The 68,124-nt window shown below is 50.0% G+C and overlaps 6 protein-coding genes across 8 annotated transcripts; all 6 read left to right on the top strand.

The window, feature by feature from the left end:
• The first annotated feature begins 5,644 nt into the window (after window positions 1-5,644).
• Lcn8 (lipocalin 8) lies at window positions 5,645-8,891 on the top strand. The gene is made up of 7 exons (XM_087899954.1): window positions 5,645-5,737; window positions 6,645-6,775; window positions 7,400-7,470; window positions 7,784-7,888; window positions 7,969-8,058; window positions 8,152-8,177; window positions 8,782-8,891. Exons 1-7 carry the CDS (start codon window positions 5,645-5,647, stop codon window positions 8,791-8,793), a joined length of 528 nt encoding a protein of 175 aa, XP_087756080.1. The 3' UTR covers window positions 8,794-8,891.
• A 2,056-nt stretch (window positions 8,892-10,947) lies between these two features.
• On the top strand, window positions 10,948-15,237 carry LOC148118689 (epididymal-specific lipocalin-5-like). Of its 2 annotated transcripts, none has more exons than XM_087900135.1 (8): window positions 10,948-11,146; window positions 11,354-11,487; window positions 13,246-13,325; window positions 13,694-13,798; window positions 13,970-14,071; window positions 14,174-14,203; window positions 14,517-14,542; window positions 15,137-15,237. In XM_087900135.1, the coding sequence occupies exons 1-7, from the start codon at window positions 11,036-11,038 to the stop codon at window positions 14,522-14,524; spliced, it is 570 nt and encodes a 189-aa protein (XP_087756261.1). In that variant the 5' UTR covers window positions 10,948-11,035; the 3' UTR covers window positions 14,525-14,542; window positions 15,137-15,237. The 2 variants fall into 2 exon arrangements, with proteins under 2 accessions (XP_087756261.1, XP_087756262.1); XM_087900136.1 differs by having other exon boundaries at window positions 10,963-11,131.
• An 8,736-nt stretch (window positions 15,238-23,973) lies between these two features.
• On the top strand, window positions 23,974-29,060 carry Lcn6 (lipocalin 6). The gene is made up of 6 exons (XM_087900134.1): window positions 23,974-24,107; window positions 27,311-27,381; window positions 28,085-28,195; window positions 28,404-28,505; window positions 28,747-28,772; window positions 28,939-29,060. Exons 1-6 carry the CDS (start codon window positions 23,995-23,997, stop codon window positions 28,939-28,941), a joined length of 426 nt encoding a protein of 141 aa, XP_087756260.1. The 5' UTR covers window positions 23,974-23,994; the 3' UTR covers window positions 28,942-29,060.
• A 1,162-nt stretch (window positions 29,061-30,222) lies between these two features.
• On the top strand, window positions 30,223-33,938 carry Lcn10 (lipocalin 10). The gene is made up of 6 exons (XM_087900133.1): window positions 30,223-30,378; window positions 30,990-31,129; window positions 31,483-31,553; window positions 32,050-32,157; window positions 32,834-32,932; window positions 33,374-33,938. Exons 1-6 carry the CDS (start codon window positions 30,277-30,279, stop codon window positions 33,400-33,402), a joined length of 549 nt encoding a protein of 182 aa, XP_087756259.1. The 5' UTR covers window positions 30,223-30,276; the 3' UTR covers window positions 33,403-33,938.
• A 17,492-nt stretch (window positions 33,939-51,430) lies between these two features.
• On the top strand, window positions 51,431-55,008 carry LOC146890511 (odorant-binding protein 2a-like). 2 transcript variants are annotated; one of them, XM_087899878.1, is made up of 7 exons: window positions 51,431-51,798; window positions 52,314-52,447; window positions 52,679-52,749; window positions 53,204-53,314; window positions 53,867-53,968; window positions 54,407-54,433; window positions 54,852-55,008. In XM_087899878.1, the coding sequence occupies exons 1-6, from the start codon at window positions 51,712-51,714 to the stop codon at window positions 54,430-54,432; spliced, it is 531 nt and encodes a 176-aa protein (XP_087756004.1). In that variant the 5' UTR covers window positions 51,431-51,711; the 3' UTR covers window position 54,433; window positions 54,852-55,008. The 2 variants fall into 2 exon arrangements, with proteins under 2 accessions (XP_087756004.1, XP_087756003.1); XM_087899877.1 differs by having other exon boundaries at window positions 54,849-55,008.
• Window positions 55,009-60,237: 5,229 nt separating this feature from the next.
• Window positions 60,238-61,147, top strand: LOC146890512 (protein B-Myc). Its single transcript, XM_085681542.2, has one exon. It carries the CDS (start codon window positions 60,320-60,322, stop codon window positions 60,911-60,913), a length of 594 nt encoding a protein of 197 aa, XP_085537668.1. The 5' UTR covers window positions 60,238-60,319; the 3' UTR covers window positions 60,914-61,147.
• Window positions 61,148-68,124: the final 6,977 nt, after the last annotated feature.

Raw genomic sequence — 68,124 nt, 5'->3', positions numbered from 1 at the left:
GTTCTGAATGGCACGGCTCTGGCCACTCTAGTGGGCCCTGGATCCTGATTCGAGGGTTCTGAGTGGTGTGTTTGGAGGCCGGGGTCCATAGGTACTCTGTGGAGACAAAGGTCAGTTGGAGAGACCTGCCAGGTTCCGGCCTTCACCAGCCCCGGTGCCTCTCTGACATCCGTTTCCACATGACCACTTCTGAAACTAGTGATAAGACGGCTATTGATACCGTCATCCACTTCAGCTGCTGCCTTGCTATTCCTGTCCCAGGCCAGCTTGTAGGAAGCCTGACTTGGGGCATCTGAGGGAGGGTGCCCAGGGCTGTCTCACTGCTCTGATGTCACCAGCTGTGCCCCAGAATGAGCTCCAGACACAAGCCCAGAAGTGACCCAGCCATGGGTTAGATATGAGAGAGAGGAGGACCAGATGGTGCACCACACCCTAGGGATGTGTGTGGTAGCATTGCCAGGGTTACCCAGAAGCATCCTGTGTCTAACTAGGATAGAGGGTGGACAAAGGTGTGTGGGGTGTAAGTCCAGACAGCATGAGGGAACTCTTGCCATACTCCGTGTCCAGGGTCTGCGACTGGTGACGTGCCCAGAGGTGGTGTATCAGATGAGAGCCTGCCTGCCTCGAGCCCTCTGGGAAGCTATCCCTGGGGCCAGAGTGGACACAGGAGTGATTATGCCATACAATGGACAAAAAGGTCAGGGCTTCCAAGGTGCTCATTCCCCAGTCCCAAACCTAGGGCTATGCTGGTCTATAAAGCCAGTACCACTGGGGCTGGGGGACTTGGGTGTCAGGGCTGGGCCAGTTCTACCTTATCCCTCGTTCTACCCATTACCAATGTTCCCAGTCACATATATCCTTAAATCAGGCTCCAGGGCTGGAATAATTTTGCCCCATAGAAAATCCGATAAGGGTTTTCTCTTACACACACACACACACACACACACACACACACACACACACACACATCTGTGAAAGTGGCTAGTTCACATCCGGTGAACTCCTTAATGGAGAAATTTAGTTAAGAAAGGAATTAAATCATCAGGGCATTCTAAGGGGAAGGGAAGGTTAGTGTGGTATACTACAGCTTTATGTGGTCAATAAAAGCTAAAAGGTTTATTTTCAATAATGTTATGAATAGGGCATGGATTGTTTTTGCCTCTTCTTTTCTCCCAGTATGCATAGAATCAAGCAACCAAGCATCCTGTGCAAACAGTCAGATAGCAGCTGATGTCTCTAGGTCAGAAAGCTCTAGGCGGTAGGAACCCAGACCTGTAAATGGTTAGTTTCAGGCTCTGCTGTTATCAGCTGTTCTGATCCTGGGTGTTGTGGGGTAAAACCTGAGCTGTAGGGTGGGCCGGTAGTGATTCTACGTCCTTGGATATCTGTGAATATCTTACTTGGATATCTGTGAATATCTTAGCTGGAAAGCTCTTTGCCTGGACCCTGAACTCTGACCAGATACCTGCTGATAAATATAATTGCAGACCTCAGATCTTTGTGCTTACTTAGGAGAGAGGAACAAGGCCTGGCCAGAGGGAAACTGTTCTCACTAAAGGGTTCTGAACTGTGGGAATTCACCCCCAAATATGTAACAGAACGGAAGTTACCTACAGCGGAAAGTCTACAGCAAAGGACAGCCACTTTACTCACAAAGCAATAACTCCAAAAAGCCTTGCCTTTTGGTGTAGCCTTAGCCAGATCCCTTGGTTCTGAGAGTCGCTTGTGAAATGATGGCTGAGCATTTCCTGTAGAATGTTGCGGCTTCAGATCTCATTCAGAGATTCTTTTTTTTTTTTTTTGGTTTTTGTTTTTCATTGCTGTTTTTTCAAGACATGGTTTCTCTGTATAACAGCTCTGACTGTCCTGAAACCTGCTTTGTAGACCAGGCTGGTTTTGAACTCACAGAGATCTGTCTGCCTCTGCCTCCCGAGTGCTGGGATTAAAGGCCTGTGCCACTGCCGCTCAGCTACCGTTCAGAGGTCCTGGATGGGGAATACTGTTTAATCCAGGGGACCCCATGTCGTCTTAGCCTTTGGGCTTCCTCCCCAGGGCTTGCACTTTATTCTGTAATTGTGTCATCCTGTTCCCAAGAAGTCCATGAAGGCAGAACTGCCAACTTCCCATTTACTGCCCCACTCCAGGGTTGGGCTTAAGTGAGCTCTGCAGGGCTGTTTAGATCCCTGGAAAGTCAAACCAGCACACACGATCCCAGCCCCTAACTGAGCGGGCAGGGAGAAGAGAATAATCGGAGGCCTATGAGGACTGGAAATGTACTGAGATATAGGGATCTGGGAGAGTAGTAAAATAACAAGAACCACATAGGGTTCCCCCCTCAGAGAGGAACAGGGGGTTCATTTAAACTTGGTGCAGGGAGCTTGCTGCAGTCACAGGGGAAAATGAGCATAGCATATGTGGTTCCCAGTGTCTCTGGCGACACTGAGGTGCCTTGTGAAGATGGGCCCTGGCCACCAGGCTCCTTGGAGGTAGGAACTGGAGTTGGAACAGCAGGAGGACTATGGGATCTTGGGATCTTGCTGCAGGCAGGTTCTTGGGAGAATGTACCCACCAAACCATGGCAGGAAGCTGCCCAGTTCCTATCCAATGTCATTGCTAATGATTTTGGACCCTCACAAAGTCCTAAGTAGCAGATGACTGGCGAATGTATGAAGGTTACCTGCATCTAGGGGGTCGGGGTGGGGTGATACCCTGGTGGATTGTCCTGGTATGGTGGGGAGAGACATGTGCAGTGTTTCCTCAGATCTAGAGCCTTCTCTTGTTATTTTCCTACCCTTCTAGTTCTCTACTTTTTGGTACATTTCCAGGCCTCATAGGCCTCTGAGTCTTCTCTTCTCCCTGTCCACTTAGCCCAGGGGCTGGGAGCGTGTGTGCTGTTTTGGATTTCTGTGGATCTAAGCAGCGCTATCGAGCTCATTTCAGCCTCCATTATCACGTGGTTTTGAAAATACTAGAGTCTAGAATCAATGACAAATCACTCTGTCATTTTCCTGTCACTTTAGTCCCTCTCCTGTGGGCCAACCTCAGGAGTAGTCAATCTCACCATGACCTCAGGAACCAAGTGAGACCCTATTGGGGCCACACTGGGCCCCACCTTGCTCCCTGATATGTCCCTACTCTGGTTCTTACCAATAACAATAAACAAATTATGTATCTCCATGGCTTCTTGGCTCTTTGGAGATGCCCTTGGGCAGGGCACAGTGGGCCCTGTCTTGATTCCAACCCTTCTGCGGAGACTGAAGTAAACTCTGTCGACCTAGGGGTTCCCTCCAGGAGAGGAGCAGGAGGTTTCATTCAAATTTGTTGCTGGGAAGTTGCTGCAATCCCAGGGAAAAATGAGAATATCTTATGTGGGTTCTCAGTGTCTTTTGTGAAACTGGGGTGCCTTGTGAAGATTGGTCCAGGCTCCTTTGGATACAGGAGCTGGAGCTGAAACAGCAGGAAGGCCATGAGGTTTCTTGTCTGGGTTTGGCTTCCCACTGCTGTCGTGATCTTGGGTAAATGGTTTGGATCTCTGGGAGCCTGACAAATGGGTCAGGACAGTGGGCAGCGTGCTCTTAGACCTTGCTTGGCTAGCTGTCACGTGTATTCCATGACAGATTTCCTGGACTCAGGAAACTAGCCCCTTCTAGTCTTTCTTCTCAGATTAAGGCACTGAGGCAGATACTGGGCAAGTCATTTAAGGTCACATGACAAGCAATCCAGGTGTGTGGTCAGGTCCCATGGTGTAGGCTCTGCGTTGCTCTGGAATAAGGTGTGGGATGCGGGGGTCCCTGTTTGGGGAGCATCACTGATGTTGTCTTCATGGCACAGAATCCCCACTCTTTTACTGTGTCTCCCTCTCATATGCAAAGGGTCAGGGTGCGGAAGGTGCTGCAGTTCTGGTCCATTTCTTCTCAGTGTGTGTGGTCCTCAGACAACCAGAACCAAAAGCAGTCAGCCCTAGCAGGCACTGCCCTCATCCTGTCCCGGTCACCCAGAAAACCAGATGCCACCCACTCCACTTCCCTTTCTCTCACTCCTGCCAGCCAGACCCATCTCTGTGTCCCCAGGGCCCCTGGTTGTCAGCCTGTGCTGGGACCAGTGGGTTCCCTCCTGATGTCCCAAGGCCGTTGGATGGTTCCTTGTGTTACCCGGTGTGCTTCCTCTCCTAACTCATTCCTTACACCTCTGTGTCAGCCCACCCTAGTGTCTTCTCTAGCCTGGTTCCCTGTGGAGGGTGGGCATCATTGTCTGTGACCTTCCTGTGAGCTGTCCAAGTCTGAAGCAGCTCCATGTGGGTCCTGAGGATTGGAGGCCCCTCCTGCTGGATGAGGGATGCTGCTGACCTTGGTTGAGTTGTTTTGTGTAGCCTGGGGCCCCAAGCTGTATAAGCTCCTGCCCCTCTGCTGTACAGTCTGTGAGCTAGAGAGTTTGGTCCCAAGGCGAGCAAGCCCTTTTGATGGTGCCAGTTTTAGCTTTTCCCCCAGAGAGTGAGTGGCTGGCTATGTTTCACTATAGATCACAAATAAAGTGAATTTTGAAAATAAAAGTTGCCTACCTTAAAAAAATATTCTCAGTGGCCTGAGAGATGTTTGCTTTATGTATTTGAAAACTGTGTCATTAGTGCTGGGAAGATGGCTCAGTTGGTAAACTGCTTTTCCTAGAACCCGAGGAAAAGACAAGGCATGGTGGTGTGTCTCTGAAATCACATGGTGCAGTTCTGGGGAGACAGAGACAGGCGGATCTCAGGAGCTCACTGGTTAAGATGCCTGGCCTCTTCAGCAAGCTCAGGGTTAGTGAGAGACTTTCTCAAAGAATATGTATCCAACCAACCAATGACCCAACTAACCAAGCACCTAACTAACTAACTAATCAATCAAGCAAAACAAAACACAAAGTGAATGTCATCTGAGAAGTAACACCAAGTTTGATCTCTGGCTTCCATACCCACGTTAATACGTGTACACATTTCATTCAACAAGAACACACACACACACAACACACATCCCATATACAAATATGCATATATACACCACACATACACAAACACACACATACCATAATACAAACATACATACCCACACCACACACACACTCAAGCTGTGTTATTAGAGAATCATAGCCATCGGCAGAGTATAGGGTGGTCCTGGAGGGCAGGATGTTGTGGGAAGTGAGGTTTGATACACAGGGCTCCATGCACAGTTCAGTATTTTGCTGTTTCTTTTCTCTATATAGTTTATCACCATTTGGAGCTTCCTTAATTGTACCCAGTGCTCAAATTTTTGAAAAATAGTTAACTTTAATCCAATAGCTTTGCTAAGTCAAAACAAAACACAACCCACAACAAAACCCTGTGTTTTAGATGAAATTTTGCTATTGCTTTTAAATATATTGTTACAAATGGGAAAGCTGAGGTGGTGTAGTCTCAGCATATGTTCTATCAAATACCAGGATGGAGGCAGCCTTAGCCTGGTCCAACCCCTCTCTGGATGTGGGTTGATGCAGAGTGAGGAGAATTTGAGTCTCTGAGCAGCTGGTAGCCAGCTTTGTCCAATGACATTCTCTGGGTGGTTACACATGCTTGCCTTCTCTCCAAATATAAGTCCTCACCCTCCATAACCAAAGCCACAATCCAGGCCCTGAGATGGAAGCCAGGCTGCTGAGGACCGTCTGGGGACTTTTCCTGGTGTACCTGCTGCAGGCAGAGTCTACAAGGGTGGACCTAGTGCCAGAGAAGGTGACTCTGTCTCTTAGCTTGGAGGCACCACTGGGCCTTGATGGGGAGTTGCACAGGGAGGGAAGGGAGTGTCTAGCCACTGTGAGTCTCTGCCCCTTCCACCCAACTCTGAGTTAGCTACAGCATAGCTGGCAGAGACAGGACCCACTCTTGAGGTCCCTGTCCCCACGGCAGGCAGCATAGGAACCTTGAGAGACCCTGAGCTCCGAGGACCTCTCCCCTCCCTGAGTTTTCTCAGGTGCCTTCTGTGTCAAGAGAGTAGAGGCCAGTCACCTCTGGGTCCTTGGTGATTGGCAGATTTATGGTCCTTTCCGGCTCCCTGGGTCGTGGGGTTCCTATGACCCCCTCCCTGTGCACTGTGGAGCCTGAAGAGGACTTCTTCAGAGTGGAGAGCTTGTCTCCTTGATTCCTCTCTCTATTCCCGGGATCCTTCCTGAGACCAGCAGCCTCACATTGTAAACTCAGAGGAATCAGGCTCTGTGGGACACAGATTCTTTTCTCTTGTAACAGTAACCAGTTTCTAAAAGTTTCAGATGACATCCTGTGCTCTGGGAACATTGCTGTTATAGGAAAGCATGAGCCCAGGGAAGCTGAGATTGGTAGAACCATGCTTGATTCGGTGTGCCAGCTGTAGGCCTGAATGCTTCCTCTCCGCACTTCTGTTGGAAAGGTCTCCTGGCAGACCAGCCTTGGGTCAGGGTCTAAGGGACATTTCTGCGTGGTGTCCTGAAAGGTCCCCTGAGAAGGAAAACATGACTGAGGACAAGTGGCCATCCAGTTTATGATTCTCTATTGACCCCTCAAACCTGCTCGAGGGGCCCTGAAATATCCTCTACAGCACAGGAACTGGAGACCTAGTGTGGCTTGACCGCTCAGAGCTAAGACTAGCTCTAGTGCCGTTCTCTAGATTGCAGGGTTCTGGAAGGAAGTGGCTGTGACTTCTGAGCAGAACCTGGTGCTGAAGACTCAGAGGAGGGTAGAGGGCTTGTTCCTCACCTTCAGTGGAAGGAATATCACTGTGAAGGCCGTGTACAACAGGTAAGAGACTTGGGTCATTTGGGGATGTAAACTGTTGGAAGAAGGAGACATGGATGTAGTTGAACACAGTCTGGCTGTACGTCTTGTCGTGATGAGATATCATCAGTTTGTGAGCTTGCCTTCCCCATGTCCACCTGCCTGGGCCCTCCCACAACAGAGAAAAGTAGATCCAGCTCCTAGAGCTGCATTTCTGCCAAAATATAAGCAAGGGCCTAAAATAAAGCCCTGTTGGTTGATCAAAATGTGAGGCTTGTAGCTGGCTGGCTCCCCGAAATTGAGAGGCTGGGGCTACCTGCCCCATGCATGGCACCCTTTCCATAATTTCTGGGCTCCAGGATGCTCCCTAGCTTGTCAGCCCTCTTTCTGAAGGTATGCCCGGTTCAAGAATGTGATCATCAGATAGAATACAGGCTGGTAGGGTCTTTTTGTTCTGTTCTATTCTATTTTGTTTTGTTTTTGAGACAGAGTTTCTCTCTGTAACTTTGGAGTCTGTCGTGGAACTTGCTCTGTAAACCAGGCTGGTCTCCAACTCACCTCTCTAACTCTTTGCCTCCTGAGTGGTGGGAGGAAAGCTGTCAGCCACAACTGCCTGGCTAGGTTAACAAACACTGTGATGCTTTCCAGCTCAGGAAGCTGCGTGACAGAAACATCAACGGGCTCAGGAAGAGACACTGTTGGGGAATTTGCTTTTCCTGGTAAGTACTGCTTTGTTGCTAGCGCTACAGCTGCCTGGCCCTGTATTCTATCTCCCCTGCCCTCGAGGCTCTCTGTGCCATCCCTGGGATTCTCAGGCCCTGGACCCCAGGCCCCTCATCTCTACTAGTGTCCTGTGTTGGCCTTTAAAAGTTGTCTTCCCAGGATGTCAGAGGCAGGTCCCAGCACTAGGCAGAAACAGAAGGGAATTAGAATCTGCAGATCCAGTCTCCGAGGTCGGCCCTCCCCCTGCCCCGTCCCCCAGAGTGCTCAGGTCTGAGCAAGGCTCGCTAACCCTGCCACTGACTCCTGAAGGCCAAAGGACGATCTACGTGCTGGACACGGACTATGAGCACTACACCATCCTCAAGTTGTCCCTGCTCTGGCAGGGTAGAATCTTCCATGTGCTCAAGTACTTCAGTAAGTTGAGCCTGGGTTGGGGCAGAGCCCCGTGGCTGCCTACCTTCAGGCTGTCAGCCCAGCTCTGCTGTGCCCCACAGCTCGGAGCCTTGAGACTGAGGATGAGCCAGGCTTCTGGAGGTTTCGGGACATGACGGCCGACCAAGGCCTTTACATGCTGACCCGACATGGTGAGTATGGCACCTGGAGGAGGAAGCTAGACCAGACCCTGTTATGGGGTCGGCTGCCCTCCTGACTAAACCACCTGTTGTCCCATTCCACAGGGAGGTGTGCTGAGCTCTTGAGAGAGGTGAGCCTACTACCCTTGGTCTACATTGCGGCCTAACTGTCTCGGAGCCCCTGCTGGCACCTCTAGATCCTGGTCCTGGAAAGGATGGGTCCCCATCCCTCCTCTGATCAGGACAGCCTTCAGCCCTGATGGGGAGCTTCAGATGCATCTGTTTTGTAGTCTGGAAAGAACAGTCTGCCATGTGACCCCAAGCTGCCATGCTTGGGTGTCATGCCTTTTGGTATGGGACAGAATTAGGTTGGAAAGTGAGGTCCCTTGTTTATAGTGTTCTGTTCAGCAGGGCTGTGCAGGACTCTGGGTCAGCTCAGTCGCTTCATGGCCTGCCAGCTGGTGAGACAGAATTCAGCCCTGTTGGATATCTTGGGGTTTCCTCCTTCTAACACCATGCGAATCCACTACCTACACAACCTCACTGTCACAGCCCAGGCCCCAGAGGTTGACACTTTAACCCATTTTGCAGACAGAGACTCTTAAGCTCAGGGAACCAGTGCTTTGCCAAAACCAGGCAAATGGGGTGCCAGGTACCTAGCTTGTGACACTTATTCAGCACCTCAGGGTCTCTGAAGGCCACACATGGCTCTAAACTCTGCCCTTCTGCCTACAGGGACTGGTCTGAATAGCTTCTGTGCAGACCTGCAGCTGCAGCCCCACCTACCTGTCCTCTCACGCTCCTGCCTGAAGGTCCTCCTGCACCTGCTTCAAATAAACCCTGCTGCCAAAGGCTGCCCGTCCTCTTTCCTGGGGTCAGGGAGAGGGGTGGCTGGAAGGTTCCCCTGGCCCAGGTGGCGGAAACAAGCCTGCGTTTCCCACAAATACTTGATGAAGAATGCACCTCACACACAGTCCAAGATGCCCATATGAAAAGGTCCTGTTCTACCCTGCCCTGCCCTGCTCCATTCATGGTCTCCTGGGTAGTGGACCCCACAGTCCTTTCCGCATTTTGGGACCATCTCCGTCCTGTTCTCAAGGGTTAGTGGCACCTCAGGATGCTCTGAGGAAAAATGAGAGCAGGTCTGAGCTTTGTGAGCCTCTGGGCAGTGGGGTAGCAGAGTCATGCTTTTCAAAAAGGCTGTCACATGGTGCCGGCCATGCTGGAGGCAGAGCCTCCAGGGAAGACATGCAGACATGTGTGTCTCTGGCCATGAAGGACCCTCTGACCCTCCCAGTGCCCAATGTGTTGGCTGTGCACCTCTACACCTGCCCTTGACACATCCCTCGGAGGTGTCTGTCCACACTGGACTGATGGGCAGCTCCCCCGCAGAGGACAGAATTGAGTCCATACCGGGACCCCTTTCCAGAGGCCAGGGATGGGTTCCTTGCCACATTCTGGAGATGGCATAGGTGTTACAGTGGCCACTGTGCTGTCTTGTTGGAGAATAGGTGGGGCAGTGTGCAATTCAGGAGGATCCTGGAGGACTCCTGTATTTATTTAATGGTAGGAAAGATGCTTTTCATCTCTCCTGAACATTGGCTAAATACTGATCATTTAAGAAGACAGATCTTTCAGTTACTGCTGGGCATATGCCCCACCCACTCAGAACTCCTGGTGCTGGATCTTCCTTGAGCTTGTTTCTTTGGCCTTTGAGAATCGCGTACAAATCAGTTTCTAGGACAGATTATTAGCATCAGGATAGCTCAGTTCTGAACGGCCCCACCGTTATTTGGAATTTGGAGTGTCAGAAAGGACTGGCTTGATCACTGACAGCTAATCTGGGGTTTGCTGTGGTGCAAAGAGCTCTGGACTGTGTCATTGGTTGCCTGACTTTGTCTGCACTCCGGAATAGCTGGTGACTGATAGTCAAAAGTTGGAGGCACTGGCTCGTGGCTTCTGTCAGAAAGAAAGAGGGTTTATCAGGTCACTAACAGGGCCATTAGAAGATCCAACTGGCCATCGCCTCTGTGTGCAGTAGCTGTCCCTTCCTGCAGGGCTCTGAGCCCTGCGTCATTTTTATACACCTTGACTGTTCTCCCTGTCTTCTCCCTGTCTCCTCATTCCTACTTCTTATAATTTGTACACTGGCTGTTGTTGCCAATACTCCTCTATCCTTGCCTGTGCTCTGCAGGATCAGGGCCCGGGTTTCTCCCTAGGGAGTGATGTCACAGTGGCTGTCTCATTACTGTGGAGCCTGCATGGGTGCCTGGATCCTGTAGGTCTTGCTCTTTACCTGAAAGCTGGAAGTTGCGGTCTCTGCTTACAAAAAGAAGTGGGTAAAGCTAATGCCAGGACAGCAGGGCTAGCTTTCGCCTCGGCACATTGGCTGCTCAATGGTGGCCCTTGCCTGACTGCTGTGGCTTCTTCAAAGTCCTCAGGAAGACAGTCCCAGGGCTGGAGGGGTCACGGGTCTATGGCTCACTCCCTAAGATGCTCAGCCCGCTGCATGTAAAGCTGCAGAGATTCAACCATCCATGGTTCCAGTGTCCGCAGTCCTGCCCCCGCCATTCCCAGGCTTCTGCTGCCTGAGTCACCCGTTCTGGTTGGCAGAGTTCTGCCCCTAGCTAGTCGTCATCTTCTCTGTGTCTATGACCAAAGTCTGCCAAGGGACCTTGGTGGTGCCTGCTCTGTCACCTGCACACAGCTGGAAAGGAAGAGCGCAATTGCTGAATGGATTGACGCATACCTGATTGGACACCCAGAGGCAAGATCTGTGTCCCCAGAGGCAGTCCCCTGAGGCACCACGATCCAGCAGGTGGGTGAGTCACCTGTCCGTTTTACAGTGTGCTTCCAACCGAACCCAATGAGAATCGTCTATGTGTATCCCAAGCACCACTAGGAAGAATATAAGTTCAGAGTCTCTGAGCCAAGGGCTGTGACTTCCTGTGTTTGGAGAACTGAACACAGATACCCACCTGCTAGGAATATGGAAAGCAACATGCTCTTCATCCTGCTGGTGCTGTGCGTGGGACTGGCCCCTGACACAGAGGCTCAAGGACTGAGCACCTTGGACGCAAAGGCGGTAATCCCAGTTATAGTGAGCCAAGTTCAGTGCTTTTCCATGGGGCTTGGCCCTACCCAGAGTCAGCCTTTGATACTCTATTATTTTGTGTTCCCTTCACCCCTAGAACTTTCCAGACTGCTGTATCACTTTGAAGGGAGGGATGTAGAATGGCTCTCATGGTCACAAATCCTGGATGCTGGTTCATCTGAGTGGTTCCTTTCTCTGATCCCTGTCCCCCAGTTTAAAAGCTTCTGGTATGAGATTGCCTTTGCTTCCACAATTGATGACCAAGACTCAGAGAACAACGAGAAGCTGGGAGCCTTGAAAGCCATGCTGGAAAGGCACCTTGTGGACGTGATCACTGCCTATTACAAGTGAGTTAAGGCTTTGCCATTGGCCCTGGGGGAAAGTTGGGCTATCCTGCACAGTGTAGGGTAGCTTGTATGGTGCTCTCTGCTTGCCTCGGAGAAATATTTACCCGTGTCTGCACCTCAGCCTCAGCTAAAGAGAGGAATGGGGCGGGGGCAACTATTTCAGATGGGACCAGACATCTTTGACATCCTGGGTGTCCCACAGTCTACCAAGACAGTTTATGGAGTGACATCCAACTCTGCCGTTGTGATAGGTGTCTGGCCTCCAGCACTGCCACCCTGGATGCTGAGCAAAGCAAGTAACTGACCAGACAGCTTTAAGGTCCAATTTTCTAGCTCTAAGGTCATGGGACCCGAGGAGAATAGATGAAAGGCCGACCTGAGCTATCTCTTCCTCCTGGCACACAGCCCAGCAGTGCCAACGTCCCCATGTCTCCATTGGCCGGTAGATACCTTCAGGCTGCACACGAGAAGCCAGATTACGTCGATAAAGACACATGCATGTCCCTGTTATCAGAGTTGCCCCTTTAAAATGTCATTTCTTCCCAGAGTGACACCCAGCCTGTGTGTGTTTCTGTTCCTCAGAGGCTGTTTTCCTCAGTCATGCATGAATTTGATTCCCAGGGAGTGCGTCTTCAGATGTATGTAACCCTGCTTCTCAGAGTAGACCTTCAAATGTGTGTTCTTTCACCTAAATGTGTTTCCCTAAATGTGTGTACATCACTCAGAATGCGTTTATGTCAGAATGTGTCCCTCAGCTCTGTTTGTGTCCCTGATTCTCAGAGAATAAGTCTTTCAGGCTCAATAATGCCTCTTCCCATGAAGATTGTGTTCTTCAGACATGTGCGACCCTGTTCCTCAGAGACTATGTACCTCACACACGTATGTGTCTTTCCTCCTCAGAGTGTACCCCTCAATATGTGTGTCGTTGTATCCCCAAGTGTGTTTGTCAGTCACGAACATCTCCCTGTTTCTTTAGAGCTTCTCCCCCAAATCCCTGTCCCTTTCCCTCAGGAAGTCTGTCGTTCCCTTATGCGTTTCCCTGCTCCTGAATGTGTCACTCACTGCAGCAAGTTCATCATTCTCAGGCTGTGCCCCTCAGTGGTGGGGATTGGCTATCTTAGGTCTGTTTGTTCTTGTCCCAAAGACTGTGTCCTTCAGAGGCAAGTGTGAGATTTGTTTCCCTTAGAGGTGTGTGCATTCCCGATCCTCAGGGTGTGTCTGTTGTCTCTGTGTGTCTGTGAGCACAGGTGAGTGGTTCCTCAGAAGTCACTGGGTGCAGATTTTTACAGCCAGTACTCTTGCTACACCATCTCCTTCTCACTGGGTAGCCACTCTGTAGGGTCCTATTCTCTGGGGTCATAGACTCAGCAGACATTAGGACACCTGTATGTGCCTGGTTTCTGAACTCCTGGATTGCCCGCCATGTGCATCAGCTCAGAGCATACCGTGTAAGGCCTGGTAGGCAGGAGGGTAGGCGTCTCCTTTTTTCCTTTATTCTCCTTCAGTTTCTCCTCCTTTGTCTGTCTGTGTATCCCAGGCTTCCCCGGGCTGATGTGGGATGTATATGTCCAGGGATATACCTAAGAGACCCAGTCCTTGCCACTGAGGGACAAAGTGTTTCCCGCCTTATTCTGTCTAGCCTAGACTGCCCTGATGGCCATATCGTCCAACTTGTTTTGAAACTGCAATCTTCTTGACTCAGTCTGCTCACATCCCAGTGTTGGGATTACAGACTGGCCTACCTTCTTGTCTTCATAGTAACAAACGCTGTATGCTGGAGAAGGTCGGGGCTCTTGCAGAAGATGGTCCAGGGAAGCTGAGGGTCACCAGAGCATCAGGCAAGGATGCAGTCCTAGGTTTGGCGGTGTGGTGGTCTATGGGGATTGTGGTTTACTCTCAGTGTGTACTTATTACTGTTCTGGATGTGGGGGTCCCCTGCCTGACTGGAGGTGTTGTTTGGAGTATCCTGACTGAGGTCTCCGTGCACGGCTGCTCAGTGTCAGGATGCCATGCCCAGATGTCAGGAGTCTGGGTGGATGCCACTGCAGACACTGTCCCTGGCCGGCTTCTTCTTTGCCAGGACTTTGGCAGCATCCTCTCTGAAATCCTAGGTTTGATTCAGCTGTCCTTTATCTTCAATCAGTTAGGAACTGATTGCAATGGTTGAGAAGGTTGAAGGGTGTCTAGAATTTTGCTCTTTTCACAGAAAAAGAAGAAATATATATTGTGTCTACGGACTTCAAGACCTTCTACATCATCTTTTCTGGTATTCCAGCCAAAAAGCCGTTCTATAAGACCATGAGACTGTTCAGTAAGTCCAGCCTGGTCTCATCTTGGGGTGGGATGGGTGTCACCCCTCCTACACCTTACCTCTTATACCTCACCCCACCTGGGATGGGCATAGGAGAGCATCCCAGGGCTGTGTCGGGATTGGTGGGAGAAATTTGTAACTATAGAAACCCAGTCCCATACTCCCCGGCAGCCTCGAGCCTGAACAACACTGATCAAGCCCTGAAAAGGTTCAAGCGTGAGGTCTTGGCGCAAGGGTTTCCAGAAGGAAGCATACACGTTTACAAGCATGACTGTGAGTAGGCCTGACTCAGGTCGGGGCCTCCCAGGAATGGGCGAAGACCTGGGTCTACCCTGTCTCTTTCTTGTATCTTTATTTGGTCTTTTTTTTCTACAGTGTCGTGTGTGTTTACAGTGACATCAATCGGTGAGTCTCTGGACTAAGCTGGGGCTGTGCTGGGTACCAAGAGTTTGGTGGGCTCCTTTCCCATGGCCTTCTGAGCATATCAATAATGGTAGGCACTTACACTGGCCTGGTATCTGTAGGCAACTGTGTATTGTGTTGTTCACACTTATTGGAGCAAGAAGATGCATGTCCTGAATCGCAGGCCGCCCCAGGATCAAGAGGGCTTAGTTGTGGTCTCTGGGCTAGTGTGTCCTCTGGCCTCAGCAGCTGGGGAGGCCTCTGTGGTGGGGTCTGATGCTCTCCTGCCCCCATCTCATGCTGCCTTGTCCTGCAGGGAAGTGATCCCAGGTCCTGAAGGAGGTGAGCCCACATCGTTTATTCTACACCACAGCCCTTGTGTTCTGGTGGTTGTGGTGGTGGTGGGGGTGGTGTATCTGTGTACCCTTTCTCTACCACTCAATAGCCTTGCTGGACAGGTCAAGAGAAGTATCTGTTTTGTTGTTTGGAGAGAGCTGCAGTCAGGAATGTGAGCCTAATTTGTTTGTTTAAGTCCTAGGAGGAAGTGGGTGCCTGGATAGGGGTCAGTGTGGATATTGGGACAGAGCTGGGTGCCAGGCTACTTGTCCTCAATATTCTGCCCAGCAGGAATGCTCAGGACTGCTGATTGACTCTGTCTCTTCAGGTGCTATCAGGGGCTCAGTGAAATGGTGATATAGACCTTGTTAGATGCCTTAGGGTTCCCTATATCTGGCACTGTGCTGTTCTACCACCAGCATGACCTCTTTGCCGCAACCAAGCGCCCAAATTCTTACAATATTACCCATTTTGCAGATAGAGAGATCAAGGCTAAAGCCAGGTAACTCGAATACCAGGGCCGCAGCCTGTGACCCTGACCAGTATCTCAGGGTTCCTGGAAGCCGCACATGGCTCTGAGCTAGGTTGTTTTGCTTGCAGGAACTGATCTGAGGAGAAAGCAATGGCTGTGTCCACCTGACCCCTTCTACCCCTACCCATGATGTTCCTTGTATCTGTGCCAAATAAACCTTGCTGCCACATGCTTTCTAGTTTCTTTTCTGGGGGTGGGGGCACACCTGTGCACCACTGATTGTTTCTGTCCACCGTGACCCGCGTGCGTGCAATGCACTGCACACTTGCATGCATACTCTTTAACAACACAGCTCACAGGGCTGGTCAGGTTCCACCGACTGATTGATTCAGGCCCCCAGTCCCATCTTCATTCTGGAGCATTTTCCTGTCCTCTTAGGATCTGGAAGCAGCCACAAGCAGAGACAAGGCCTTCTTGTGTGGTCTCAGTAGGTCTCTCACATGGAAGGGGAAGAGGAACAGCCTCCATGCTGAGCCTGTCTTCCTATGGCTTCCTGCTGTGTGGAGATCAAATCCCTGGCTGTTGTTTTCCAGGTCCACCTGGAGGTGGCTGTTCTCTAGTCCCCACCCTCAGCCCCTCCCATTCAGTTCTGTCTCTGTGTCCCAGTTGTACTCAGTGTCCCAGTGCCCATCATGGTGTCTCTCATGTCATGGCCTGCAGCCACTCTCTGCTCACCTTGTCTCTTACATTGCTGCTGCAGCTGGAGGGCAGAAAAGACAGGGATGTGGGGTGGTCTACTCCTGCTTGTCCATCTCAAATTCTGCCCTAGAAACCTGTGATGAGGCATTCTCAGGTGAGCTTCGGATATGCTAAGGGCATGGGGAGCGCTGTCATTTTCTTCAGATCTGGTCCACACCTGCACCAAGTCCCAGATGCTTAGCATGAAATTGCTCGTCCTGCTCATGACAGATGCTCCAGACTGTGGACACCAGCCATAGTTCATCACTGCACAGTTCTGGAGCCTGATCTCCATTCTACGGTCATGTGACCTCCAGTCCTCGGTCATGTGACCTGCAGTCCATGGTCATGTGACCTCCAGTCCACGGTCATGTGACCTATATTCCAAAATCATGTAGCTTCCAGTCCATGATCATGTGACCCCCAATCCACAATCATGGGTTAGCAAGCTTGTTTTCAAGGCTGGGACATGGTTTATTCAGTAAAGCACTCACCATTGAAACATTTAGATCTGTAGGCGATGTAAAGAACTACTCGAAAACACGGTACATACCTGTGATTCCCGTGTTGGGGCGGTGGAGTCAGAATGATCCTTGTGACTTGTTGCCTAACTTTTTTTTCCAAGTTATTTGGTTTCAGGTTCAATTAGAGACCTTGAGTAAAAAACAGTGGGTAGTGAATGACACCTGATATTGACCTTTGGCCTCCACATGAATGCACACACACATGTACACATGTACTCATACATGCATATACACAAGCACAAGAAAGCTCACTATTAGGTAAGGTCTCTCTTCTCAGCCACTGGACATGGAAGTGGGAGACAGAGACTGACAGTATGGTCAGTCTCCCTGTCCTCAGAAGGGCTTTCACCTCCTTGCTTAGACTCACAGTGCCTGGCTTCATTGGAGCCTTACTTGTCCCAGGAGACCCCCAACACAGTAACACAAGGGTCAGAACTGAGGATCACACAACCTAGACCCTAACAAGTATACCTTGCAAAGACTACAGAACATAGGACTTTTATGTTGTCTATTTCTTTATAGTAGGGCAGGAATATATGTATACGTATAAACACAATATATATATATATATAATATATATATATATAGTATTTGTATGTATATGGGTTTTTGCCTGCTTGTATAGCTCTGCACCATGTACATACAGTGCCCACGAAGGTAGGAAAATGTAGTAATGGAGTTGGATCTCCTGGAACTGGAGATGTAGACACTTATAAGCTGCCATGTGTGTTCTTTGAGTTGAATCTGCGTCCTCTGGAAGAACACATAATGCTCTTAACCATGGACCATTTCTCCAGTGTTGAATGTGGTTGGGATTTTATTTATTTATTTGTTTGTATGTTTAGTTTTTGAAGACAAAATTTCTCTGTGTAACAGTTTTGGCTCTCCTGGAACTTGCTTTGTAGACCAGGTTGGCCTTGAACTCACAGAGATCTGCCCGTCTCTGCCTCTCATGGGCTGGGCTTAAAAGCATGCACCATCACCGCTGGGATTTCATAATGTATTATTAACGATGCATCACAGAAAGGTGAGTAGAGACACAAGCAGAAAAGCCAGGTCTATGGGAGAAGAAAAGAATGGTTTAGTAAAATCTGACCCTGAGAAGAACCAAAGCTGGATTCAGAAGAGAAATGTCTGATGAGGCCTCTTAAGCATGTTAAAGGAACAGGGGAATTCAGGGCACAGAAAAAGAAAGGATTCATGACTGAGTGAATAAATAGCCAGTGAGCACTGATAAATAAATACCCCTGATCGAAATGGAGGGAAGCTCAACATGAAACAGGACCGCAACCGGGGGCAGCAAGGAAAGCCGAGAGCAGAAAGTCATTGCTTGGGCTAGCATCAGATTGGACAGATGAACGTCGATGTCTCAGTCTGAGGAAGAGAGGAGAGAGGGACTGAGGTCTCCCAGAGGTTTCCTGGAGAAGAAGCTGGCCAATCGTTCAGCCACATTGTTGAGTTCCAGGCTAAATGAGAGCCCGTGTCTACACACACACACACACACACACACACACACACACACACACACACACCACACGGAAAGAGCGATTAAGACAGAATGACAACCTTTGGCTTCTCCATACATGTACACCAGGAAAGCAGCCCGAGGTACAGACTAGAGCAAAAACTGTGTGGAAACATTAGACTTGAGTGCCTGTGTCAGTGGCTTTTCTTACTGTGACCAAATACCTTACAAAAGCAACTAATGAAAGAAAGGGTTGATGTCGACCCTCAATCTGTGAGGCTCCTGTCCATCATGCTGGGAAAGGTGTGGCAGATTTCAGGGCAGTGGGGTCTGCAGCAGAGACTCCTTGTGTCTTGACAGGCGGTCAGGTAGAGACACTGAAATGCGAGCAACAGCTTCTTGCTTCCTCTCTTTATGTGCAGTCCAGGAGGCCTCAGTACATGGGACGGTGACCTCCATTCCAGGTTACACATTTGTGGAAACACCTCAGAGATGCACCCCTGAGACGTACCTCACTGAGGTCCAAGGTGCTTATTTATCTAATTCATTGACAAAGTTAATCACTGCATTATCTTAAGAAGCATGTTTTGGATAATACCAAGTTACAAATTTTATATAGATAAAAATATTTTATAGAGTTGAAAGTACAAAGTTATTTTTAAACTTGATGAAAATGTCAACTTAGAGACTCCCAAAGTTTAGGGGAAATGAGCAGAATCAAATAAAGAAGCAGTTGTCCGGTGGTGGTACACACTTTTAATCCCAGCACTTGGGAGGCAGAGGCAGGCAGATCTCTGAGTTTAAGCCCAGCCTGGTCTACAGAGAGATTTCTGGGACAGCCAGAGCTACACAGAGAAACTCTATATTGAAAAACCAAAAGAAAAAAAAAAGAGGGAAACTCTTTAAAGAAACTCATACGCAGGGATAGCGCACTATACACAGCAGAGTCAGTGCTTGGAGCAACACGAAAATTCAGGAGTGTGAGCTGACAGGGATGAGGGGTCTTGTGTTCCATGATATGCAGGGCAATGCAGGTGAAGACAAGAGGACATTTTTACATGGTGGAAAGAAACGAAAATCAGGACTGATTCTAATCATTGCCTCTTGGAAAGACAACCCGTTCCTGCATCTCTATAGCACACTGGCTTGTGTGCCTGACCTCTTTCATGCTTGTGAAAGTCACTCGTGGGGGGTCTCAGTCACTCTTGAGATTGATTTGTGCATTTTACTTCACGACACTGACAGATATCTCTTTATCAATAAAAGAGAGATTTTCCTGTTTTGTTTGTGTATGTGGCTGCATGAGTTTGTGTACACCGGGTGTGTTGAGGTATCCAGAGGCCAGAGGGTGTCAGAATCCCAGATGCTGGAGTTTCAGGCATTAGAGAGCTGCCTAATGTGGGTGCTGGGAACTGAACCCGGGTCTTCTGTAAGAGCAGTAGGTGTTCTAAAACACTGAGCAAATTTTCCAGCCCCTATTTTTTTCTACTTTTCTTAGCTAGGCTTTCTGGTGCTGGGATAAAAAACCATGACCAAAAGCAGCGTTGTGAGGAATGGGTTTATTTTGGTTCCTAACTCTCAGGTCCCACTCTGCTGTGGGAAGTCAGAGCAGGAACTCAAGACAGAAACCAGGGGACAGGAAGTGAAGCAGGAATTCCGGAGGACCACTGCTGACTGGCTTGTCTCCCTGGCTTGTTCAGCTTGCTTCCTTACACAGCCCAGGAGCATCTGCCCAGGGTGGCAGAGTCCATATCGGGCTGGGCTCTCCTGCATCCACCATTAATTAAGGGCATGTTCTGTGGACATCCACGAGAGATCTGGATGCAGACATTTTCTCAATAAGATTTTCTCTTCCTGGATATGTCTAGGGATAATAGCCCCATAAAGGGCTCTAACAGACCAGAGCATGGTGATCATGGCTCTGGTGGCCTTGCTCATCCCTCTTCCCTCTGCCTTGCTGAAGCTGTTAGGTTACATTCCTAAAGCTAGTCACCAAGGCCCATTCCCCAGTTTGGTCAATCCCTCCTCCTGAGGCCTACCACCATGTTCCAGCTCTCAAAGTATTGAGTCCAGCAATCAGAGGCCTCCTTTGGCTCACCAAAGTAACATACCTAACTAAAATGAAACACCTTATCCTAATACAGGATTCCCCATTTCCCTTATAAACTGCCATCTGCCTGTGGCCACTTCTGTCTCCTCTCTATCTAGAGGCAGTCCTTGTCGCTCTGGGACAAATGTCTTGTCCCTTTCTCCCTGCCCTTTCCCCTCTTCTCTCTCCTGCCTTCATCTCTTATTCCCTGCCCTTATCCCTCTGGGACAAATAAATCTGATCTTGGTGTGTCTTGTGCCAATACTGGTCTTTCAGTGTGTATTTGTTAGTACATTTAATTCACCTTAGAGTGCTGTTATAAATTTTTAATTCCTTTTTAGTATCTTTTTATAGTAGCTAAGTAGAGATAAAATAAAGATGTCTTTATCTTTATAGATCAGCTTGTATTTGTTTCATGGCGCCCAGTTGGCAGGTGGTTCAGAAGAGGCACAACTGATCCGTGAGCATTTCTGTGCATGTGTGTGCTCAGCTTCTTTCCTGGTAGCTGTGTGGTAGTCAGCTCTGGATGCCACAGCAGAATGCTGTAGGCTTAGCATTTTAAACAACATAAACGTATTTCTCATGATTTGGGTCAAGTTCCTATTAGTTCCTGGGCAGGGTTAATTCTCTCTGTGTGTGTGCTTAAGTGTGTGTGTGTGTGTGTGTGTGTGTGAGAGAGAGAGAGAGAGAGAGAGAGAGAGAGAGAGAGAGATACAAAAAGTCAGATACAGATACAGCAAGACACACAGATAGAAGGAACAGCTCCTTCATGTTCTTATCAGGGCATTAATCCTATGTTGGGCTTCAGCCTCATAACTTCTCCTAACTCAGCCACCTCCTCGAACCCTCGTGCTGAACTGTGAGGGTTTAGTGGAGAAAGTGTAGTGTCTAGTTCAGATCTCTTTAGTGGTTTAGGACACACACATTCATGGGGCTCTCAACCGAGCCTTTGCTTTTTGCATCCCACCAGCAGTTAAACTCTGCCTTTCTGGAACATTTATGGAAGTCATGTTCTCTCCCTGAAGTTGGTGCCTGTTTTTTCAGCTTCTTTTGTGGAGTGTTTTAGCTCGGCCTTGGGTCTTCTCTCCTCTGTGCAAGGTTGGACTTGCTCCCACGGGCCTCCATGAAGCTCTAGAGTCCCGAAAGAGGATTCTTTTCATTTTGAAGATTTATTTTATTCTATTTGTGTGTGTGAGTGTGTCAGTGTGTGTGTGATTGTGTGCCTGTGTATGCCATGTATGTGTGGATGCCCTCAGAAGCCAAAACAGGGTACTGAAAATTGAGCTTTGGACCTCTGGAAGATCATCAAGTTGAGCCATCTCTCCAACCCCTGGGAAAGATTGCTGTAAAATTTTAAATTTTAAAGTTGATAATGCAATGTATTATCAATACATAAGATTGTAGTAAAATCTTTGTTCTTTCTTTTCTTTTTGATTTTTGAAACAAGGTTTCCCTGTGTAGCCTTGGCTGTTCTTGACCTCACTCTCTAGGTCAGGATGACATTGAAAACTCAGAGATTCCCTTGCTTCTGTCTCCTGAGTGCTGGGGTTAAAGAAGTTTGCTAACACTGCCTGGCAGTATTTTACATGGCTAATATGGCTGCAGTTTTCTTAGGGACAGCATAACTTGTCAAGGTGGTGAAGTAATTCAGGCGCAGTAACCCACCTAACCCGACTCTCATGGACTTTCTCTTCCTATACCACCTTTTCTCATTTCCGGTTTCTCTGAGACCCTCCGAAGGTGGCTTCGCCCGTGAGTACCGTCCCCGGAGCTCTCTCCAGTAGCTGTGGAAGATCCAGGCATAGTCACTGCTTTTCCTGTCTGTTTTCTCCCTGCTGCTTCTTATTCTGTTGCCTTAGGCCTCTGTGTTTTGGCTGGAATATAGGTTAAAAAATGATTGACAACATTGATCTGAGGATTAGGCTGGGAGTTTTGGAGCAACTGTCTTCTAAGAGAAATTTTGCTTTTTCTATCAGGTGTCTGGGAGGTCACCAATCAGGAACCATCCTAATCTGGATTCAAGGTCTGATTCTGGGTCACTGAGCTGAACAGAACAACATTTAGCTGACGTTTACCCACGTTCTGGTTTGTGCACCTTTACCTCTCCCCAGCAGAGGGCAGCGGGCAGCTTTATTAGGATTTCTTTCTTTCAAGACTCAAGCTGTGGACACATTGCACACGTGGGTCCTCAAGTCTGTCTTGGAATGAGGATGGGGATGGTGAGGGGCCTGTGTGTAATGAAGGCGAGGATTGAGCTTCAGTCTACTCTGTTATGGGTCCTGAAGACCTGCAGTCTTGTGTAGAAGTGTACAGGGCATCTTTGATGATGAACCAGTCTCATGGGGTGGATGGCTACGATCTTGGCTGAGGCAGGAGAATCCACCTACCACCTTCCCACCTCTTGAGCATGGGGGACCAGATAAACCCCACCCAGAACTTTTGCTCCTGTTAGTAGCTCCCATGACTTGGTGTTGGATAGCTGAAGCTGCAGACAGCAATCAGGAGAGCCTTTGGGACCAGGCTGTGGACAGAAATCATGAGGGAAGTCTGGAGACCAGGCTGTGGACAGCAGTCAGGGGAGCACTGGGGACCAGTCTGTGGATAGCAATCATGGTGGATCCTTGGGTACCAGGCTGATAAAAGCAAACAAGAGGGGAGCCCTGTGGACCAGGCTACAGACAGTATTAGAGGCGCTTTTAGGGTCTTTTCAAAGCATCACCTCAGCTCCCTCACACCCCTTCATACGAAAGGGTTTGTACAAGGATTGTTTGGCTGGGGGATTCACTCCAGTTCCTGTCATAAGCTACCTCCCCTGGGAATTTACTCAGTCCAAACTCTTCCTCTGAGAAAGCCTGACAAATGTTGGTGCCTCCCCAGGAGGTCCAAGAAAACCCTCCAAAGTGTATCACCTCCTCAGAGAAAGTCGAGACCACTCCCACAGACTATTTAAACTGCCCCCCAGGGAATGAACACGTGGTCTTTGGGTTTTGTGTGATCTCCCCTTCTCTCTCTCTTCCCCTCTCCATATTTTCCTGGGGCTACCTGGAGTGTTCTCATCTATTAAACATTGGCATCTTTTGATTCAGTTTGATTACGTTTGAATGGGATTATTTCCATTGGTGGAGAGGTTTGTCTAAGAGAAAATACCTAACAGGATCTGGCTGCAGTCAGTCAGGATTTAGTCTTAGAGCGCAGAGAGGTAGATGTGGCCCAGCGGGAGATGGATGGAAAATGAATAGGTCCAGATATAGGGACAGAGTGGACAGAGGGACAACTCAGCTGTCCTGGCTAGGCTGCAGGGCTGGCTGTTAGCGCCAGGGGGAGGTCACAGGCCAGCAAAGCAGAAGGTTGTGTGGGCCAGTGAGGGTGGGAATGGAGCTTAAAAGGAAGTCTTTGGGGGTGGCTTTTTGTATTTTTAATGGTTGAGACAAAAGATGTCTAAAACTCTGGTTTCCTGACAGACTCCTTTTACTTGACCAGCCTAGGACTAGGACCATATTGACCTCAGCTTGGACCTGCACGGTTCAGGAGAAGAGAAGCTCGGGAGAATACTGGTCCTGAGGAGGGGAGAAGACAGGCTGGACAGCTTTAGGATGCTTACTCTGGCACTTTCTGGGGAGTCGGCACTGTGCTGTTGATTAGAACATATTCCTGGGCCTCTCTTGCCTCTGCTAGACACCAAGGCCAGCTCAGTTTAACACTGCCCTCCCCACCCTGAGTGATTTTGCTTTGAGAGAGGTCGGAATGCTATCCTGGCAGTTAGTGGCCACCCACACTGGGGCACTTAGAGTCTTATAAACTGTTTCCTGGTGGGAGATGGTACATCCTGGGCTGCTGCACGGTGTGCCCCGGCCTCCGTCAGAATGAAGGTGGTGTTCCTGGCTGCTGTTCTTCTTGTTTTAGTCTCTATGTCCCGGGTCCAGGCTGTGTGGCTGGGAAGGCTGGATCCTAAGCAGGTAACAGCCTTCTTGGGCAGCAGGTCCTAGAGCCAGGCTTTACCTTTGAGACTACACAGCATTTGGATTCCCAAGAGTCATACTAGATAAGCACGGATGGAGGGAGTTAGACTGTGTGAAGGGTGCGGGAGTTGTTTAACTGCTTTGAAGGAGCAGGGCCCGGTATCTGAGCCAATGCTTCCCCTAGTTCCTTGGGCCCTGGTACATCCTGGCAATGGCCTCCCGTGCCAAGGACTTCATGGTGGAGAAGGACATGAAGAATGTAGAAGGCGTCCTGGTGACTCTGACTCCGGATAACAAACTGAGAGTTCTGTCTTCCAGGCATGGGTGAGTAGGCAACCCTAAAATGGGGACTCTGTTTCAGCTTCCTCAGCAGGAGCCCCTTCCCCAGAGGGGCTTCGGGCTCTGTCTCCCTTGTTCAGGTAGAGGATTGGATTCTGCAGACCTGTTCCTGACTGCATGGTTGGCTCTCCGTGCTCCCCGATCCCTTGTGTTTCCAGGGTTAGTCTCCTCCTTTCCTGAGGTCCCCAGAGTGACATGGTCCCTGCCACTGCTGCCCTTTCTTCCTTTCCCTGGTGGACTCTGCCTGACTCATCCACTTTCTGCCAGCCTGTAAATCTCTGTCCCTAGCCTCTGATGGCATTAATTGATACTCCTTTGTTCTTTTTCTCCGTGAGTCTTTTGGAGAGTTTAGTTCTCATTTCCGCGGGCTTTACTGCAATAATCGATCTCTTCATGAAGGAGGTCACCAAAGCCTCAGGCAAGTCTAGCCTGTAGGGTCAAGCTGGCCTTTTCTAGTGAAGTAACACACAGCAGTCCCTGAGGCACCTGGTGGGAGTTGTGGGGAAGTGGGATGAATGTCTCTAAAATGTGACTCATAGGTGTGCCAGGCTGGCTACTTAGTGAGGACCTGTGCCTCTGAGACAGACTGGGGCCCAGAGAAAATCTTTCCCTCCTTCTGAGTCATTTTCTAAGATTGTTCAAAGGAGAGGACAAGGTTTCTGTCACCCACGGGCTTGGGAGGACCCTGAGGAGCAGGGACAGAGAGGTCCATCTTAAGGTGCATCTTTCCTGTGGCTTCATAAACACCAGACCTCATATCTGGCCAAGTGGCTCAGCAGTATATGGATGGGTGAGCTCATGTATGTCCAGCAGGCTGTGTGACCAGCAGAACAGACACACAGGTGCCTGGAGAGCCTTGGGCCTATGCAGGGCTGGGTGGGTCTCAGGAGAGTTGAGGAGTATTCTGTATTCTATTAGTTCTTTGCTGGTCTTTGGAATAACCGTGTGAGTAAAAACCAGAGTCTCTGAAGACAGGCAGCCAAATCCCTGACTTTCACCATCTCTGCCAGTCAGGGCCTCTGCACTGTGACCGCCACTTGCAGAGTAGTTTGTCACCTGCGCCATAGCAATCAGTCCCAGCAACCACACAGCTCCATCTTCTCAAAGTGAAAGTTTGCCCCCATGTGACAGCTTCCCATCACTATGGCAGATTTATGACGACAGAAGGTTTGCCTAGGCCCATGATTCCAAAGGTTTCAGTCCTTGGTTAGCACTGCCCCTGTCACCATGAGACTATGGTTGCTCAGGACAGCATGGCGGAGAACACATGGTGGAGAAGGCAGCTCACTTCATGGTGGTAAGGAGAGAGAGAGAAGAAAAAGGAGAAACAAGAGGAGGAGGAAGAGGAAGAGCAGAAGGTCATCTCAACATTCCCTGGAAAGACACATCTCCAGTGGTCAGACTTCCTCCCACCAGGCTCACCTGTTCCTCCCACTATGTGCAGAAGCATCAAACTTTCAACACATGGTCTGTGGGGGACGTTCCAGATGGAGTAGCAATGGATCCCCATTCCCACCCAGCCAACGACACCCCTTCTGTGCTTCCTGTCTCTCCATCCAATGACTGGAGACCCCAGAGAAATGTCCCTTTTAGAGCCTGTCTTGTTGGGATGGGTGCTTCCCTTAGCCCACATCCTCCACAGTTCCATCTTCGGCGAGTGACATCCCAATGTGTGTGGGTTGTGTTCCCCGTTATCCACTGATGGGACAATGCAACTGTTAGGACCAATCTCAGCTTTCAGTTCTTTGGGGACACACCAGGAGTGGGATCCTGGGTCACTTGGCAATGTCACAGTTAACCCGGACGTGCTCCTCTCTCCCTTAGTGTGGCCCCTACCTTCTCTCAGCCAGTGCTGTACATGAACACTTAGTGACCTCTATCTTCTCCACCGGAAACGTGTAGGCAGTGAATCTTGACAGTAAGGAAACCTTAGCTCCTTAGAAGAGAGGGCTTATCCTAGAATAGACCTGCCGGCAGGTGTCTGTGTGTCTAACCGGCAATTCTTTATCATCTGCTGCCCCCACATACTTCTGACCTCTGCTCCTTTCATAAAGCCCCGGCTGTAGACAGGGATGACTTTGAACTCATGATCCCCCCACCTCCACCCCTCAGAGCTGGGGTGACAGGTGTAGGTATTTCTGCACATCTGACTAATGTTTCTGATACTGAGTCACAAACACAAAAATAAAACAAAACAAAAAAACAAAGTAGCTACAGATATACTTCCCAGTTTGTTTTCTGATGTTGGGAGGCTTTTGAAAAGGCTTATGTGTGTGAATATTTCGCCCACATGCATGTCTGTGTACCATGAGCCTGCCTGATGTGATCAAGGTCAGAAAAGAGCATCAGATCCCCTGACATTGGAATAAGAATGGTGGTGAGCTACTGTGTGAGCACTGGGAACCAAAGCCAGGTCTTCTGTGAGACCAGTGAGTGCTCTGAACTGTCTGGCCTTTTCTCCACGTTCGAAAGGGACTTTGTGTCTACGAAATCTGCATTGTGTGCACACCGGCCTTCGTGCCTGAGGGCTCTGGGTGCCAGGATACAGGGTGGAGGTGGGGGTTTTCTTTTCCTTTCCATCTCTGGAAGTCCTGAATCTTTGGTTTGTCTAGGACTTTCCTGGTGAGAAAATGTGAGGTATGCTCAGGTGACTGTGCAGCCCCACCTTGCTGAATTATGATTTAGTTCATGACCTTTGTCCGAGGTACACGTCTGGGTACATTTTCTTTGTTTTTAACTTTCTCTTCTGTTCCTGTGATCTCTTCATTGACCCAGACTTTGCTGTGGGATTAAGGTGCACCTCCTGGTCTGCTGGACTGGCTTATGCTGTTTTCCTACAGAACCCCCAGCATTGCTCACTGCAGGTGTCCTGTTCCCATCTCTGCAGTCACCTGTTTTGTCTAGCAGATCCAGCTGTGCGTCTCTTGTGTTTGCTCACCTCAGAGGGTTCGGCTTCAGGGGATGTCTGGATAGTGTCTTCTCCTTGAATCATAGGCTTTTATCTCTTGAGCCCTCAGCACCCAACAGTGTGGGTCCCTTGGGAAACGAAAGGAATGATGAGTGCTTCTTGGGCCCCTGTGTGGTTTTCTGGGTAACCCAGGCGTCATGAAAGGTGAACCCCCTTTCTGGCTTTCCCTGCTGGTGGGTCTCGTGTGCATCTCAGAGGCCGTTCTGCCATTGCTTCCTAGGCCAGATGGGTGTCGTCAGAGCACGGTGGAGCTGCTGAAGCAGGATTCTCGATGGGTGTTTGAGAACCCCTGTGAGTATGATGTCCCTGGGACCTCCTTGTCCAATCACCATGAAGGCCGGCCCCTGTGTATTCCCAGGCTGCAGTTGGCAGTGCTGGGCCTGGCAGGAAGGAAATCACTCTGCTCCAGAGCTCTTGTCACCGTTCTGTGGGCAGTTAATGCATCTGACAGTCAGGGCCCTGTGGCCAATCCTCAGTGGAGAGAGGCCCCTGAACAGAGGTCTTAGACTTCATTTCAGAGGTCTTAGACTTCATTTCCCCACCCCTGTGTGCTCAGATGCATGGGGAGGGGGGTCCTAGTCTCAATCCCTAGGCTTCTTCGTGAGTTAAGGGGGCAGAGTGCCTGGTCTGTAGTATTCTACCCACAAAGGATAGGATTGGGAAACGGTACCCCGTTTGCTCTCAGTCACCCTGGGCTGAGCTGGGGCAAGCGCTCATCTGTCTGTCTGTCCACTAGCATCTGAGAACTGCTTCTTGCTGGCACCGTGTAGGGGTCAGGGGCCTGGGGACAGCACGGGACCCTCTTCTGCTGAAGTTGAGTAGGGTTTGGTTCTGCTCCCCATCTTGACTTCCAACCCCAGTTTCATGCCTACTCGGTATGATGCTCCCTTTCCCCTTGCTGCCCTGGATCTTGACTTCCAACCCCATTTTCATGCCTACTTGGTATGATGCTCCCATTCCCCTTGCTGCCCTGGATCTTGCATTTGCTCCCTAGCTATTGGTGTACTGGATTATCGGGTGCTGGGCACTAACTTCAAGGACTACGCCGTCATCTTCACACAGTTGGAGTTTGGGGATGAGGCCTTCAACACAGTGGAGCTGTACAGTAAGTGGGGACAGGCAAGGTTGCTCAGGGTCCCTGGTGCCCCAGACACAGGTATTCTGTGTCCACAGCCCCCAGTAGGGAACCTACAGGGACAAGCCACAGCTACCCTGATGTTTGCTATGGATTGGGGGGGATAAAAAGGGCCAGGGGACACAGTCACGCTCTCCACACTCTGACTGTCTCTCAGAGGCTGCTCCTTCATGCCCAGGTCGGACAGAGGTGGCTAGCTACGAGGCCATGCGTCTGTTCACCAAATGGAGCCAGGGTCTGGGTTTCTGGTCCCAACAGCAGGCCCAGTTGCAGAAGGACCGTGAGTGTTACTAGTACTGGCCACAGGGGGGCGCAGGCGGTTCTGACACACACGGAGGGGTTGAGGTGGTGGAGGTGGTTCCTCTTCTGCTTCAGCTGGTTTGAGGGTGCTTCAGGGGATCACCTATGCCTGTCATACGTAGTCAAGTCTGTGGGGACAACCTTCTTGGAAGAGGCTTGTGGGTAGGATCGTGGGAGCTGCGGCAGCCCTGTTCTCGCAACTGGCTTGGTTTTTCTTACAGTCACGTGTGCACACAAGATCCTCCAGGTAGGCCACCTTTTCTGCACCACTCTTGACTCCCTGGGGAGCAGGTAGAGCCTGGGGCTTTGGGTGGACCCTCTTCAAAGCCCACTGCTCTGCTGGTGGGAAGGTCACTGAAGGTGGGGATGAAGATTGTCATAAGCCCCTCTCCAACTCTTGCCCTGGTTTTCAGTGACGCCATGCCCCGGAGATAGCACCACAGCATCCTGGTGGAGGTGGACAGGCACTGTCTTTACTCAGCGGCTAGCGGTGCTGGTGTTGGTTCTCTGCTCCCCTAGGCTCAGGCTTGGGTTGAAAATAAAGCAATTCCACAAGTAAACCTGCCACAACGTGTCTTCTCTGGGGGTGGGAAGAGGGCATCGCCAGAGATCAGACCATGGAACCACAGAGCCAGCTCAGGGACAGAAGAATTGGACGCACTAATATCCCTTGTGAGACTTCTTGCGCCTGAAGACAGAGATGCTGACTTTTCACTGGGGACAGGATGTAGCCACCAGAATGGCAAAAGCTGAGGTGCCTGGGCTAGACAGGAGCTGATGAGTATGTCAGGACGCTATCAAGACAGCCCTGGACCACCAGAATCCATGAATGGGGTCCAAACACCTACATACTACCTAGTAGGAAGAGACACTGGGAGTTGCACTGCAGGAGAGCATAGATAGCATCCGCCAACAACTTACTAGGGGGTTAGCATCCACAGGCCGCCTGGTGGGGGACACAGAATTCACAGACTGGCTGGCAGGGGAGTTAGGTCAGTATCTGTGAGCTTCCCAGCAGGGAGCTGCTCCCAGGACTCTGCCTTGGCTCAGGCTGTTGGTTGGGGATGGACATGTGGTGTATGGAATTCCCAAAGGGCTGAGCCTGTAGGACCTCGTTGCAAAGGGGGTTTCTGGTCAGGAAATGGGGGAACGAAGTCATCTATTGGAAAGTAACATGAGGGGGGAGAAAGGGTCAAAGCTTGGGCACACATCAGTTCTTGTTCTCTCTCTCTCTCTCTCTCTCTCTCTCTCTCTCTCTCTCTCTCTCTCTCTCTCTCTCTCTCCTCTGGCCCGGTCATCAGCAGCTCCCCAGGCACTATAAATAGCCTTCCATAGATCACTGTTTCTATCCCTCCTGTCTGCACACTTGCCCAAGAGTCTAGCCCCGAAGACAGCCTAGGCTTCCGCCTCTCTCCTTTGAATAGGGTTATGAGAGTCCCAGGCAACCAGTGCCAGGTGAGGCAGCCCAGCTGTAATAGTATGCAGATGTGTGTAGTTCTAGCCCTTCAGGAGTGAGGGATGTGAGAACCAGCCTCCATATGGCCTCTGAGAACAGGATGGTGTCCATCTTCAGGGACCTCCCAGGCAGGCAAAGTCTGTCATAACCAACCACGACCAGGGTGAAGTTCTCAGAAGGAGGGGCAGAACTTGAAGTCACGCCTTCCCACCCCAGCAGCAAGTCTCCAGGTCAGGTCTGACACCACAACAGGCAGGCACGGCAAGGCACAGCTTTAAACTCAGAGCTGCTAAGGATGAAGCTGGAAATGGCCCTGGCCACAGCCCTAGCTCTGGCTGTGCTGTCCTGGACCCAGGAGTTTTTCCCTAAGGAGGCCCACACTCTCAACTGGGGCAAGGTAAGCCTCATGTCCCCTGGTACCTTCATCAGGTACTAGGGTTACAGGGTACAAAGGCCACTTAGGACCAGAGCTCCAACTGTGGGGCCATCTGGGATAACGTCCTCAGCAGGAGGGCAGAACAGGGCATCTGTTGAGCCCAGCTGTGTTGGTTACCTGTCCTCTCCCGCCCCTGTTCCAGTCCTGGGACCTCTTGGAGACACCTCTGCTCCAAAAAAGAGTGGGGTGGAAGGCAAGCATTAGAGGTGCCCTGAAGCAGAAGATTGCCGGTGGGGTGGCTGTGGGCACAGAGGCGAGGTGGACAATGTAATAGCATGCACAGAGTTATTAGGATCAAGGAGTATGCATCAGGGAAAAGCTGGCAGCTAGCAGCCCAGGGAACCGCTGGGGTGGGTAGGGTAGATACAGCCCAGGCTTCAGACTCCTGGGCATCTGACCAGCTGAGCGCCAGCTTCTCTTCAGCCTGGGACAGGTTAGTATCCACCTGCAGATACAGGTGTGGTCTGGGTCTTGGGAAAGGGCCACTTGCTGGGTTTGTTCTCTAGTTGGGAGTCTGGACAGGCGGCCTGGTGTGGCAGCACCAACACCGTCCTCCCCTGCTGCCCCCGCAGTTTTCAGGCTTCTGGTACATTATCGCCATCGCCACAGACACCCGGGGATTCTTGCCGGCAAGAGACAAGAGGAAGCTGGGGGCGTCCGTGGTGAAGGTGCACAAAACAGGACAGCTCAAGGTGGCCATCGCCTTCAGCCGGTGAGGGGACACGATGTGCCAGTGGTCCCGGTATGCCTTTGCAGATTGGTCAGGGACAGCTTCTCACTGGGAAGAAGGGGCCGACAGGACGCAGAGCAGAGCCCCCAGACAGATGGTTTCACTACCTCTTCCTTCCCTGAGACCTAAGGGCTAATTTTTTGGGGGGGAATACATGGCATCGGGGACGGGGTGCTGGGAGTGGACCCCACTCAAACTGGCCACCCTGGCTCCTGACCCCCACCCCTAGGCTCCAGGGGCAGTTGTGAGTAGAACTGGGGAAGGCGGTGGTGGAAGGTGGTGGAAGGTGGTGGAAGGTGGCCTTCTGGCTGCAGCTCCTCACACCTGCCCCCCAGGCCTCAGGGGTGTCAGTTCATGGAGACGACCCTGAAGAAGGACAGAAAGAAGCCTGTGTTCAGGAATACCTGTGAGTAAGAATCCTGGGTCACAGGAAACTGAGCCTGTGGCCGGACACCCAGGATGGGCCAGCAGGGTGGCTGAGGTCCCACAACTGGTGAATGACCTGGCCTGGGAGGTAAGGTCAGTGAGGAAAGACTGGGCTGGACCGTCTGATCTGTTGGGCACCAGATTCTGTACTATGAGTGGGCATGGGTGTCCAGGCACTAGATTCTGTACAGTGGGTGGGCATGGGTGTTCAGGCACCAGATTCTGTACAGTGGGTGGGCATGGGTGTTCAGGCACCAGATTCTGTACAGTGGGTGGGCATGGGTGTTCAGGCACCAGATTCTGTACTGTGGGTGGGCATGGGTGTCCAGGCACTAGATTCTGTACTGTGGGTGGGCATGGGTGTTCAGGCACTAGATTCTGTACTGTGGGTGGGCATGGGTGTCCAGGCACCAGATTCTGTACTGTGGGTGGGCATGGGTGTCCAGGCACCAGTGGCTGCTGTGCTTCTCTTGCAGTGAAGGGGATAAAGGGTTTCCATGTGCTGTCCACTGACTACACATATGGCCTGGTCTACCTCCGCTTGGGCCGCGCAGGCCGCAACTACAAGAGCCTGCTGCTCTTCAGTGAGTACGGTGTGCAATCACCTGTGGGTGTCAGCACCGTGGTGGGGGAGGGCTCAGGGACCAGAGACACAGAGGTGAGGGAGGGGGAAGGTTAGGGAAGGCTGGCCAATGGGGAGGGAGGGCGGTGAAGGGAGGTCTGAGAAGGGCTGTGTGTAGGGTTGGAGGTGGCAGTTGCAGAGTCAAGGGGAGACCATCACCAGGAGTGTCTAGATGTAGGAGCTGCAGAATAGGGGAGACTTATGTGTTAGTGTTCAGATGCTGCCCGAGAGGAGGTTGAGGTGCGGGCTGTGAGTGCTGAGCTCTGGGAAATGGAGGCTTAGGACGAGGTGGCTGGATCCAATGTGAACAGGGTGTTAGAGAAAGCATTGGAGAGGGTGACAGAAGTGAGGTGGTCAGGAGGAGGGGCACCAAGCCTGGCTGCAGAGGGGTTCTGTGGACAGAGCAGAGGAGGGGCGTGTTATGAATGTAGCCGACCTGGACATGCCCGGGGGATGGCTGTTTGTAGGAACCAAAGAGGCTCCCAGGTGTCTGCTGACTGCAGAGTGACTCTATCTCCTAGCTCTGGAAATGGGGCCCAGGCACAGAATGACAGTGAAGGAGAGAGTGAAAGATTCGGATACAGCCTTTCAAATGTCTTATGGGCACCCCTGCTGCTGTGATTCTGTCCCCAACGCAGACAGACAGAACATCTCCAGCTTCCTGAGTCTGCGAGAATTCCTGGACACGTGCCATATCCTGCGGCTCACCAAGCAGGCCACCATCCTCCCAAAAGACGGTACTAAACGGCCTCCGGCTCTTATTCTCCTGCCCCCCAATCTGCCCAATAAGACAACTGGTCCACGTAGAAAATGTGCGTGCATGTGTGTGCATGTGCATATATGTGTGTGCATGTGCCTCTGTGTGTGTGTGCGTGTGCATATGTGTACCTGTGTGTGTGCATGTGTGCATACCCATGTGTGGCCAAGTGATCTGCAAAGTCAACTGTGAAGATGCCCAAATGTCCTCATCCTCCCGTACCTGTGGGCCTCCTGCCAGCATTGGGTGTGCAGCGTCCCCAGCAGACTGAGGCAGGCGGCTCCCAGAGCATACAGACTCCAGTGGACACTCTGAATGGAGTCCACACAGCTCTACCCTCTTTAGAATCCAGAGCAACCAGGGCAAGGACCCTCATGTGAATTCACGACAGGCCTCTCAGCGCCTTTGTTCTTGCCCACAGATTCCTGTGCACACACAATCCTGCCGTGACAGCCAGTCCTCCTCAGCTCATCCCTTTGCCTTGAGAGTCTTCCAGATGCTGGGAATGCTGTTCCAGGCAGTGGCTGTGGCATTCAGTGGGTGTTAGGTGACTGCAGGCCAGTGACTGACTGCACAGAGCCCGAGCTGTGACTGCTGCCTTTGCATCCTCCAATCCCAGCAAACTCCCACTGGCTGTGCCCATGGCTCCCTTTGGTCCGCCTGGCCGGCCGAGTCTGGCGCTCACCCTCACTGCACCCTGGGGAGGCTGAGCACAGACCACAGACTTGTCACACTCCCATTTTCTTCCTTTCTTTGAAACTGAGCTTCTTTATTTTGGGAGCTAGAGGGATGATTCAGTGCTGAACAGTGCATACTGCAGAGAACTCACGTCTAGCCCCCAGCGTCCATATTGAGGGGCTCACAAACACCTGTAACTGCAACTCCAAGGGATCCAACAGCCTCTTCTGGCCTTTGTGGGCACTGCACACACACACACCTCCTGCCCACATATACATACAATTAAAAATAAAAATATTTTAAAAGTTTTTATTTTCATATGTTCTTTTTTTTTGCCTCCCTAGGGATGGGATTAAAGATGTGCACCATCATGCCAAGTTCTGTGCATATTCTTAATTATACTTCGTTCTCATTCATTCTCCTTCCCCTGACTCCCTCTTGCTTTCCGTTCCTCCTATCAACTGGTCCCTACTTTGCTTTCATGTTTCAACCTTCCTACATTTCCTCTTCTTACGTTTTCCTGGTCTCCGTTCTCCTTTCGTGACACATACATTAAAGTCTAGACTTTGGGGCTGGGGAGATAGCTCACTAAGAGCACATGCTACTCTTCCAGAGCATCCAAATTCAGCTCTCAGAAGCCATGTCAGGCTCGCCACTGCCTGTAACCTCAGCTCCAGGGGATCCAATGCCACCCCCTGGCCACATGGGTAACTGCACATACATGTACATACTCTCACACAGACCTACAATAGATAATACAAGTCATAAAAAAAAAAACCACAAAAGAACTGGACTCTGCTGATGAGGGTCAAAATGATCCATTTCTCTTTCTGAATTTGTTTATTTGACTTAATATAATGATCTCTAGTTTCATCTAGTTTTCTGTAGATATCATTATTTCATTCTTGTTTAGGGTTGGATAGAATTCCATGTTGTGTGTACCACGCCATATTTTCTCTGCTGTTCATCTCTTGATAGGCATCTAGGCTAAGCCTGTACCTTGGCTCCTGGGAACAGGGCTGCAGTAGGCAGAGATGTGCACGTGTCATTGTGGCATGCTGACTTAAGGCCTTCCCACGTGATCCCAGGAGTGACCCTACGGTAGTTCTAGCTTCTGTTTTTAGGAGTTTCTACGCTGAATTCCACTTCAGGAGACTGCAACACTCTCCTTTGGCCTCTGGTCACTCAGCTGTGTTCTGCTACAGGAGCGGTAGCAGCAGCAGCTTCTCCTTCGGAGGCCGCCTGGGCTGGCTCACCTGCTCGCTGGGTCAGCTTTGCCCTTCACCTGAAAGCAGCATCGCTTGCCTTCTCCACGTGGGTCTCTCTCCTCCAGACCCAGGCACGAGCATCTTCTCCTGTGGCCTTCTCACCAGCAGCAGGCTTCCAACACGAGAGTGAAACTCTGCCACAGGTGCCACCGATGCTGAACAGTCTTGAGCACTCGGTCTTCACTTCAAGCCAACAGTGTCGTCGTGTGAGCAAAATGCTGGCACATGGCCCAGGTTTCTCTTTTCACGATGTGGGTCCTAGGGTGTGGACTCAGATCATCTGGCTTTGCAGCAAACACCTTTGTTTTCTGAGCTTCCCTTGGCCTTCTAATACTGGCACAGAGAATGGGCAAAATCGCAGCAAGAACCAGCTCCACCGTCCAGGAGAGTCTCAGATGTGCCCCTAGGTCTTGCTGCCTGCACCCAAAGACCATAGTCTGCCTCTGCCATTACAAGTGGCTTCAGTTTGTTTGAATAGGATACACCAGGCCCTCCAGGGTACACTGCTCAGAGAAGCCGGGCCTCTTTCATTTAGCTGTGATGTTCTGAGGCCCCATGTTGATGCGCACATGGCCAGTTTCCTTCAGTACTGGCTGCTGAGTGTTAATGGGCTGGACTTTGAGAGTAGCCTTTACACGCAGTTAAGTCCCATGGCGCAGCTTCATGCCTTCAGATCTTCCATGGAGGTGCTGCAGAGCAGAGCTGCATTTAGGGTTCGCTTCAGATGACTGACTTCTCGCTGACCCCCCCGCTTTCACCCAGGCGTGAGCATCGGAACAGAATCTTTCCGTCTCCAATGGTCCCAAGGCTTTCTCTGATGGTTGATTAGGTTTACTTCGACAGTTTTGGCAAGAATATTAATCGTGGGTGATCTGTATTCTTTTAGATGTGACCAACCATGTCGATTAGCACAGGATTTTCTCATGCTGTTCAGTGTCGAGGAGGCTTATCTCTTGTAAGATACTTGCCCTCTGTGCTTTTCAATTCATTACCTACGTGTTGTGTTCACCAACCTTTTGGGTCGAGGGCATTTGTATGTGACTTTTGGCTTATGAATGAAAACAGGAGCCCAGGAGCCCAAAGTCAGAAGAAGGCAGTCGATGCCAGGCCCGACGCCACACTTCCTGGGAAGGATCTAAAACTCAACGTGTGCTGGGAGGATGGCAGCTGGCATTGGGCGTGGCCCTACACCCTTCTGGGAAGGAGCCAGGAGTTAAATATGGTGGGATCCTGAGCACCCCTGTAAGCCTTGAGGTCCGGGAATGTCATAGGGACCTGAGCTTGGGGTTCCTGTTTCTTCCTCTCATATCTTTGGTCTTAATGACAGACGGCGGTCACTGCAGAGCCAAGGACAGCTATGCCCTGCCATCTGACCTTAACAATCTCCAGACTGTTGTTTCATTAGGGTGGGTGAAACCACCCTGTTCCAGGGGCTTCAGACTCCTTGTTTTCTTGGGTTGTAAACACCCAGGACAGATGCTTTCTACTGCTGGGCCCTACCAGTGATGGGGGATAAGGAGGAGAAAGGGGGAGAAGGGGAGAAGTGGGGGAGGAGGGAAGAGGAGGGGATGAAAGGATAGGGAAAGGAGGAAGAGAAGGGGGAAGAGGAGAAGGGGAAAATGGGAGGAGAGGGGGAGGAGGATAGGTGGAGGAGGAGAAGTGGGTGAGCCATTGGGAAGAGGGAGCCGTGGAAGGTCCAGAGGGCAGAACATGAGTCAGTCAGTAGATCTGGGTGACTATGTGGGCCCCACAGGGTAGACTCACAGAATCTATCCCTCTGCCCTTGAAGGTGGCTTCCCTTGAAGCAACCAGCTGGAAGGGGACAGAGTTGGTCTCAAGTCACAGTCTTGCAGATCCTTGTGCTGTTTGCCACAGCCTGGCCTGGATCTCATATGACCCTGGTAAGGTTAGAGCCACCCCAGGGTCACTGTGGCCTCAGGAGCGCTTTAGATACCCTTTCCCTGATTCATTCCACAGAGGCAGCGACAGAGCTGGGGAGCTTGAGAGAGAGCCATCCGCAGTCAGATCACTGGTGAGTCATATATAATCATAATACCAGCCCCAGGATGCTGGTTGCTGTGGAGACAGAATCAAATCCCCAAGCTCTGTTTATTCAGAGAACCTAGAGGTAAAGTAAAGTAAAGGAGCGTTCTGAGGAATGCTAGGGGCAGTGGACTGGGTGTGTGTGTGCCCCCAGGTGTGTGTGTGCCCCCAGGTGTGTGTGTGCCCCCAGGTGTGTGTGCGCCCCCAGGTGCGTGTGCGCCCCCAGGTGTTTGTGTGCCCCCGTGTGTGTGCCCGCCCCCAGATGTGTGTGGTGCCTCCAGGTGCATGTGTGCCCCCAGGTGCATGTGTGCCCCCAGTTGTGTGTGTGCCCCCAGGTGCATGTGTGCCCCCAGTTGTGTGTGTACCCCCAGATGCATGTGTGCCCCCAGGTGTGTGTGCCCCCAGGTGTGCCCCCAGGTGCATGTGTGCCCCCATGTGTGTGTGTCCCCCCCAGGTGTGCCCCCAGGTGCATGTGTGCCCCCAGGTGTGCGTGTGCCCCCGAGGTGTGCCCCCAGGTGCATGTGTGCCCCCAGGTGTGCGTGTGCCCCCAGGTGTGCCCCCAGGTGCGTGTGTGCTCCCAGGTGCATGTGTGTCCCCAGGCCTCGAGAGAAAAGACAGGGGAAAATAGCAGCAACACAAAGCTCAGAGACAAGGCTGAGCATCTAGCCAGAAGGACAAGATTTTGGAATGAGTATTGCCCATGTCCTGTCTTCCTATAACGTAAACCATTGAGAGATAGCTCAGACAAAGCTCTCTCCCTGGCTTCCCCAATTGCCAGCTCTCAGCTAAAGCACAATGTAAAGAATTCATTCTTGTCTCTGCTCACTGCGTTTGCAGTGACAGACAGCAGGAATTACTGCATTACGGAGACACATGTAGGTGAACCTATGCTTGTGTGTAACAGTGACAAATGGGAGGACACAGGTGTCTCACACGTGTCCCCTCAGTGTCCATGTGAAGCTCTGGCTTGCAGTGGGATGATGGGGAGAGGGACCCTGTGGAAGGTTTGTGTTAGATGAGCCTGGGAAGGTGGATTCTTGTGATGGGAATGAATCAGTGCCCTGCCACATGAGGACACAGCGAGGTGACCCCCTGCCAGCTGAGAAAAGACTTTCTTTAGAATTCTGTCCTATGGGAGCCCCCTTGGACCATCACCTCCAGAACTTTGAGACATAAATGCTGTTTAAGCCTCTGTCTAGGGTCCTAGGCTATGGCATTCCCAACTGATAAATCCACACCCACAAGCCCACCTTAAATCCATGAGCTCTCAACTTTTCCTGGGGACACAGACTCTGAGGGGAGAACCCTCTTGGATGGCATCATCCCACTTCCCGTTCTGACTGTGCGTGGGATGGTGACAGCCCTTCCTGTCGGGAGGAGAGACGTGGGATGACAGAGGGAGCCTCGATCACAGGGCTGGACACCGTGTTCTCATGGAGGAGGCGTAGAGACTCTGTGTGGGAAAAGAGACATTACTTTGAGCTCAGCCCACAGCTCCAGAGCCTCCGGGATCTCTTCCTGCTTCCCAGATCAACATGACCCCTGATTCCCACCCCCACCGTGATCTGGGATGTCTGCATTTCTGAGTGAGAAGCAAGGCAGACTAGTCTCAGCTTCCTGAAAGACCTGACCGCTACTCACAGGGCTGGGGTTTCTGTATTTCTTCTCGTCACTAAGCCACTGGGCAGGAGCAGGTCTCAGAGACTTTATTCTGTAGAGACAGCTCTAAAAGTGAGTGGCTGCAGACAACCACCAACAAGTTTGCACACACACACACACACACACAGCAGTGCACACCCATGTTTATATGTACATTGCACGCTGACAAACAACTCCATTAGCACATATGATGTATAGGCAGAGAATGCAGAGCCTCATGTCAACACAGGCTCTAGCACATGTAATGCACATACCCCATCTTGTGCACAGGGCACACTCACAGTGGATCACACACCTGCATACATCCTCGAGATATATGCGTATATGTATGCAGAGTGTATATATGTACACCTGGACACTTACACAGGCCATGTATTTACACAGTCACCATGCATACACAATATGTGCATATACAGTACACACATTCATTCGTATGCGTACATATTCATCCATGCACATATAAGTCTTCATACAAGTCCAAATACACTCCTGCTTACTCCATCTCTAGCTCAAGGCAGAGTCTGCTGTGTTAGTTTGCAATGGAGGCGGGGTTGTCCAGTGCCCCTGCCCTTTCCAGAAAGACTGGATGTCTGGAAGGTCCTGTTTTCCATTGGCAATCAACACTCTGCTGGGCTGTGGAGGTCTAGGGCGGGATAGTGGTCAATGGAGCATCTGTCTAACGTGGGGAACGACCCAGAGCCACAGTAGCAGAGCCACAGTAGCAGAGCCACAGGTTCGGTCGGTCTTCCTCTAGTCCTAGCAGGTCCCTATATGGGCCCAGGTACCAAGGAGACCCAAGTTTCAGGTGGTCCAGTGACTTTGACACCATCTGTTAGGAAACGTTACTCTCTTTGCTAAAGGGAAGCCTGACAGCTGCACAGAGCCAGAGACAGGCGGATGAGACTCAGGGAGCTTGATGGGGCCACACGTGTCAGAGGAGCAGCAGAAGGCAGTTGACTTCGGAGTGTCAGCTCACAAGGAGGAGACTCCCTGATGGGTGAATTACGGATAGGAAAGGCCCAGGACCACAGACTCCAGAATGTCCTTTGCTTCTGCTGTGTCTTCACACGTTTGCCGCTGCCATCTTTCTCTGCCATCAGGTGTGGTGTGAATGGGTGTAGGGGATCCCACTGCCCGTAAAGTGGTGCGTTTATCTCATGGGAACAGCCTATTCTACTGTGGATTATTATGAAGATGATTTCTTCTTAAGTTGTACTGTGTAATCGATAATAATGTTAGTTTAAATAGATTTTGATGATTAAAAATAAAACAAGGAAGTGCCACACAGGAAGAACACATGAGTTTCTATTGAGGAGTTGCATAGGCTGTGGCTTAGGTTAAAGATTAAGAAAAACACTTGAAACCAGGCAGTGGTGGTGCATGCCTTTAATTCCAGCACTTGGGAGGCAGAGGCAGGTGGACCTGAGTGAGTTCAAGGCCAACCTGGTTCCAGGACAGCCAGGTCTGTTACAGAGGCAAACCTGTCTTGAAAAACAAAACAAAACAACTCAAAACAAACAAACAAACAAAACCAAACAAAAAAGCCCCACTTGAGTCCCAGTAGCCCAGCTTCCTTAAATTCTCATAACCTTAATGTCGGGAGATGTGTTCACGGATTTCAGAGTGCATCACAGCTGAAACAAAGCTTCGAAAATAAAGTTAGACTAGGATGTTTTTGTTAAATGTCTTTGGGGTGAAAAACCCAAGAAGACAACCTAAAGTTTGAGAAAGGTACAGAGTTGAACGAGGAACTCTTTAAGGTCAGGGAACAAGAACAATACAACTCTGAGCCTGGTGGTGGTGGGACACACCTTTAATTCAGCACTTGGGAGACAGAGGCAGGCAAATCTCTGTGAATTCAAGACCAGCCTGGTCTACAGAGTGAGTTCCAGGACAGGCCTCAAAGCAACAGAGAAACCCTGTCTCAAGAAAAAAAAAGTTTAGGGAGGCTAGAGAGATGGCTCAGGGCTTAAGAGCATTGCCTGTTCTTCCAAAGGTCCTGAGTTCAATTCCCAGCAACCACATGGTGGCTCACAACCATCTGCAATGAGGTCTGGTGCCCTCTTCTGGCCTGCAGGCATACACATAGACAGAATATTGTATACATCATAAATAATAAATATTTTTTTAAAAAGTTGAGGTCTGTGATTCCTTATAAGCTTACCTTTTAAGACAAGAAGTAAAGAGATCGACCCTTTTTTTGCAGCTGCACTATGCAACCTGCCAACAAAAGAATTGGCTGAGAAAAATACCCTCTACTTGCTCATATTCTGTTAATCTGTGACATGTTACTTAGATGTAAAGCTATGTGGGTTCTTGGGATGACTTTGTTTTAATCATATGAGGAGATGAAAAATATGCCTTTACCTGTATTCATTATAATTGTTCACTTGAAAAATAGAGTGTAACCACACTGTAATTCATATATTGCCCAAAAAACTTTGCTGGGATATATAAACTGTAGGGAAGTATACAATAGAAGAATAAAGAAGAAAATTATCAAGAGAGTGTCTTTTTACTTAACCCCCCTCAGATAAAAAAAAAAAGTCACAGTGGATTTCCCTTTGAGCCCCGTGCTGCTGGAGGCTGGCCTCACAGAACTGGGGATGAGGTGCTAACAGGGCAGGAACCAGAGTGATCGTCCAGCGCTGCAGGTCTGAATTGCTAGGTGAATCTGCCCAGTCACTGCATGGAGTCCCGGGCTGCAGAAGCAACCCTTATCATCTGGGCTGTTCCTAACAAAAGAAATGCAGGTTCTGCAACTCTACAGACTCTGGGGCAATAACTGGAGTCTCAGGACTGTGCTCCCTTAGAACGCTCTAGGAAAAGTCTTTCAGGCTTCTCCCAACTCCTAGTGATGTCAGCAGGGTCCTCATGCTAGGGCCATGTGAAGAGACCTTCTGGGTGAGCTGGATGACCTTGGACCAGCAGAGCTGGCAAGGAAGACTTGGAAAGCCTTCTCCCCACTTCTGGAGGTTGCTGGGCTGGTTCATTTGCCCCCCCCCGGAATCCACAAACCCTAAACCCTAAGTTTAGTCAGAGCCTCCTTGGAGCTGGGAGTGGGGTGGGTGTGTTATTACCAGCGTGGACCCTGGTCTGAGTTGGAGGATGGAGGGAGGAACAGATGTGTGATGCCGTCAATAATGCCATCGTCATTGTCACCTCCAGCCACAACAAACTCCGCTTTCCCGCATCCATTTCGTCCCAATGTTCACATCTGCCCAGTACTTCTGTGTATACTTGACTCACAGGTCTGTCCACACAGTGTTTGGGAAACCTAACAGAGCACACGGAACATGCGAGAAGAGCCTTACACAGCCCTCTTAGTATCTGATAGGACTCTTAGGCTGGAGTTCCAGCCTCCTGCTCACCACCCCATCTTCAGAGTGAGGACAGTGGGAACCCCAGGGAGGAGATCTGGGCTCTTCGTGTGGATTTATCATTAAGTGACGCCTCTTCCTCCCCATTGGCTCATGGGGCCTGGGATAACCCAGGCCCATCAGGGCCCCACACTGACCCCTTGGGGAGCCTGACCATGGCTTTCAGATCTTGCACCTTCCCTTCTTGGGAGCAACTTTCCAGAACAAGGGTGTGGAATGGCTGTGAGAAGTCCCAGCATGGGTGTCCCAGGGTGAGGCTGGCAAAGCTTCAGCCAGACCACGACCAGGGACATCACTTAGCATCCGAATGTTACCCAGGTTGGGCAACTTCCTATCACGTTCCTGTTTATGTGATATTTGCTGTGACATGGCACAAGCTGTCCTACAAAGTGTCCTTGTATCCAGGTAAGCAAGGGCCTGGGAGAAGAAACTGAAGGAGAAAACAAGGTGGTAAATTCAACCTTTCCCTCGGTGTGGCCGCCTCTGCACAGAGGATCATCTGGGACTGGTCCTGGCCCAAGAGGCTACTTTCCACTCCTGACTTCAAGTCTGTGTCACACAGCCCCTGCTGGCCTCTGCCCTTACCACATCCCAGCCCTGTGCACCTTCCCTCTCTCCTCAGAACTACAGGTCTCCAAATTCTGCTCCTCCCCACTGCCTGGGGAATGAGCAGGCCCAGTTCCTCACACTGGGTCCTCCCATTAGGCTCAGCTGCACACTAGAGGCTTTGTTTCCTTTGCAAAAGTCCACTCCTCACTCAACAAATGGCAGATTTGTTTCTTCCTCCAGAATCCCATCAGATGGTTGCAGGGAATTCACAAAGCCCCAAGTTAACTGTTAAGAAAAAATCCTAAGAAGGTGCAGCTCCGCCAGCACTAAGAAATCCAATTAGGTCAGATCAAACCAAATGAAAATGCCCATCGTTTTATTAAGTACGGCGCTCTCAGGTGCATGGCGGGAGACAGGAAAGAGGGGAGCACGTGCAAACCGGGAACCACAAGCTTCTCCTCCAGGAGCCCACTTAAATACCCTGTGGGAGTAGTCCTGACCCTCTCCCAGGATCATGGGCCTGGCATGCTGGGATTTGGAGTCCAGACTAATATACTCCCAGGTCAGAGGGGCTGGGATAGATGCCAGGGGCTGGTGCTATGCTCCAGACCTAATATTAACAATTCCATGTCGTTAGCTGTGCTCAGCTGTGGGCAGTCACCACCAACAGCTGGTTCCCCGCCATTCAACCCCCACAATACACCCTCACCTGTGAGCAGTCCCTCCATCAGTGCTCTGGAAACTGACAGTCTGCTTTCTGTCCCCATGGACAGGCCCCTGATGGGCAATTTTGTCTGTCTGTCTGTCTGTGTGTCTGTCTGTCTGTCTGTCTGTTTGAGATAGGCTCTCTAGGGTCTCATTATGTAGCTTGGGTTGTCCTGGAACTTGCTCTGTAGACTCGACTGGCCTCAAATTCACAGAGATCCATCTTCTTCAGTTTCCTGAAGGCTGGAATTAAAGGCATGTGTCTCCTGACACTTTTGTTTTGTTTTGTTTTAGAGACAGGGTTTCTCTGTGTAGCAGCCCTGGCTGTCCTGGAACTCTCTCTGTAGACCAGGCTGGCCTCGAACTCACAGAGATCTGCCCACTTCTGCCTCCCGAGTACTGGGGTTAAAGGTGTGTGCTATCATCGCCTGCCAGCTGACAGTTGTAGAGTTGGAGTCCTGCAGCTTGTCTGTGTGTCTGTTCCCTGTGGGTCATTCACCCTTTAGTGTGGTTCCGAGGTTCCTTCCTTTCAGTAGATCCTCTCCTGCTGCATGGAGAGAACCACACTCCGAGGAGCTGTTCCTGACACTGAGGGAGTCTTGAATAAACTCTGTAGTTTTACTTGCTTTTCGTTGATTTTTAGTAATACTAATTCAGGAGAGCACACATCCGAGAAGTGTCTTATTAGTCCCTATACAGTTAGACAGTTCTGCTGGAGATAACGCCTCTGACTCTGACAGCTCTGGCCCAGATTACTTCCTAGGGACTTGGCAGCCCTCTGTGAAATCACTTGTTCCTCCCTTTTGCCTGTGTGATGGCTGATAGCAGATGCTTGACAACCCCGTGTTTAGACTGTGGCACTGCTATTCTCTTCTGATTGTGAGTCACACAAGGCATCACGACCTTCCCTTCCTTTCTTCCTTCCCTCCTTCCTTCCCTCCCTCCCTCTCTCTCTCCCTCCCTCTCTCCTTCCTTCCTTCCTTCCTTCCTTCTTCCCTCCCTCCCTCCTTTCTCTGCCTCCCTTCCTTCCTTCTTTCTTTCTTTCTTTCTTTCTTTCTTTCTTTCTTTCTTTCTTTCTTTCAGGACAGTTTATTTAAACACAAAACAAACACCTATTTCTCATTGCAAATTGTAAGTTGCTGAAAAGACACTTTTCACATTTGGTCTTTTCTTTCCCTTCCCTTCCTTTTATTTTTTTAATTTTAATTTTTTGTCCATTCCTTTTATTTTTAATTTTATTTTTTATCCAATCTTTTTATTTTTTAATTTTTTTATCCATTTTACATACCAACCACAGTTCCCCCTCCCTCCCCTCTCACCCCCCTTAACCCTCCTCAACCCATCCCCCATCCACTCCTCTGAACGGGTAAGGCCCTTGGGGAGTCAACAAAGCCTGGCACATTGAGTTGAGGCAGGACCAGGCCCCTCCCCACTGCATCAAGGCTGAGTAAGGTATCCCACCATAGGGAATGGGGTCCAAAAAGTCAGCTCATGCATTGGGGATGGATCCTGGTCCCACTGCCAGGGGCCCCTCAAACAGTCCAAGTTACACAACTGTCGCCCACCTGCTGAGGGCCTCCTTCAGTCAAGACCGTTTCTATTGTGCACAGCGGGCTCGCCACTGCTTCTCTCACTTCCAGCCCCTCCCCCCACACCACAGTACCCACCTTTAATCTCACCAGTCTGGAGGCCTTGTCCCTCCTCCTCTAGCCTGGCTGCCTCCTGAATGAACTCTCCCACCCTCAGAATGTTCTGCTCTGGTGGCTGGCATAGCGTGCTGCAGGCAGATTCTCCCGTGTGCTGCCGGCAGATTCTCCCGTGTGCTGCAGGCAGATTCTCCCGTGTGCTGCGGGCAGAGTTTCCCCGTGTGCTGCGGGCAGATTCTCCCGTGTGCTGCGGGCAGAGTCTCCCGTGTGCTGCGGGCAGAGTCTCCCCGTGTGCTGCGGGCAGAGTCTCCCGTGTGCTGCGGGCAGAGTCTCCCCGTGTGCTGCGGACAGAGTCTCCCGTGTGCTGCGGGCAGAGTCTCCCCTTGACAGAGTCACAACATTCTGCCCCCATGAACTGCTGCCCTGTGGGAGACCTGCTTTCTTTTCTATTTTTATTTTTTAAGGATTTACTTATTTTGTGGTTTTTTTGAATTTTTATTCATTTATTTCTACGTTGTGTGGGGCTTTAACCTGCATATATGCCTGTGAACCATGTGTATGCCTGGTAGTTAGCGAGACCAGAAGAGGACCTCAGACCCCTGGGACTGGAGTTGCAGACAGTTCTGAGATGCATTGTGGGCGCTGGGAATCAACATTGCGTCCTCTAGAAAGAACAGCATGTGCTTGCGATCATTGAGCCATCTCTCCAGCCTGGGTTTTCTTTTTCTTCATAAGCTTCTAGAGCTATCAGGGTTGTTGACTCCAAACGCCAGGAGTGAATTCTGGTTGATTTAAACAGAGACAGAATTCAGTGAACTGGCCTGGCACTAGTTCCAAGAACAGGAACCTGAGTAACCAGACTCAAGCCTTTGAAGGTTCACCATAGAGATCAAGCTGGCCTTGAATTCATAGATCTGCCTGCATCTGCCTCTTGAGTGTTAGGATCAAAATCACCACTCCCTGCCACTTTTTTTCCAGACACGATCTTACGTAGTTCAGGCTGACCTTGAAGCTGACCTTGAACTTGCTATGTAGCCAAGGATGACTTTGAACTTCTGGTCTCCCTACCTCTATCTCCCCAGTTCTGGGATTATAGACATGCACCTTCACACTGGATTTGTGCAGTTCTGAGGACTGACCCCAAAGCTTTGTACGTGCTTGTCAGGCATCTACCCATGGAGGCAGAGCCGACTCTGCTGTGGCTACGTCTGGACAACAGATGCATCTGTACTAGCTAGTTCTCTGGTGGCTGTGAGAAAAGACTGGACAAAAAGTCATTTAGTGGAGGAAGGGCTTATGTTGACTGACAGTTTAGGGAAGGATACTGTCTAGTAGGGTGGGAAGCATGGTGCCAGCAGCTAGTGGTTATGGTATTACTTTGGTTTTAACTACCACAGTGGACTGAGGTGACATTTCATGTTGTCATGCGACACTGTTCCTGAGAAGACAAGAACAAATGCCTACTCCTCCCAGACTGGGAAAGCAAGGATATCCTCAAAGTCCAACTTGGTGAACCAGTGAGTTTTATTGGGGTTACGTACAGGAATAAGGGTGAGTGGTTACTCACAGGATCAGAAATGACCCAGAGATGGCTGCATCACCAAAGTCCACCCCAGCGTGGGTGACAGCTCACAAACGCTGCAGTGGTGGCAGCGCTTTTAATTGGGAGGCAGAGGCAGGTGAATCTCTGTGGGTTCAAGACCAGCCTGGTCTTCAAAGTAAGTTCCAAGACAGGCACCAAAGCCACAGGGAAACACTGTCTCATGGGGGGGGGGGGACAAGCGGAAAACCTAGAGCACACTGCAAAACTTGCAGACAACTCAAGGGACTGGAGAGTGTTCTTTTAGGCAGGTCAGTTGACCTGAGCCTCGCCCAGACAGCCCAGGTTGGCAGCGGGTGTCTTTTGCCTTTCATCAATTCATACATATGCTCCGGGAAGGAGGAGACTAATGTGTCTGCTCAGTTTCAGGGACTTCCTGAACTCTTTTAAGTTGATTATTTCCTAATCTTATGGAGCGTCCCTGCAGGATGGAAAGTTTCATCTCCCTGAAAGCATCCTTGTTTCACTTCCCCTTTAACACCAGGAATCTTAACCTTCCTGCACATGAGAGAGAGAGTCTTAGTCTGGGAGGAAATAGCTCTGCGCGTAGTACTGATTTACAGTTCTCTAATTGCTGATGTGTTTCCATTGATCATTTTATTTCTCCTCTGGAGAAAGTCTACTCAAATCCACTGTCCATTATTAATCAGGTTTATCCATGCATTACCAATGTCTTACATGTTACTGACATTAGGTCCTCGTCAGATGTGTTATTTGCGAATATTTCTCACAATTTATAGCCTGTCATTTAATTTCATTCACAGAATCTTTCTGTAAAGTATTTATTAGTACTTACTTGTATGTATGTGTGCATCTGTGTGAGTGGAAAAGAACGTAGAAGTGCGGTTGCCCTAGGAGGCCAGAAGAACAAGTCCGATTTCCCCAAGCAGGAGCTATAGGCGGGTGTGAGGCATCTGGTGGAGCCGGGAACCTAACTGGGTCCTCCGGAAGAGAAGCAAGTGCTCTGAACTACTGAGCCATCCCTCCAGTTCCTTCACAAAGTCCCTTGAGGACGACCAGCTTTGCACTCTGCACATTGATGAAGTCCAATCCGCCTCTCACTCATTTGGTTTTCTGTATTGTCAAAGCCGTGGTCAGAGGTTTGTGCTTTCTGTGTAAGTTTTGGTTTTAGCGCCCGCATTCAGGCCGGAACCATTTCAAGTGCATCGATGTGGTGGTGTGAAGTCTGGGTGGATGTCAATTGTCTCAGGGACATATTGAAGCTGTCCTGGCCCTCTCGAATTGTCTTGACCCCTTCAGGGATCTGTTCTTCTTATAGTTCTGAAAATTATTTCCTACTTGAGGTTGTCCTCCCTGACGTGAGGAGCTGTCCTCTCTTCCCTGATGTCTGGCTCTTTCGTGGTTGTTCACGGAACCCTTGGCATATTTCCAAGGCTCTTCCTGCATGTGGAGATTTCCTGCTTGAGTCTCACACGTGGCCATCACTGCTCCTGTCCCCAAGTCCCACTACTGTCTCTTCCTCCACTCAGTCAGACACCTTGACCTGTTGAGTGCGTTCTCTTTGGTGTTCAAATCCCCCACAGGCTTAGTGATGCTGTGGCAAAAGCTGGCCTCAGATTGTAAATCAGCCTGAGGACTCAAAGTCTTCACTGTCTGTGGCCCAATACATACAAAAGATTTGCAGATTCTTTCCTAGCTGCTCTTTCTTTGTGGTGGGTGTATACGTCCATGCCTTGTCTTTTGTTCTGTCCAGGTAGGCAACATCACTCCATCATTTTGGTCTGGATCATTGCATTTCCAGCTGTTTTCCCTGATGCTACACTTGCTTCCTCCAGTCCAGTCTTGATATAACACCTGGAAGGATGCTAAACATGTGTCACAGACCGCCTGTGTCAAAACCCCCCAGGTCTCTCTGAGAGAAAACTGATGTTCTTACAGTGACCCGTAGCCACCTTTGCTGGTCCTGCCCTCTTGGCGACCTGGTCTCCGGCCAGTCTTCTCAGGTATCATCTGCTGTAGATGCCCTGCCCTCCAGTCTGCTTTTGGAACCAGCCCAGCTCTCTCCCCCAGGTCTGTACGCTGTGTTCCTTCCATGTTGTTCCTGAACCCTTTTCTTCACTGTAGTTCAAATGTCAACTTGGTGAGGTTGGCTCAGACAATTCAACTTAAAGTAATGCCCCAACCCCCTTTATCAACATTCTCTGTATTATTTGTTCCGTTTGATTTTCCCCGTAACATTTATGACCTTTTAGATAATTTATAATTACATGAATCAGGACAAGCAGGAGAAAGAATGGCACAATAGATAGAACAGGAATGGTTTACATAATGAACAAGCAACAATACAGATGTACAGACAGCTCTAAAGGATAGCTTGAGGTGGCAGGAGGTGCTTTTGGGGGATCCCTTCCACAAAGCCTGTTTCACACTTGGTGGGAAAAAGGTGTGGCTGCAGCCCAGGGTGTCTGCCTGGGTCAGGGATGGGAATAATCAGGAAAGAGGAGAGCAAACAGAGAAAGGCTCACCTGATTTCTAGCAAGCAGGAAGCTTGTCTTTTCTGGCAGGTTTGCACCTTGATAGAAAGCCACTGGGGCCCGTCGAGGCCCGGGGGACTGAACACCCTGGACGGCCTGATGTGTTCAGAGCTCCTTGGGATAAACAAAAGACAGAGCTCTGAAGTCGACCTGAACAAATGTGCCCAAATGAGATAGATATATATTCTCCACGAGAAAGGCAGTGGTGTTTGTCTTTCCATCTGTTCTCTGCCCTTGTACTTCCATCAGACTCGCCCTTCTGTGGTCGACCTCATGTGGGTGCCCCACACGGCAACCCTTCTGCTTTCATGCCAGACATACATGTGTATTTGTGTATATATTTACTTGTGCATTCTGCAAATGAAAGAAAACAAGCAAAATTTGTCTTTCTGAGTCTGTTAGGAACAAGTCAGGGCAAGATTTAGGGGAAGGACAGCTCCCAGTGACTCATTTCTACCAGCCCTATGTCTTCAGTCTGCAGAATGCCCCCAAATAGAGCCCCTAGCCAGAAATAAGTCTTCACCACATGGGCCTGTGAAGGATGCTTCTGATCCAAACATGACAGCGTGGTAATTTATTTTACCTCTGCTCTTCAAGGATGTGTGATAGGAAAACATGGAAGTTGATGCAGGCAAAATGAACTGGGAAGCTGTGAGGCTGTTATGTCCACCATAGCTTCTGGGGGCTGTGAGTTTCGGCCTTCAGCATTTCCAGTCCTGGACTAAGTCAGCAGCAGACTGACAGTGGTCCTGGCTCTGTCAATCACAGGTACGCATTGTTCTCGTCTGATTCAGGGAATCAGACACGGGTGTCTGTGTGATAAGGTGCTCAGGGAAAATGACTCAATAAAGGACAAGCTGGCACCTTTCCCATGATATTGAAATGATAGCCTGGTTCCTAATCTGGTCCTAAAGAGCACCGGCCCCGCCTGTTCACACCCAGAAAGTTAGGCCTCCTGTTCAACACCTTCTATAGTGAGGTCAACACCTGGGCCGTGCCAGCTCCTCCACACAAGCCAGGGCAAGTCAGAGGGTGCTCATTAAGAATGTTTGTGGATATTTGAGCCTGTCCACCTTTGGTCCAGACAGGAACAGACATGCCATTGTGGGACCAGCACCCATCTCCAGAGCCATGGAGTGTAGACACCAACACAGGAAATGAAATCCTTCACCAGACCTGACCTTCTAGGTTTCAGGGCAGGTGGCCAAGTTCAGGAACTGCAGAGTGGGGAGGAGAAGGCACAGTTCCTACCAGGAAGGAAGCTGGGCTAAGGCCTGGAACCAGGGCAGACATCATGAATTCAGAACACAGGTTGGCACATGGGATCGTGATGCTTTTTGCATCATTTACCCAAAAAGAGTGTGATCTGGCCATGTGGAGAGTCTAGGTGCTCAGAGCTAACAAGGAGGGAAGCTGTGGACTCCAGAGGAACAAAGTTCAACAGAAGCACAGGGGTGGGCTCAGGTCAGGCTGTGATGGACACTGGTCCTTCATCACATCTCAGGGCACAAGATGGCAAGAAATGAACACACGTGAACTCAGTTCTACCTGGGCAGATTTGGTTCTGAAATGTCCTCTCAGCAGGTCCTCGATGACAAGAACAGCAGAAGGTCAAGTCCCCTTGTTGCAGATGAATCCCCCTGAGCTCACAGCAATGAACGCCCTTCACCTGTCCTTCATGGACAGGTGAAAGAAAATATTCTTTCACAGGTGAAGAAAAATATTCTTTTTTTATATTTATTATGTATACAATAATCTGTCTGCGTGTATGTTTGCAGTCCAGAAGAGGGCACCAGACCTCATTACAGATGGTTGTGAGCCACCATGTGGTTGCTGGGAATTGAACTCAGGACCTTTGGAAGAGCAGGAAATGTTCTTAACAACTGAGCCATCTCTCCAGCCCTTGGGGCAAATATTCTTATGTGGCTGGAATTCCTCATGGAACCAACTTAAAATCGTGTGAACTATGGAAACGGAGTCCTACCTGGTGGCTGAGGAGATGGCATTAGCCAGACAGTGAAATGGACCAGGACATCTGAGAGTATGGACTTCCCTGCAGAGCCCACAGCTGGGTCAGGGTCATGGTGTGGCCTAGTGTGGCAGGGGGTCTGCCCTGATGAGGTTCAAACTGACAAGAGGCAGGAGTCTGTGTCCCCACTTACAGGAAGGTCCAGCACGTGGTATCCATGCACGAAAAGGACAATGAAGTGGGCTCCGCCCCCCCACCCCCAGGCAGCGGGCCAAGACATTTGGAAACTAGCAACAGTCTCTGGTGTTGTAGCACAGCCCCATCCTCTGCAGCAGGAGGTCAGAATCCAGATCTCAGTGGACACAGCTCAGGGCAGCCATGGCAGATGAAGGACAGGGCTGTGAAGGGAAGTCCGGCCCTCCCTCCCTCCCTGCCCAATGAGCAGCCTCCCTGCCCCTGAGTCACTCGTCTTCCCAGGGTCCTTTGTGAGCACAAGTCTTGGTGGCACAGACATTTCAGGGCATTGTGTGTCTTTCTTCATCTGTAGGTGACATTGAGTTCATTGTCATCAGATCCCAACAACAACAACCTTCCACCTCCATGATGGATGTGGATTTGGCCATGAGAGAAGGACAGGAGGGACATGGTCAATGCCAAGTGGGCACACATCCCTGGCCACGGGGGATATAAAGGGCACCGTGTGAGCAGCCAGAGCAGACCTTCCCCAGGTGACCTGCCTTGTGTGAGAGCCCAGCTAGCGACTGAGGATGAAGAGCCTGTTCCTGACCTTCATGCTTCTGGGGCTGGTGGCTGTCCTGAAGGCCCAGGAAGCTCCATCATATGACCAGGAGGATGTGAGGAGGGGAACGTCAGTGGGGAGGGGTGGGGTAAAGGCCTGGCCTTCTGCTTGGTGCTGGTAGATTTGAGATGAGGTACAGCATGTTTCCTTGAAGGTTGAATTTGCACTGAGCAGTCAGAACTGGGCTTCCACTATTCTAACATAAAATGGGCATCCTCCTGTAGATAGGGGTTTAGAACAGAAAGTAGATTTTGGTGTGGGGTCCTTGTTCGAATGATACCCAGAGCTAGAAGGCCTCGTAGACAAGGACATTCATCCAGTGCTGAGGTGTAGGGATTAAGACTTTAGATACCTGGATGGGGAGCACACACTTTCTACCATCATGGGGTTGGGTAGCCTGAAGCTCTGGTATCTGTTTTCTGACCAAAGGTCCTTGGACATACAGGGTTAGCCCTTCTCAGTGGCTGCAGCCTGGGCTCTGAGAGTCTATTCAGGTGCTAGCCCATATGCTGGAGGCTGGGATAGGAAGAGGGCCACGATTGGGTTTGTTCAGAACTTTGTCTCCTGCAGTACTCTGGGACCTGGTATCCAAAGGCCATGATACACAACGGCAGCATACCCATTCACAAGATACCCTCGAAGGTTTTCCCTGTGAAGGTAACAGCCCTGGAAGGAGGAGACATGGAGGCCAACATTATAATCTGGTACGTGTCCCCAACTGTGGGCCTTGGTATTTGTTTGTGTCTCCCTTGCTACTTATGTTTTGAGTTTGGGAAATTAAAGATTCGTGCCTTTGAGGGGACACAGTCCCAAGCAGTTTCCTAAAGCAGGAACATGGAATTTAGGAGATCCCCTGAGCAGGGCTGATTCACCAAAAGAGCTGAGAGGCTCCGCTCTGCTGCAGGAGCAGCCTGACTGTGGACTTGTGTTTACAGGAAGAACGGTCAGTGCCATGACGTTAAAATCCTGCTGAAGAAAACTGATGAACCTGGCAAATACACCTCCTGTGAGTCCCTGTGTCTTAGGGTGTCCTGCAGTACCAGCTCAGGATAGATGGGTCCTGCCTGGTCCAGCTTGTAGGACTGACCATCCACTCACTTTCCACATACCAGATATAGAGCTCGTTGTGTAGTCAGCCCTAGAAACTGACTGGCTCTTGGTCCCCTGCCTGGATCTCAGCTCTTGACCCATGAGAAAACAATGCTAAAAGCAGAAAGCCAGGCAGGGAGATGGATGCTCAGGCCTGGGGCCAAACTCAGCCCCCTTCTCTGAACATCTTAGTTGGGCTTGACAGCTTCCAAGAAATGGGTCCTGTCTAACTATGGGGACCATGGAAAGGCCAGGGCTAAACTAGACAGGTCTCCTGGGTTCCCAGAAATGTGTTCCAAGGTTTTCCCTCACCTGGTCCCCTATGGTGCCTCAAGGATAAGACACTAAGAGATATTTCCGATCACCTGCAGTTCATGGCAAGAAGTTCCTTTATATCACAGAACTGCCGGTGAAGGACCACTACATCTTCTACTGTGAAGGCCATCACCACGGGAAGTCGTATAACATGGGAAAGCTCATGGGTAAGGTGCCACTGAGGCCCAAGTCCTGTGTCTGGTTTCTACTTCCAGCAGCCATGCCTGGCACTGGGGGTTCGGAAACTCTTGGTGTTGTGTCCAGGGTGCTGCCTGGGAAATGTGTGAGATCCAAAGAGAAAAGTGATTAAAACTGGGTGGACCTGGGCCTTTTGTGGCCTTTGGAGACCTGAGCTCTCAGGAACAGTCTCCACCCCTGGAGCCAGCAAATGCCACTTCCAGGGATCTAAGTCAAGGGTCAGGTCAAAGGGAATGTCTTGGCAGAGACCTTTATGGTAGGTAGGGATCCTCGAGTGTCAGGTCACAGCCTTATGCCCCTGAGATTCAGGGCTCTTACCGGTCTGTGGAGTGACCTGTAAGTCTGCAGAGGTTCTCCCTAGGGCCAGAGGGTCCCTCGGTGTCTGGGTGTACACACCCAGTCCATTGCTAACCGCCAGGGTCCTCTCTCAACCTTTGTGCTGGTTAATGCTCCCTTCACTATGTCTCTAGCTCTCTGCAGAGCTGAGCCCCACCCCTTAAGCTTGCCCCACCTCCCCGCAGGGAGAAACCCTGAAGAAAACCCAGAGGCCATGGAAGAATTTAAGAAATTTGTACAGCGAAAGGGACTCAAAGAGGAAAACATCCTTGTACCTGAGTTGAATGGTGAGAACTGGGCTGTTCTTGCCTCTCCTGAGTCCCCTATGTCACTGCCACCTGTCTGTGCCCCCAAACCATGTCTGTCTCTGTGCTTCTGTGTCCTCTCTGTGCCTGGTCTCATTGTCCCTTATGTGTTGTTTCCTGTCTGTCCGTGTCCCTGTGTCTCTGTGGTATCTCCATCACTTCCTCAGGGTCACAATGTCACATTCTGTGCCTCTGTTCCTCGGGGTCCCCATGGACCTCCAAGTCTCCTGTGCTTCTGTCCACTCTCTCCCTTGCTCTCTCTGTATCCCTGGTTTCTGCACTGTACCTTCTAGGTCCTGTCACCTCTCCCAGGGCTGCCAGGCCCTGCTCAGGTCTTGGCTGCAGGAGGGTCTGAGCTCAGGTGTGATGGGGTCCTCTACTGGGCCTTTCTCACCCCTGGGCTTCTTTTGGTTTCTACAGAGCACTGTGTGCCTGAAAGCGACTAGGGTAAGTCTCCCCACCCTGACCCACCTGTAGGAATGTGGAAAAGCCTAGAATGTGGGGCTCAGGAAGCCCTGGTCCTCATCCCATCCCCACAGACAGGTGTTGTCACCAGGGAGGTGGCCCCGAGCGTAGTTTCCAGGACAGCTAAGAAGTCCTTCCCTTTTGTCATGATCTCTCCTAGTCCCTGGTCTCTGCCTTGCCCTGTTCTTCCCTTTCTCTCCAAGGAGGCAAAGAACTGCCTGCTCATGGGAGTGGTGAGGGATCTCTTCAGAGGGCCCCAGCTCCTAGCAGGGACCACACAGAAATGTGGGGAAAGAAGATCTCTGACCCATATGTGCCCTGGGCCGTCCCTGTCCATGACTCCCCTGACTGCTGCTCCTGCAGAATGGGGGACTTATCTCTCTTCTCTCTGTCACAGCAGCTACCCAGGTGTGCACCTGCTGAGCAAGCCTTGCTGCCCAAACCTGACTGGGACTTCCCTGTACCACACCTCTCCTGGACCAAACTCCCCACTGCCCCTCCCCCACACCTTAACCTCCCCTTCCCCACCTAACACCAAATAAAGCCCTTTAGCAGTACTCTGGCTCAGCCTGTCTGTGAAGGGGCTTGTGTGGGCTTGAAGAGCCCTGCTGACAGCAGAGAGGTGGGAAAATGTACAGCAACATTGATTGGCTGGTGCGCAAGGGGCATGGCATCTGACTTTCCTAGAGAGCCATGTGAGGTCCTAGAGCCCCACCTGGTGGGCCACTGGCTGTCAGGCTGGACTCTGTCAGGGGAGTCTGAGAAGCTCCTGGAGAAGCAGGGCTGTGAGGGGTCATCAGGGCTTTGGGCAGTGTGACTGTCACTGCAGGGCTCCTAGTTCAGGAGGACTTGGTGGACTGCCGAGGAGACCACTACTTGAGAAGCCTAGCTCAGTGACAGGGTGGACCTATGGTGGGTAGCTCCTCCATCATGTCCCCTCAGGAAACACAGCCTTCACCAGCCCAGTTCCCCACCACAGGCCTCCCCCACAGTTTTTTTTTTTTAAGAACAAGTTTGTAGGGTTTCACTGTCCGATGAGAACATGGTGGCCACAGTGTGGTAGAAAAATGCCCTGACCCCAGGTGATCAATACAGCCTCAAAGTGCAAACCCCATGGTGCTAGCTGTCCAACATGTCACCTCTGCTGAGGGCTGCTGGAACCCAGGCTAGTGGCCCTCAGCTCTGTGACCCTCTTGTCTAACACCCGCCTGATTGACTGTTCTCTCTGCATTCCTTTCCTTCTGGACCTATCTCTTGCTGGGAGCTCTTGGGTGTTCCTAAGGAGGGGTAGCTCTGTAGGTGCAGGTAGGCATCCAGGATACTTTGGAGGGCAGGGCCAGGCCAGGCTGGATCCCACATACCAGACTCTCTTTTTGATTGAGACAGAGACTATGCATGGATTTAACTATGGGTCCCAGAATAACGTCAAATTCAAAAACTTGATGCTGTTCTCTTTTGTAATCAGTAATTCAGGGAGACTTCTAATTAAATCCAAAATGTGCAGAGACTGCACTCTGATACCACACCCCATTACATTATCACAGCTCCCTGCCCCCTACTGAGTGTCAGGACTGAGCTGTGACCCTGGGCACTGGGTGTGAAAGCTCAGGGCTGTGACTGTGCCCTGGAGCAATGAGCAGAAACCCAGCAGGACACAAAGTGGAGAGGCCTCTTCTCCTGCCAGCTGTCCTGCACTGAGCCTTTGCTGACTTTTTGGGCTTCATTACTGCTGAAAGGGAAGCACCAGGGACTCCATTTGGGCAGGGACCACTTCCTTTCTTTGAATTTGGAACCCATTTTCTTTAAAGACATACTGACCAAGCAATCATCTTGTGGTTTGCTGTGCTTTGTTGGCCCCTCGTGACCTGGAGGGAGCTTTTTCAGGTGGTCTGACCACATGTTAGGGGCTGGGCAGATAGCAAGATAGAGCCAAGGAACTTTAAAAATGTAATGGTTACACCACTGTGTTTATGCAGGAATGCACAAGGTATGGCCTTGGTGTGGTGGTCACGGGACAGCTTTAAGGACACAGAGCCCTTTCCAGTTTTACCTGGATTCTGGGATTGAGTCAAGTGGTCAGGGTGGGTGCATCTAGTGTGCTTCTCACTCAGGGAGCAGCCCTGGTGGTAACAATTGCGCTTTCTCTTCACAGTTAAGCAACTAGAGGCCCCCAAGGATGGGATCTTCAGATTAGTGTGTTAGTTTCCTGTGCTCTGCTAAAATACTCTGGCATCTGACTTAAGGAAGGAGGGAGTTTGCCTCACAGTTTCAGACCATAGTCTGTCGAGAAGCCAAGGTGGCAGCAGCTAGAGGGAACTGGTCATATCAAATTCACAGTCAAGCACCACAGACTGGCCAGCCAGAAGACTCAGGGTAAACCAGCTTGTGACCAAGCCTGACCCTGAGTTCAGTTCTCAAGTCTCACAGGAGGAAGGAGAGGCTTGATTCCTGTAAGATGTCCTCTGATAATACAAGGATACAAGTTGACCATGTCTGCTGAACACACACACACACACACACACACACACACGCAATGAAAATAATAAAATGTGATATGAAATTAAAGAAGCATAGGTTGATGAATGTTTGTGTTCAGCCTATTTTTTTCTTTTTCTACATCTTAGAATCCCAGCCCAGAGAATGGATCCACCCACAGTGGACAGTTAAAGCCCCTCAGTTGACCTAACCAAGACATTCCCACAGGCATGCTCAGCTCTTCTTCCTGATGATTTCCATCAGGCTGACAAGGGAATGGACAACCACAGCTCCCACCTGGAGGGTGCTACTGAGTTAATCCTGTCTGTCCTGTGGATGGTTTAGCATCTGGCACTGCATGCCAGGCTGTTTGAAGCTTTACCTCTGCTAAATGTCAGTATGGAATACTGAAGCGCTATAGGAAAAATGGTCAACATAACCAGCCAAGCAAACATGTAATGGTAAACGTATTTTCTTGAAAAGTGAGTGTTCTTTGGAGGTATTTTCACCAGCTCAGTTGTAAATGCTGGGTTTTTTTGTTTTTGTTTTTTTTTTTTGGCCCCGAGTGGGTGTTTGTTGAGAGACAGATGACAAAAGACATACCAGGTGACTAGAATCACAGAGAGTGTCATGGCAGAGGTGTGGGCACTGCACAGCTCTGAGCTGCCACCCAGGGTAACCTGAGGGGTCCCTTGTCTAGAGCCCTTGACTCACGTGGCTTCAATTCAGGGAAGAATTTCAGGATGAACCTGTATGAAGCAGAGTTGGTGACTGGTTCAAAGGGAAAGTTCAAGAAGAGATACAGGAACTCCAGATATGGGAGCACGGCCTTCACAAAGGAGAGTCACAGCTCAGTATATGATGCTGACACCTATGCTATGTACACAGGTCAAAGGAGAGACACTCAGGGAAAGAACAGAACATTCCCAGTTCTCAAGGGAGAGCTGCTCTTTAGTTTAGCTGTAAATACTGTCTTAATAGATCTCAAATTATATCTCAAAGTAGATACTCAAGATTATAGCCTTTCAAAATCTAAAGAAGTCCTCATTAAAACTAACACCCAGAAGAATTAACAGTAAAAATAAATATTGAATTAGTGCCATTTTCTTTCTTTTTCTTTCCTTTCTTTTTTTTTCCTTCCTTCCTTCTTTTTTTTTTTAATTTTTTTTTTTTTTTTTTGAGAGACAGGGCTTCTCTGTGTAGCCTTGGCTGTCCTGGAACTTGCTTTGTAGACCAGACCGGCCTCAAAGTCTGAGTTCTGACTGCCTTTGCTTCCCAAGTGCTGGGATTAAAGTCATGTGCCACCACCTACTTTTTATTCTTTTTGAATTTTTCTTTAAAATAGATAGACTTCCTGTACATTATATGAAAAGTCATTTAAACATTAAAAATAAGTAAACACACAAAAAATAAACTTTCTAAGAAAATTCAATTATTTGAAAATAAAGCACAAGAAAACCCTATAAGGTGTATGTGGGTTATACCCAACCTAATTACATGTAATTTCACATAAAATACTTTATTCTTTTTAAAAAGAATTATTTATTTTTATGTATATCAGTGTTTTGTTTTCATGTATATCTGTACACCATGTCCAGGCAGTGCCTGTGGGGGCCAAGAGAATGTCAATTCCCTGATACTGTGGTTACAGACTGTTACGAGCTACACCACCCTAAGGGAATCAAGTCTGCAGACTCTGGAAGAGTAGCCAATACTCTTAATCGCTGAGCCATCTCTCTACCCCTTAGAGTGTTTTCCTTTATAAGGGCTGGGAGACTGTCCAGTCAGTCAAGAACTTGCTGTGAAAGTATGAGGACCCGGGCTTGTTCTTCAGAATCCATGTTAAAAACAAACAAACAAACAAACAAACACAAGCCATGGAGAAGTGACCCCAACACTGGGGAGGTGAAGGCAGGAGGATGGCTCAAGCTCACTGTCCAACCTAGCCTAATCGGTCAGAAAATGAACTTGTCTCTAACTAACATTGTGAATGGCATCTTGACGAAGAACCCCTGAGGATGACTTCTGACCTATGTGTGTGTGAATACACACACAAACACGGACACACAAAAAGTGTTTATTCCTCAAGTCTTTTGTATCTGTGCAAAACGTCTGTGACTCATTTAGATCTTTAATCCACATCTCAAATTGCCGTAAGATGATATTGTCTAGAAACCAGAAATCATGTGTAAAAGAAACCAGGGTTCTTTTACATCATCTGTTAAGTTCAGTATAGAATACAGAAAGAAAAGAGAAAAACAAAACTAGATCTTTTGCTTTTAGGAATTCTGTACTGTGGATTTTTCTCGTTTGTTTCAGAAAGGTTCTTACTTTGTAGGCCAGGGTATCCTGGAAGCCAGTCAAACTGAATTTAGGGTAATCCCCCTGTTTTAGCCAACGTAGGAGCTGCCTTGCCTGCCTGACATTATGTAACACTTAATCGTCAAGTATTTTAGAATTTTAGCTCACGCCTATATTTAATGTGTAACTCACATGTTTGTATCTACATTCTAGACGATTGCAGGTGCCATTTATGGATGCAAGCATTGTATCTTCATTACAAATGTCAGGGTGCTGCTGGGGAATTGGCTCTGCATTTAGGACCTCTTGCAGGCCTCCTGGATTTGGTTCCCAGCACTCACAGAGAGGCTCACAGTGCTGTAACTCCAGGTCCAGGGGCTCTGACGTGCTCTTTGGGTCTCCATGGGCACAGGGCATGCAAGTAAAGCACTTCCATAGATGCAGGCAAATCACTCATACACATAAAACAATATAAAAATAGTATGGCTTTACGAAAACCCTTAAAAAAGACGCCAAGCCAGTATTTCATGAAGATCCTTGTACATGCATTTATTGCATTAGTTTTCACAGTAGCTGTTATGGAACCAAGATGCCAGCCACCAAAGGAACAAAGATGTGGCTTATATATGGAAATGGAATATTTTCAGTCACAAATAAGAGCAATGTATGTCATTTTCAGGCTATGAATGACATAGGAGATTATCATAGTAAGTTTCAGAGAGGCAAAATATCTTTGTTTCTCCCATTCGTGGGTTCCAGATTTTATAAATACATAAAATCATACACGTTACAGAAAGTAGATGAGAAACCGGGCGAACAACGAGGACTAAGGGAGGTGGAGGAGTACAAAATAGCAGGGAATGAGTGAGAATTCGCTGGAAGTAGGTCATATGCAGGCAGGAAAACATATCCTGAGCCTGCAGGACGCGGCGCCTCTAGCCTCTCTCCATAAGGTGGCGCGATACTTTGAGCGTGGCGTCTGGCGACTAGCAGTCGCCTCCTCCCTGTGCTCCAGACGGAGACCAAGGCCTGGTGAAGGGATTGCCGGGATTGTAGGAAGTGATCCCGGGGAAGGGGAGTGGTTCGGGACCGATGCGCACCGCGCCAGGTTTCCGCACCAGCCCTGCTCGCCTTGGTGTGGCCCTCAAACGCACAGCCGCGACCATGCCCCTCCACGTGAGCCTCGCCAACGGCAACCGGGACCTGGACTACGACTCGGTGCAGCCATACTTCATGTGCGACGATGAGGAGGAGGACATGCAGCAGCAGCCGCCGCAGCCGCCCGCGCCCAGCGAGGACATCTGGAAGAAATTCGAGCTGCTGCCCACACCGCGCCCGTCCCCGGGCCACGCCGGCCTCTACTCACCTTCCAGCGAAGCGGTCGCCGCGTCTTTCTCCCCCAGGGAACACGACGGTGACAGCTTCTACCCCGCAGACCTGCTGGAGATGGTGCCCGAGCTGCCAGGAGGAGAGGCGGTGAAGCACAGCTTCGTTTGCGACCCGGACGACGAGACCTTCGTGAAGAACATCATTCTGCAGGACTGTATGTGGAATGGCTTCTCGGCCTCCGCCAAGCTGGTCTCCAAGCTGGACCCCTACCAGGCTGTGCGCAAAGAAGGCACCAGCGCGAGCCCGGCCGGGGACACTGAGCCTGCGACGCCTCCAGACTGCACCTGCAACACCTGAGCGCACAGCCCTGGGTCTTTAGACTGTAAGCTTCAGCCATGTTAACTGCCTCAAATTCTGGGCGTAAGAGAACCCCCTCCCCCTTTTCTTTTTTAAAGCTTGCCATCCCTCCTCACTCCCCTTAACAGATTTGTATTTGTTTAATAAAGAGTCTTAAAGTTTATCAATTTTCCAATGTTACTGGAACGCTTAAATGTAAATAACTCAATAAAACATTTTATCAGTTGTACGAGATCTTCAAATATGAAGTATAAAAGTATATTTTCCCTTTAGAAGTCGATTCTTTTCTATTGTTTTTAAGAGAAACAAGATAATTAGAAAATACATTGAGCCCACGCTAAAGAAATAGCGTTATGAAATCAAAAAAAATAAAAAACCAAGAAGCTACAGAAAATACTACGATTGAAAGTATGCTAGAAGTAAGAAAGAGGAAATGTATGTGATTAAAAAGGAAAAATAAAATAAACAAAAAAGGAAAAGACAAAAGATAGTCCAATAATGAAACCAACGCTTAACAAAATTTTAAAAATAGACCAAGGGGTTTAAAACTAGGATCATAATTTTAAAAATAAAATAAAGGTACTGTTGAAGCATAGAAAACGTAAGAGGGTGACTCGCAGGAGGCAAGGGGGAAAAAAAACCACCAAAGTGTCGGTATGTCTTCCTTCTGGGTCCTGTGAATTTGGAGGCAGCCAGGTGTACGCGGTGTATGGGGTCAGCTGAGCTTGTGAACTCCTCTCTCCTCCCATTTAGGCTGTGCTGGCCCCACATGGGACACATGAACACAGGAGCTGTCGTCACTTTGGTATTTTCCCTCGCGTACCAGGGACCTCTGCTGGCCACACTTGGTTTTGCAGTCTGAGTGCCAGGCCGGTCCCCTTTCCCCCCTCACCCTCCTGAACTTCCTCATCTCCTACCCATGAGTAGCTAAAGTTCCAGCTGAGGTGAAGGAAGTGTCTCCAAGTGCTCTGGGAGTCAGCCAGCAGCTGCGGTGCTGAGATCTGTATAGGTGGAGAGACCTACTTTCAAAGCCCACCAAACTGGAGGCTGCAGCTGAGAGGCGGAACAGGCCGCTGGAGTCAGGGATCTCAGAGTCCACAGAGCCACACTCAAGGCACTGATAGACCTGCTGGCTCCAGCTCAGTGCTGTACTCCAGAGTATTTTCAGTTGATCAGGTCAGCCCCAGGCAGGTAGGGTGGGGAACCTTTTCCCATGCACTTCACTGCCTGGGCCCAGCTTCCTGCCAGTGGGACGTTTTGGTTTCTCAATACCAGACACCTACTCTCCATAGCTGCCTCCCAAACTCTCACCCCGGAGCTGTGTGGGAGGTGAAATTCGGGGTCCCTGAATTGTGATGGTTCTCTGCTCCTGACCTCCAAGAGAGATCTGGTTTACAAATCAGGTTCCCTCTCAGGATGGCTCCTGGCCACAGCCCTCAGAGCTGGGGCTCTGCTCTCCACAGAACACCCACCTAGCTAGAAAACTGTTCTTGACAAGATCAACATCTGGATTAGAGGCTCCTGTGAGCTGTGACCTTGTCCTGTGGCTCCCAGCACCAGGGCTCCCTGGCTTCCCTTGGCCTGGGGCTCTGACTCTGTCCTCACAGGGGCCACAGTGATAGAGCTGTGCTTGGCTTTCTTCCTTTTGCTGAGTTTTCTCTTTTTGTTTCTGCACAGTTCCCGGCTGTCCTGCCCCTGCTTTTATGAATGTTTAAAGCGGGTGCTTTCTTTTTTTGTAATAGTATCTCCCTTTCTCTCTTTAATATATATACAGGGGGCTGGAGAGATGGCTCAGTGGTTAAGAGCACCAGCTGCTCTTCCAGAGGCCCTGCAACCACATGGTGGCTCACAACCATATGTAGTGGGATCCCGGTCTGGCATGTAGGTGTACATGCAGATAGAGCACTCATATACATAAAATAAATAAATCTTTAATACACACACACACACACACACACACACACACACACACACACACACAGAGTTTTCCTTATCCCGACTCTTCTCTTCCACCAGGGCCCATGGAATCACTCTCTCGCCTCCATCCATCCGGAAGACTCTGGTTTAGGTGTTGACCACGTTGGCCAGTCACAGTAGTCGCTATTGAACATTTTGTAAGCTTTTTCCACGTTGCCCATTAGGAATTAGTTCCGGTCTGTTTTGTTCCTGGTCTTGTGCCCTGTGAAGCTCTGGCTAAGGGCAGTCAGCAGGGCGCTCTGCAAGCCCTTCCTCAGAGGTGGACTTGGCTATGAGAACAAAACAACACAGGCTGCGTGGCTATAAACAGACATTGACTTCACAGTTTCAGAGCCTGGGGAGCCAAGGCCAAGGAGCCAGCAGATTTGGATTTGCAGGGGGTCCACTTCCTGTTTCTCGGATGGCTGTGAACCACTGTTGGCTTACACGGTGATGGGAAGAACCTGGTCTAAAAACACCAATTCTGCCTATGAGGTCTGCACCTCTGAAAGTTCCCCCAACCCATCTCCTTGAGGTTAGGTCTGAAGACATGGAAGGTAGGTGGACACAAACATCCGGAGCATTGTGAGGCCCCCTGAATTTCATCACTGTCTGAGCTTTGACCACCAAGATTTGCCCCATGGTCTTTCAGTTCTTGGCATCAGGTGGTGCTCTCCAGCCATCTTTGAACTTCTCCAGAGCCTGTTGTTTCTGGGAGGTCTCCCAGGTGGAGGAGATGTTCCACAGAGGTGTCCCCTGTCTTACTACAGCCCAGTCTGGCTCACTACTCTGGTAGCTCTGTATCTTGAGGCCTTCATCACCTGGCAGAGGCCTCAGGTGGTGGCAGCAATGATTGGTGAAGCTTCAGCACCAGGACGGGAGGTTCTGAAACCACAGGGCACCTTCATGTCAATTTAGCCTGTATTTTAGTTTCTTTTTCTGTTTTTATGATAAAAAAAAAAAATGCCCCGACTAAACCGGATGGTGATGCTGCATGCCTTGAATCCCAGGAGGCAGAGACAGGCAGATCTCTGTGAGTTCAAGGTCAACCTGGTCTACAGAAAGAGAGTTCCCAAAACCAACCAACCAAACAAACAAACAAAACAAAACAAACAAAAATTTCAGACTAAAGTAGCTTCAAGATAATTTTTTTTCTGGTTCACAATCTGAGAGTACAGGCCACCACGACGGAAGAATCCTGGACGCGCGAGCCGAAAGGCAGTCCACCACATAGCAGTCCCAGCCCAGAAATAGGCAGACCAAGGCTCCGGCTCTTTTTTGGCTCTTTTTTTTTATGGTTTAGGATCCTTCCCTGGGAACAGAACCACCCACAATGGGTGGGTCGTCCCTCTTCCTTAGCTAATGAAGACAACCCCAGAGTATGCCCAGACTCCTGTCTCCTAGGTGATTTAGACTTCATCTAATGGACTGATGAGATTAGCCATCACAGCATGACTCAGCAGAAGACCACCACAGGGGGATCCAGGTGAGAGTGCTTTATTTAGATAACGACCCCAGAATTACCCACAGCAGGAAAAAACAAAAACAAAAACAAAAACAAAACAAAAAAAAGACGGCTCTGCCAGTGTCTTTAAAGGTTATCATAGAAGTCATGCTTTGTGAAACTGGATCTTCCCGTTGATGGAGAAGCCTGGGAGGAGGAGAGGTGGGGGGGAGGGAGAGAAAGAGGATGGTAACAGAGAAGAGAGAGTGGAGTGTGTTTTCCACAGGAGAGGAATGACCTTGGTGTTACTACAGGCTCTGCCTGTAGTGTGAATGTGATGAATGACTTTACAGAATGCACCTGACAAATTAGACAGAATGAGCAAAGGACACACGCTACTGGAGCTCAGAGTCTCCTGACAGTTGCAGGCTGAAGACCTGAGATTCCTGTCAGGGGAGCTGGCCACTCCCTACTGTAACAGAGGGCTTCTGGGAGCTTCAGCCATCCTCACACCGTGTTCACAGCACACACTGGCTAGGGTGGGTGGTAGAGGAAGCTGCAGAAGAGTTGCATGGAAGTGGCCTCACTCTAAGTGACACACAGATCAGCCAGGGACAATCAGAGCAGCTCAGAGAAGTGGGGCCAGGTCTCTTGCTATCCAAAAGGTGAGACTTCTTGAATGGAGGGGCCCAGAGTTCAGAGAGTGATAGCAAAGGGGGGAGGTTAGGAGAGCAGAGCCCCTCCCAGAAATCAGGGCTTCTTCCTCAGTAGAGCATCCAGTGCCCTGAGTTCAAGTGCTGGGCTGTGTCACCAAACTGCATGGACTTCAAACTGCTAGGTGCTCTTCATCCCCCTTTTCCTCCTTATTTTTCTTCCTTCTACTCCCTCTTCCTGCAGTAGAGAACTGTTCATGCAGCTTGCTGAACTGGTCAGTCTTGAGTTGATATCTTGAGTTGAGATTGGATATCTATGGTGCAGGTTCTCGTCAGATGGTCAGTTTGTGGTCTTGTGTATGCATCTCAGGAGAAAAAGAAGCTGTCCCCCTGATGTGGAAAGTCCTTCTGTATATATGTTGCTTTTATTGGTTGATGAATAAAGAAACTGTCTTGGGCCTGTGCAGGGCAGAATAGAACTAAACTGAATGCTGGGAGAAAGGAGGTGGAGTCAAGAGAAGCCATTTAGCCCTGCCAGAGACAGACGCTGGATGGAACCTTGCTGGTAAGCCACAGCCCCGTGGTGATACACAGATTAATAGAAATGGGTTAAATTAAGATGTAAGAGCTAGCCAATAAGAAGCTAGAGCTAATAGGCCAAACAGTTATTTAGTTAATACAGTTTCTGTGTGGTTATTTTAGGACTGAGCTGCCAGGTGGTCATGAAATGAACTAGCAGCCTCATACAACAAATTGGCGCCCTCCTACAACTTCCCCCATGTCCTGACACATCTCACAGACAGAGGATTACTGAGCCCTGTGGAGAGGGGCAGTCCATCTTCAGAGGCTCCAGCCCTATGAGGTGAAGCCCTGAGAGCCCTTGATATGAGTCAACTGTCTCACCAAAGTCATAGCACAGAGATGGGCTGTCCCTGTTGAGGCTGGCCTCACTAGAGTCGTGTGCAAATCCCTGCCAGGTGTTTAAGTGATAGGAATTTTGACAGCTGGTTACTCAGAAAAAGACTGTGGAACTTTAACCCTCTTTCATTCTTACCCAGTTCAGTCTGATTTGGGAGGCTGTAAAGCTGCGATATGTTACTTCTGGCACCCTTTCTACATTCTTTAGCGAGTATCCACCGGAAGCGAAGCAAACGTTGTCTATCTCTGTCAGTGTCTGTATCTCATCCTTGCCACAATCCCATTAAAAAAATATTCAGGGTGCAAAATGGCAGATTACAAGTTGTCTGTGTGTGAAATTGTGAGTGGTGAGAGTCAGGGTAACGAGGAGAGAGGGAGAGAGCGAGCCTGGGAAGCCCAGAAGAGGTGACGACACCCATCCATCCGTCAGTCCTGCCATCTGACCATACACCCAGTAATCTTTTCTTCCATCCACTCATCTTCTCATCCATCCATTCATTATTGACTCATTCATGACCTACTATTCATCCACTGATCACCCTCTCACCATTCACCGATCCTCCTTTCCACCTCTACCTACATACCCATCCCCCATGCATCTGTTACTGAGCAACGTGGGAAGGAGATGATTATGGATCTATGGCCACACCTCCATTTTCCTGAATGACATTGAAAGCCTGGTGTTTTACCCATTCTGTTTATAGAGGAGCTTAAGAGAGCAAAGTTCCCTCCAAACAGTGGCTTTGACCCCTGAGCCTGAATGTCACCACTGCCCAGTACCAAGACAGTTACAGCGAGATTTTCTCTATGGGGAACTCACCATTTCCTACAATGGCCTGAGTGAACCGATACCTGGAGAACGGTAAAGGTAAATTCCCTTCCTTCTCAAAGCCGGCACACCCTCCCTGCGGCCTCTGCTCCCCACAACCATCACTCAGTCCTGACCACTTCACTTCTACATATAGGAGCATCACATGACAGAGACCTGCTCACTCCCATAGTACCAGAGTCCTTTCTTAGTACATTCTCTCAGCCTCCACCCCTGTACTTGAGGAGGCCTGGGAACATGTGATGGGGTCATTTAATTCCAAATCTCTCCACTCCTTTTGGCAGAGAGAGAAAGGTAAGGGTCAGACTGAGATGTCCCCAGAATCCAGAATCCCCTGGTCTCCCTGTGCCAGTGAAGGCTCAGATTCCAGCCTCACTTCCAGGTCCTTCCAGACAGGTGCTAAGGAATCCTGGGAAATAAGGCAGAGGCGGATGGTGGAGAACAAAGCCCTCATGTCCAGGGTCTGTGTCCCCAGCTAGCCATCAGCTACTCCCAGAGCTGGGAAGGGTACCGACTCCTTACTCAGCTGTATTTCATACGGCCCCTCGCAGAGTCCGCAGGGAGCTTGGCCAAGAGAACCAGGTTTTCTGAGTTATGTTCACAGCCGGCCGGCAAGGGGGATGTCAGGTTTTGTATAACAGCCTGTTAAGACTTCAAGAGATCAACAGGCTACAGGCCATTTCAAAGTGGCAGCCACCATTTGGAGTCCAAAGAAGCTGAGGGAGAATCAGGGACACAGAAGACAGGTCCCATGAATCAGATCTGCTGTCCCCATTAGGAGCACTGGAAGGAGCTCTCAACGGTGATGGTGAAGGTGGGATCTGGAAAGAGCAGGATTTCAGGCCCGCTCCACCCTATGTACACCAAGTTCTGTTGGGAACTTTGCCCTGGGTGTTCTGTAGGTCCAGCTTTTTGACTCAGGGCTCAGTCAGATTACTGAGGTGTCTACTCTCTCTACGCCTTCCCCTTCCTGGCCTTCTCTTCCTCAGAGCACTGGCAGGAGTTGCCTGGGCTTCCGTAACAAACCCGCTCCAATCTGGCCTTCAGCATCTCACTTCTGCTCCCCTCAGAGCAGAACTCTCCATGGAGGTTGAGTGTGAAGACCAGGCCAGGGCCACAAGGCCCTGGGTAGGCTCCTGATGATTGTCAGTTCCCTGCACTCCACAGCCTTTCCCTGTTCTGCATTTGTTTTTACCCCGCCCATCCTCAACCTAAAAGGTCCCTCTGTTTGACTGTGACAAGGACCCTTGTCAGTGGATTTAGGCCACCCTGACCCTCCCCAATGGTCTCTTTCGAGATCCCTATTCACTGTTGCAAGGTCTCCTTGTCTAAATAAGCTCACAGTCACATGTCATTGGGTCACATGATTTAATGGGCCACCAGTCAGCTATTCAGCACATAATCCTTCCCT

This window comes from Myodes glareolus, chromosome 21 (genome assembly GCF_982192425.1).
Source record: "Myodes glareolus chromosome 21, mMyoGla1.1, whole genome shotgun sequence".
Lineage (NCBI taxonomy): Eukaryota > Metazoa > Chordata > Mammalia > Rodentia > Cricetidae > Myodes > Myodes glareolus.
This window is presented reverse-complemented; position numbering and strand designations above follow the sequence as displayed.

Coding starts and splice junctions, on each gene's coding strand:
- Lcn8 (XM_087899954.1), top strand. CDS start 5,645: ATGGAAGCCAGGCTGCTGAGGACCGTCTGGGGACTTTTCCTGGTGTAC. Junction 6,776..7,399: donor GTGAAGGCCGTGTACAACAG/GTAAGAGACTTG, acceptor GATGCTTTCCAG/CTCAGGAAGCTGCGTGACAG. Junction 7,471..7,783: donor TGGGGAATTTGCTTTTCCTG/GTAAGTACTGCT, acceptor TGACTCCTGAAG/GCCAAAGGACGATCTACGTG.
- LOC148118689 (XM_087900135.1), top strand. CDS start 11,036: ATGGAAAGCAACATGCTCTTCATCCTGCTGGTGCTGTGCGTGGGACTG. Junction 13,326..13,693: donor GAGGGTCACCAGAGCATCAG/GCAAGGATGCAG, acceptor CTCTTTTCACAG/AAAAAGAAGAAATATATATT. Junction 14,072..14,173: donor ACACGTTTACAAGCATGACT/GTGAGTAGGCCT, acceptor TTTTTTCTACAG/TGTCGTGTGTGTTTACAGTG.
- Lcn6 (XM_087900134.1), top strand. CDS start 23,995: ATGGCCTCCCGTGCCAAGGACTTCATGGTGGAGAAGGACATGAAGAAT. Junction 28,196..28,403: donor CAACACAGTGGAGCTGTACA/GTAAGTGGGGAC, acceptor CTTCATGCCCAG/GTCGGACAGAGGTGGCTAGC. Junction 28,506..28,746: donor GGCCCAGTTGCAGAAGGACC/GTGAGTGTTACT, acceptor TTTTTCTTACAG/TCACGTGTGCACACAAGATC.
- Lcn10 (XM_087900133.1), top strand. CDS start 30,277: ATGAAGCTGGAAATGGCCCTGGCCACAGCCCTAGCTCTGGCTGTGCTG. Junction 32,158..32,833: donor CAAGAGCCTGCTGCTCTTCA/GTGAGTACGGTG, acceptor TCCCCAACGCAG/ACAGACAGAACATCTCCAGC. Junction 32,933..33,373: donor CACCATCCTCCCAAAAGACG/GTACTAAACGGC, acceptor TCTTGCCCACAG/ATTCCTGTGCACACACAATC.
- LOC146890511 (XM_087899878.1), top strand. CDS start 51,712: ATGAAGAGCCTGTTCCTGACCTTCATGCTTCTGGGGCTGGTGGCTGTC. Junction 51,799..52,313: donor CATCATATGACCAGGAGGAT/GTGAGGAGGGGA, acceptor TGTCTCCTGCAG/TACTCTGGGACCTGGTATCC. Junction 53,969..54,406: donor CCTTGTACCTGAGTTGAATG/GTGAGAACTGGG, acceptor TGGTTTCTACAG/AGCACTGTGTGCCTGAAAGC.
- LOC146890512 (XM_085681542.2), top strand. CDS start 60,320: ATGCGCACCGCGCCAGGTTTCCGCACCAGCCCTGCTCGCCTTGGTGTG.